The sequence below is a fragment of the Chelmon rostratus genome, chromosome 21, assembly GCF_017976325.1.
Source record: "Chelmon rostratus isolate fCheRos1 chromosome 21, fCheRos1.pri, whole genome shotgun sequence".
NCBI classification, from domain to species: Eukaryota; Metazoa; Chordata; class Actinopteri; order Chaetodontiformes; family Chaetodontidae; genus Chelmon; species Chelmon rostratus.
Genome location: NC_055678.1, coordinates 11,625,930 through 11,686,877, shown reverse-complemented (window position 1 = coordinate 11,686,877; position 60,948 = coordinate 11,625,930). Strand labels below are relative to the sequence as shown.

The following is a 60,948-nucleotide window of genomic DNA, read 5'->3' as shown; positions in this document are numbered from 1 at the left end:
GGATCAAAGTCCTGTCAGACAGATCCTTCTGTGATATGTGCACTGCTGCACAAAGAAAGGTAGAGAGAGAGAGAGATTGTAATAATGTTCAGTATCTGGGGCTTAATCTAAAGGTCCTAAAACCTGACACTTTATGACAGAAATGTTGCAGCCCGATCATCACACTTTTACTCACACACAATGATGACAATAGCAAGTTTAATATTTATCTTTCTGGTAATCAAAATGTATTTAAAGATAAAAAAAAAAAAACTCATCAAAAAAAGAACATTTACACTTTTATATTCACTTTATTCAGTTATTGCAAGGGTCTCATATCAGTTACATTGAATCTGCTCTGCAAAAGGTTATTTTTTGTACACAAACATCTTGAAATTAAAGTTAAGCACACAGATGACGCAAATTTTATTTTTCCTTTACAAACTGCCTCGGTTGATTTGCACTGTGCAGTTTCTTCAGTTCTGCTACATCCTCCGATGACAATGAATAAAGTTTCAGTCCTGAAATGTGGTCCAGTGTAATCTCTGATGTCAACGTCACATCAAATGTCAGAATCTGAAGTGGGTCCAAATGTGTTCTCCTGCCGGCAGATCGCAACAAATAACAAAAATTAGAGAGGTATATTGCTTCCGTGCTGCTTTATGACATGTGCAGTGATTTTGTGATTTTAACACAAAATAAAACCAGAATAAATAGTGTCTGATATTGACTGAAAAAATCATGTTTCATAATTTACATAAAGGACATTGTAAGGTGTTAACTGCCACTATAGCTACAAACGTGTCAAAGTAAAAGTATACTGAAGTTTAAAAACCTCACGAGCATCATGTGCAAAACTTTTACAGCTCTGCGTGTCAAAATGAACTCTCACCAATCCTATTAAATCCAGAACAATGGACAGTGCTCTGAGACTCTTAATGCTGTCTGCAGATCCTGTTTTTTCTTCCCCTGACACATTCAGTCTGAGCTTATTGTCATTTTGGACTCACCGTGTATATGGGGTTTTTGAAAGACACAAATTTGTCATCCCCAATGGATTCAAACTGCTAGAGAAAAACGGAGAAACGAAATGCTTCAATAACTGAGCAGATTAGCATGTGTATGCACACAGACACACACACACACACACACACACACAAAGCTACACACTCAAGATGTGCCTGCTTTCACAGCTACTCTGACAAAACAGTCCACTGTTGTCTGACACTGTTAAATGCATTACGTCAGACCTGCACATTTTCAAACATTCACAGCATGTAATCGCTGTTTTCAGACATGGAGCTGTAAACAGTGTGCAACATCTTGGCATGTGTCTTCATGGCTACCTGCGTGCTCGAAGCAGCTGGTTGTGCAGGAGTGAAGTCAGCATCTTCTACGTCTGACCCGAATGCTGGGTTCTCGAAAGCCCCCTAAAATGGCCACAAGGGAGAAAAATGGAAAACAGCTTAAAAGGATAATAAAGAGTTGATGACCATCACACAAGACAACAAGCAAAACAAAGCTCAGGCGTTCGGACAGCAACACCTGAGGACACCTACTTTCAGAAAAGGATTCTTGACAAAGAGAAGATTTATTCAGCAACAGCTTTTTCCATTATCTGAATTTCCTTCAGAAATCAGATACGAAAAACATCAGATACGAAAAACATCAGGTGTGACATTAAATTGTTGCTGGACCTTGTTGGCAGTAGCAGGTTCCTTAGTAATTCTTGTGGCCTTGTGCTTGAACTTCTTCCACACACAGAGTTCCTAAAGGTCTAGTGCAGGTTTTAGTGGCATCTAGTGGTAGGGTCGCAGATTGCAACCAACTGAATACCCCTCTCCTCACCCTCCTCTGCAGAGGCCTCTAAAACCAAAAGCCGCTTTCTGAAGCCAGTGTTAGTTTTGTCCGTACTACGCTACTGTAGAAACATGGCGGCAACAGACATGGTGGACTCAATAGAAGTGGACCCGCGCTCTCTGTAGAGATACCGAGCTCATTCTAAGGTTACGATAACACAACAATTCTTATTTTCATGTGTTTACACACTAATAAAAACATAATCATCTCTGCCACATCCCGTCTACATTGTACACACAGGGCCTTTAATCTACTCCTGAGAAAGAAAACACAGGAAGGAAGAAGACTGAAGAAACCAAAATATAGCAAAATATAAGTGAATGTAATGTTTTTGCATCATGTTTTTATATTTCTCAGTCCACAGCTAAGGAATTACAGGTACCCAACCAGCAGATACATAAGTTACACCAAGTTAATGTCAAAAACATCAAAATGAAATTGGACACTGCAGCAGGGGACAAGGACAAATCCATGTATGCATATGCAGCAACCAAGTCGGAAGAGGTTATGAGCAAAATGGATGAACTCTACAGATCAGCAGGCATTTATTGACCTTGTTTGTTCCAGCAGGGGCAGATGTGGCTGTCACCATGTGTGCGGCAGCAGGCCGTTGTCCAGTTTCATATGCCGGGTTCTCAAAACTCTTCCCGTCCGTGTCCACCATGGACACAGTCATGCATGGCACCTGGCATCGCACAACAAGCAGACCAAACGAGTAAATGAGTGTAATAGCTCTCGGTTTATGTGAAGGGTTAATCATTGGCTGCCAATGGCATGTCTGACATGAAACATCTGCTTCTGTTGGCCTGTTTTTAATCATTATGAAGAACAGTTGTTCTCTTTACTGGAAATACAACAAACCTTTATGAGTAAAAATTTAAAAATAGTAATTAATGAAAACTCTACCAGCTTCAGTCCACATGCGTGCTAAGAGACAGGATGCCAGAGGCCAGGATGAATGAGTGGCTGATTTCTATGTTCTCTCTGTTCTCTGGTCTTTTCCCTTTAATAAAATGTTTAACTCCTACGACCATCTCTTGTCGTGAATGATTGTTTTGTGTCGCTACTGACCGCTTCAGTATTCGGCCTTGTTTCATTTCCATCTGATGCATTTGGAGTTGAACCGTTTCTGAAAATCATCGGGACACACATATTATTCAGCTGTAACACAATGCTGTACATAACATACTACCATACTCTGACAGTAAAATAGAAACCCTACAATTGAGTCTAATATTCTGTACTGAAAGCATATAATCATATAAGCATAAAATAATCAATTCTTTCTTCTATTAAAGTAAAACAATAGTCTTGTTTTCTGGAAAATCACTGTCTGACAGCAACAACCATCTACTCTGTCTTTTCTCTTCTGGCTTCATCTCACCTGAAGCTTGGCAGGTTGGACATGGATGGCATGCTGGGCATGCTGGGCATGCTGGGCAAGTTATTCCGTAGCCTCTCCACTAGGTTGGACTTCTTCCTGGCAATGAAGACCAGAGCAACTAGCAGAAGCACAATCGCCACCGTCACCCCAATTGCTATTCCAACTGAAAGGGAGGGACATGGACAGAGGAGGGGGGGAAAGGCAGCTTATTAATAATAGGATTAAGCTCAGCCGTTATAAGTGACTTTGAATGTTGTTTATTTCTATTTCTGACAATAAAAAAATCAAATATACTTGAGGATGCAACCACGTTGTTCGTGTTTGTCTGGCAATATTCTCCCTTCCACTGTGGAGGACATCTTTGAAACAAACCACAAACATTAGAGTTGAAGCATTTCACATCTCATTCACAGTACTTGTAAACTGAGTAATGCATTCATCTGTACATCAGTATTCAAAATAACAAGTCTGGAAGGTGGTGCAGTCTTGGTGCATTCTTGTTCATTCTCAGTTCATGGCTGTAAAGACAGAAAACATGTCTTACTTGCAGAGAGCCTTGTTGTCATCAAAGTAGCATGTGCCTCCATTGCGACACTGACATGGAGGGGGCATGGTGGGTGGTGGGTCAAACCCTGAAATTATTCATATGAACAGCAATTCTAACGTTTTACTGGCCTGTGGCAGAACGATTTCTATCACTGGGACATCAATAGGGATCAGGATCATACAAAGAGACATGAGACATTACAAAATGGTGAAAGTTTTTGAAAGTGAATTTATATTGCTGCAGCTTCAATACATCGTTCACCATGTCTTTACGGCATCTACTGAGGAAAATAAATAGTTGTTTTCTTACCAGCATCACATTCAGTGTGGCTGCCTGGGATGAAGTCGGAGCCCTCGGGGCAGGCGCAGGTGTAGCCGCCCGGTCGGAGCAAACACAGGTGGCTGCAGGTTCCCTTGCAGGGATTTGTCACTGCAGACACAAGGATGTGAGTTTTAATTCTTTCATTTCAACAAGCAAAAGTGTGTGACATACATATGACTGTTTGTAAGGCTTCAAGTGTAAATTTTAATATGAAAAGACTGGAAATGCGTTTGGGTTTGACAAGCAGGACTTTGCTCACTTCAGTCCTCATTAGTGTGGCTATTGATGACTATTTTGCTGGAGTTCTGCAGTTACATTTCTCTTTTTCACAGATTATTGCAGATCCCAGACACTTGAAAAGCGTAATTCTTTCTGTGCAGTTCAGTCTTCAATAAAATAAATGCAAAAGAGACTTTTATTCATCTGCAAATAGAAAACATATGCAGGGTGTATATACTGTATACTGTAAACATTCACATTACACTGCATGCTTAATACACCTCATGTGGCCTTAATGTGCTTGAATATGTAGGCGAGTGTGCTTACTGGCTATGGAGTTGTATCTCTGCTGCTGGAACACAGAGACCTGGGTCAGCCAGGGCCCGGCAGTCAACAGCTTGGTCTTGACTCCGAGGCCGAACTTGTTCTGCCGGAACACCTCGCCTTTGTCCTGAGTGCTCCAGTACACGTCGTCCTCGAACACGCTCACGCTGAAGGGGTTTCTCACATCTAGGCGAGGTGGAACAACACATGAGCAACTTAACTGAGCTCTAATGAAGGATGTAGATACTGATGACCGTCCTGCCTGATCCTCACCTATGTAGACAGCAGTTTTACGGTCGTCTCCCGAAGGCAAAACAGACTCTATGCGGCTTTCCTTGGAGTCAGACCAGTAGATTCTGTCACCGTTGGTGAAGTCGATTGACAGGCCAGTGGGCCAACCCAGGCCATCACCCACTAGGACTTTCCTCTCCTGGCCGTCCATCCAAGAGCACTCGATTTTGGCTGTGTCTCCACGATCCGCCCAGTACAACATCCTGCAGAAACATAGTAGAGACTGAATTCCTTGGATGCAAGATGTGGGGGGTTGAGGTTCTCTCCTTTTAGGTTTTCCATGACAGGTAAGTACAAGTGGATAACACCTAGATTCTCTGTCCTTTCTGCTCTAGTGTGAATGTGAATTTCTCTTTGAGAATTCCCACTAGGAGGAGAAAAATCCACAAAGGTGTAAAATGTACAAATTTAGCAACATAAAGTGACACAAAACTTAATTAACTGTCTTCCCTGATTTACAGCAGTCTGTGATATTTCCTTAAAGTCAGGTGTGGCAGCCCTGCCTGTCTCACCCCAGTCGTGGGTTGACAGCCACAGCAGACGGATGGTCCAGCTCAACGTTGACTATGTGCTTCCTGTAGCGTCCGTCCAACTTGGCCACCTCTAACCTCCTCACCCTGGACTCTGCCCAGTAAAGGTTCCTACACGTAGAAGAATTACACACTGTTCACAAAAAATACTTCTAAATCATGCAAACTTTGCATCACGCAGCTGTCGACTCTGCAAATAAGAATCTTTATCAGTTCACACACACCTGCCCACCCAGTCCACAGCGATGCCGTCTGGTGTGGTGATGTACTTGATGTTGAGGTCGACAGCAGCACCGATGTTGTTACTACCATCATCCACTGAAGGTATGTATGCTCTCTTAATGGCACCTGCTACAGAGTCCTGAGAGGCTACAGTAAAGTACACCATACCTGAAGAAACACAAGGACATCGTCAAACAAGTTCCTGATTTCAGATTTGTCTTTATTGTGTTTTGTATGTGTGGGCCCAGTTCTCTTTCTCACAGTATCTAGTGTTAATCTGTGTGTGACCTACTGAATTTGGTGTTGTTGTGGTCCCAGTCGTAGTCCAGAGCCATGATGTGCTCCTCTTCTTCTAGGAAGTCGTGGTAGGCCTCTGTCTGCAGATTGAATTTCCGGATACGGATGTTCTCTGGTAGAAGCAGCAGGGGAGTCGCACCTGAGAGAAACACACATTTACACTTTACCTGTGATAAATAAGAGGTGCTGATAACTGAAAACAGGAGGTTTGTCTACCAATAAGATGACCATGGTAGCCTGCATCTTTTCCTTTTATTTAATACTTGTTCTTTATAGAAGAAGCCACATATCATAACTGTACTTTTTGAAGTTAATATTGCAAAGTAAACTTGAGGCCTGCATTGTGGTTATGAGATTAAATAGCCCAGCATTCAACAGCAGCAAGCACAAGAATTCCTTTTATGTCACAAAACTGCACTCTTGTTGGTTGAAATTTATAGTAGGAGAATGAAAAGAAGCACAACTTAAACTACATTTACAATCATATCATTAATAAATCACGAGTCAGTGATGCATCTTATTCTTTTCCTCTTTATTAAGGAATCAAGTCAACTTGATCTATATCGTTTTACTAGGTCAGATGTTTGTATGTCTAAACCTTGGCCCATAAAAAGACTGTTGTCACCTTCAGCCTCGCACATGTTGCCGTCGCCCACTTTCCGGTAGCCGGGAGCGCACTCGCAGTCGTAGCTGCCCTTGGTGTTCTTACAGAGCTGAGGACAAGTGCCGTACACCTCACACTCATTGATGTCTGGAGGAGCGAGAGGAGGTTGTGAGAAAGAGTTCAGAACCTGTAACTCCAATGACATTTTGTCAATATTTTGAGTGCGTTTTAGTGGGATTTCTGTTCAGCCGTGTGCAGTCGTTTGTGTATGCGAGCTGTGTGTGTGTGTACCCTGGCAAGTGTAGGTGTTGTCGGGGTCCACTCTGTATCCGGGTCTGCAGGAGCAGATGAAGCCGGTACCTTCCAGGTTGGTGCACTCGTGCTGACACAGGTTCTCTTCACAGGTCCGATCGTGGCCAAAATCTGGAGCCAGGCAACACAGAGCTGCTTACTTTTGATAAAATCAAACAATGCTTTTGTTTATATGAGGATAGAATAGGGAATAATGCTGCTATTGACTATAATCTGGGTATTTGGTCACAATGATTCCCTGCACCTTTTTGACTGAACCTTCATGTATCCATAAATAACTCAGCCAACAGGATATTTCTGCCCACCTGTGGGGTTATGGCCATGAACAGAGCAGTTTTCTGTCAACTTATCAGAGTTTGGCTCTGCTCTGAAATGCTGTTTATATGACAAAAAGGCAAAAGCTACCAGGTCAGAGAACAGAGAAAAAGACCCCATAATTATGATATCCTTATCCATCCATCATCATTGTGAGAAAATTATTTTAAGATGTTTATTTTTAGATTTTGCTTCTCATAATTACAAGATCCATGTCACTTTCTAACATGATCTTTTCTCATAATTATGAGAAGTCGTAATCGGGTCACAAACAGACCCTGGATAAGTGGCATAAAATGGATGGCTGGATAAGTCATAATTTCAGGATACAGAAGTTGTAATTATGAGCAAATGTCTCCAATTTCTTTTAATTTGGAAAGTGCAATCTGCTTCTGTAAAAACCAAATCAATTTTTATGTTTTTTGTTTTTGGTGAATGCAAAGTGCTGCTGCTGTCCTGACATTTGATCTCTATTATCTATGCACATTATCTAACTATTATTAGGTTTTTTATTACTGAACCAAAACATCTTAAAGTTTAGGATGCAGGACTCACAGAGTTTTTTTTCCCAGCAACATTTAATAACTGACTTTTAACTGACGTTAAAAGAGGATGTTGACAGCAAGTGAATGAGTGCTTTGTCGTGTTACTCACTGCAGCCCAATTCGTCTGTGCGGTCGCCACAGTTGTCATTGTGGTCACATACGTACGGCAGGGCCACACAGTGTCCGTTGGTGCATTTGAACTCTTCCAGTGTGCAGGGGGCCAGTGTGGGCTCCCGGCCTGAGGAGGACACAGCCAGAATGAGTCATCAACACAAGTGCGCGGGGAAGGTTGAGTGGGTATACAACCCATCTGTGGAAACATGTCCACCTCCACTTGTCTAAGACTGAAGAGCTTTCTCTACAGTGTCACTCTTCACTCACTGACTGTCTAAAAACCAAAAAAGAAGGACTGCCCACACATGTAGATTAAAAAAAAAAACCCAAAGCGTACCACACAGTTCAGTACTCAAATGTAGGCACATACTTATATACTCAGGACAACATGCTATATTATAGCCAACAAATCATTTACTCAATTGAAGGCTTCTCCACAGCTTCCCTTGTTTGCCTCCTCCCCGGCAACAAATGGATTTAGCTGAGCAAGCCAATGTCCACCAACTATTTAATCTCCTCTCAAAATAATTTGCTCTGATTGATGTTTAAGCTGATTGTGTAACAATTCCATAGAACAGACCATTTCCTTATCCCTTAGAACATTCACTGGCCTTAGAGAGGAAGGTTGAGGAGGCATTAGTGCCTAATCCTCGGCGGTCCTAGAAACTGATGATTAGTGGTGCATTTGCTGAACATGAACTTATTAGACCTGTATATACTGTAAATAATACCTCTTGCCTGCATATAATGATTACAGTTTATGTTCAAGTTTGCTTATTGTTTAACTTCTGACATCTTTGTTTCACTATATGGTAGTACACGCTGCCAAATTCCATGCATGTGTCACATACTTGGCCAATAAAGTTGATTCCGATCCATCAGTCAGCAAACAGCACGAATGAGTTTCGAGGTGGAACCAATGAGTAAGGAGCAATGTTTCGATTCAAAAGAGCACTGACAAGCTACGTAGATTGTGGGTCTGTGTGTGAGTCATACAATGTTCCTCCGTCTCGTCACTGCCGTCTCCACAATCGTCGTTCTGGTTGCACAGCAGGGCGGCGTAGATGCAGTAGCCATTTGCACAGCGGAACTTGGACGGCATCTCACAGGTGACAGTCACTTGTTAAACACACACGAAACAGAGTTTAAAGCATAAATGATTATCTGTCTTCTCTCTACACCTCTGCTGACTTCATTATGAGGTAGATTTAACAGGAGGAAGCAGTTGAAGAGCTGCTTTTGTTCAGATTCTTTTGTCTCTTTACAGTGTTTCATGACGACAGGAAATTACTAACACGAAACTCTTCTTGTCAGTCCTTAGATCTGTTCATTAACTAGTGTTAAGGTTAGAATTATAACGTGCTTTAACAGATGAATGCTTTCATTGATCACAGATAAAATACTTTTTACTGGACTTTGCCATATAGAATAAACAAAATGTTTCTCACAGCACAAGCTGAGTTGCTCGTCTGAGCGGTCGAGACAGTCATCAGTGCCATCACACACCCACATCTGGTTCACACACAGATGGTTGTCGCACTGGAACTGGTGCTCAGGGCACCAACGGCCTCCTGGGTAACGAGTTGCTGTCAGAGTGGGAAAAAATAGTTACTCACTGATGTCAACCGTACATGTTCATGGACATAATACATAAGTGCCCAGTACAACCACAATCGACTGTTGAAGACTGAAGAAACTCCAGTGGTGCAGTTAGTAACCAGATTCTGAGATCTTGGGTGTGGCACAGACAGGGTGCATTGGTGGTGGTGGTGCTTTTATGTCTTTATTAAACAGTGGACAGTAAAGACATGACAGGAAACAAAGCGGAGAAAAGAAATGGGAGTGACATGCAGCAAAGGGTCCATCCAGACTGGAATTGAGAGCAATGTAGTTGATGGCGGACAGCTTTCAACGCACAGTTTGTAATTTCTGCTGCCAGGTTTCTCTCAGTCAAAACAATGAGGACAAAAGACAGAGTTTGATAACATCGTGAAGTAGCATGGCATCATGGGAGGCACATTCGCCTTCCTTCCTTCCTCACTCTGAATATCATCTGGAGTTTGCTGTGTTGCCTTTGACAGGCAACCAAATTACCTTGAATAAAATAAGGTATTTGAAACATTGTTGGAAACATTCGGGTAAAAACACAACTCAAAAAAAATATATAACATAGGTCTAGTTATTTTTTGGACATTTTAGTTCAGTTTTTTGTGTTGAAATGTTTGTGTAGTTTGTCCTACTGTCCCGTATGTGAGATATTTTCATATTTTTAAGACTTTACAATTAAGACTAAGGACATGCAGATACCTCACACACACATACACACACACACACACACACACACACACACTCAAACAGAATACAAGCACACTAAAACACTGTAGGGGCCAGGCAGTTTGCCACTAGTTTTCATGTGGTTTACTTACGACAGCTGGTCTCATCTGACAGGTCTTCACAATCAGGCCGGCCATCACACTGCAGAGCAGCGGGGATGCAGTGACCCGAGTCACACTGGAAAAAACCTGGACGACAGGTCAGCAACTCTGGAAGAGAGCCAGGATTGCAACGCGTGCGTGTGTCATTTCATGACAGAGGATATGTCACAAAGGTGAACTTATGTGCAGCGCATGCTCACCACAGTCCCGCTCATCTGAGCTGTCCCCGCAGTCGTCGATAAAGTTACACACCCAGTTTCCAGGGACGCACTGTGCGTTGTCACACTGAAACTCGCTTTCAGAGCAAGGCCTTGGCTCTGCAGACCATAATCAGGATAATGAAGAGACAAACATATCTTCAGTATGAAATGAGACCTCGTATGAGTAAAACAGTATGAGTTTCTTTGCAACTCCCAGATAAATCATAATCCAAAATCAAGGGCTATACTGAAGAAAAAAATGTAACCCTGGTGGACACATGTCTCTTGCTGGTTTGTGATGGATTGTGCTGAAAAAAACTGAGTAGGATGCTCACGGCAGTTCCTTTCGTCCGAGCCATCACCACAGTTGTCAATGCCATCACACTGCCAGCGGATTGGGACACAGCGGTGGTTGTCACATCTGAAATCTCCCATAGGATCACAGGTCACCTCCTCTGTTGGAAGACAAAGTCAGAAATGGACAGATAAAAAGATGATCCAAGGTGTGGTCAATACGAAAAAGCCATGCCTTCACATTATCTGCTGGCACACAAGCACTGACCGCAGCCTTGCTCGTCACTGTTGTCAAGGCAGTCGTTTTCGCCATCACAGACGTCAAACAGAGGGATGCAGCGGTAGTTTGTCTTGCAGGAGAATTCGGTGTGCTCGTCACACTTGTAGTCTGGACCCACTGGACAGAGAGAGAGAGAAAGAGAGAGAGAGAGAGACATGGAACAGGGGAAAAAGGCGAGGCAAGGAAGATAGAAAGAGACAGCGAGTATGGTGAGTAAGAATAGAAGGAAGAGGATAAGACAGGAAAAGATCAATACTTTGTGCCACTTAAGAACAAGCAGATGTGGTAAAAATTCCATCTCATAATGTTCACTTACTGCAGGTATTATATGGCTCATCAGATTGATCCCCACAGTCGTCTTGGGCGTCACAAACGTAGCTCAATGGCACACAGCGTCCGTTGGCACACTGGAACTGTCCTGGATGGCACGTCTTCTGGGAACACATCTCTGCGTCCTCATCGCCACCATCTGAACAGTCAGGTATTCCGTCGCATTGCGCGGACACAGGGATGCACTTCTTGTTTGCACACTGGAACTGGTTTTCCTGGCATCGGTGGTCACCTGCAGGGACAGCCAGCAGCTTCACTCAAGTCCAAACTGAACCCACTACCTGAACTAACCTGAAGTGTGAAGTCTTCTCCTGAGATTAAGCCTGACCAAGGCCTGAATTGTATGAATTTTCCATTACTTTATAAGCAAAATCCAAACAAAAGTGAAATAAAAAAACAACAACAACAATTTAGGCAGACCTAAAATCATCACAGCTAAAATTTCAATTCAGCAACACTAGAACAACTATAATTTCTTCCTGTTGGACTTCCTACACTGTCACACTTATGTTATGTTAGCTGTCATACTGCAGAGAGCTGCATCCTCGTCTGAACTGTCAGGGCAGTCTGGGCTGCCATCGCAGATGAAGCCGGAGTAGCTACAGTTGCCGTCCTGACACTGGAACTGGCCAATGGGGCAAAAACGGGGGGGGCAGGTCTGAGGTTCATCTGAGCCATCACCGCAATCTGACTGGCCGTCACACTTATACCATATAGGAATACACCTGAAGACGAGAGAGCAGAAAAAGATTAGCTACCAACAAGCTAATAACAACAACCTTCGAGGTAGCAATCCACAGCCCCGATTCCAACGTAAATAAAAACAGAATGCAGTCGTCTGCAAACAAACTGTGTTTACTGACTGATTTTACAAAGCTATCCTGAGCTCATGTAGTTATCTCCTTTATACAATCATATGTTCAAAAAGTGGTGAACCTCACGCTATCCTGGCTTGTGAACGACTGAGCCTTTCCAGGATACTCCTTTCATACCCAATCACGATACTGTCACCTGTTACCTGATACTGTTTCATTTATGTTTGTTAGAGCTGCCAAAAAACCCAGTATCAGTGATAATTTCCACAGAGGCATGGGAAAATGCAATAAAACTACACATAACTTACATTACATACATAATACAGCTGGTTTCCTGTTGCACTGACCCAGAAAGCTAGATCTACAATATTAACACTATCTCCTTACAAGATCATTTTCTAACAAAAAAACAGTAAAAGTTGTTGTAGTATTCATTAATTAGTAGTGCTAATTAGTAATTTAGTTATTATTCTCTTTAGTCATTACAGAGTACTGCTGGCCTTGCATACATACAGTAGATCCAAAATGTGTAAAATATTGTGCTGTTTGCAATTAATTCTAATGAATAATCAAAATAAACCTGATAATTGAAAACTATCAGGAAATTCTAAATTATGTCCTTTTTTGGCCTTATTTATTGCACAACAATATACAATAAACAGCAATTAGGTGGTAAGGTGATCTGTCAGATTAGTTTATCCATAGATTCACAGACTTTCATGGATTATTCCCCAATAACTAAAGCTCTGGAAATAATCCCATTCATTGTCATTATTTTCATTCATAGACTTGGATAGGCTTTATTCTGTGAAATAACAGTGTGACTTGATAAATGGAACTGTGAGCGCTGTGAAATGGGAACAGAGGCGATTTTTAAATCTGACTGACTTCTCATTGTCCCCACAGCGGAACTGGGTGCTGGAGCATTCGGCGACACACTGGATAGTGAAGCCCACACTGAGGGCGATGAAGTGATCTGGACATTCGCAGAAAGCCTGCTCCCCACCAGCCGCGATCAGACACAAATGACTGCAGGTCAGGTGATGGGAGGAGCAGGGGTTTTCACCTGGGAAATAAATTGATTAAAAATAACATATTGGTCAATTCTGAGCTGCAGGCCATTGAGACAATAAGAATGTAAGCATCTTCAGTTTAAATGCACATACTTTGAGGCTGCCTGTAGGGGTGGTAGACGTGAATGTCATAGGGCCGGTGTGTGTTGTTGCCCATGATTGTTCGCTGTTCGCCAGTGTACTTGTGAGCTTTCTCCACTGTGTGAGTGTTCCAGTCTGTCCAGTAAACAAAGTCCTCAAACAGGGAAACAGCAAAGACATGGGGAAGTGTACCAACAATGGCCCGGTGGCGGTTCTGGCCGTCCATGTCTGCAAAGCTGAAGGGTGACACAGTGGGGGGTTAAAACACATTGCAGGCAAATTACTGGTACTAATGTCAAGCACCTTTCAAGCTTACTTGACTGCAAGTCAAAATGTTTGAATCTCTAAACTCACTCCAGAAAGTTAAGGTGGGAATCAGCAAAGAAGATCTTGTTGGTGGTGTAGTCTATGGTCAGAGCATGAGGCTGCAGCAGCTTGGTTGTGATGATGGCACTGATATTGCTTCCGTCCATGCCAGCTCTGCCGATATATGCTGTGTCACCCCAGTCGGTCCAGTACAGCCATCTGGAATAAAAAGAGGACAGGAAGGAAGAAAACACAAGGGAGGGGAACAATCCAAACAAAGGATTAACGGTTCAATTGTAGTAGATATTTACCATGATAAATCAGTAAGTAGAAAAAAATGTAGCTCAACATTGTTACCATTTCTGGACACATTTTATTGCCTTTCCTATTCCTGTGCCTACCTGGACCACTGGAGACAGCACAAGATTACATGGGCTTTCTAAATATCTATCATCATGTATTTCTATTACAGCTACAATAAACCGAAAGGGAAAATTTTGCAATATTAACTGCAACTGTAAAAATCTGGTTTTGGTGTCACAGATCGAGGGTTTCTGTGTGTGTGTGTGTGTGTGTGTGTGTGTGTGTCAGTACCCATATTTAGGGTTCACAGCCACAGCCTGAGGTTCGCTGATAATATAAGTGTCATTTCCATTTGTGAATGCTCCTGTCAGCAGCTTCTTCTTGAAGCGCCCATCCAGCTCCATCACATGAAGTGAGCCATGATTAGAGTCTGACCAGTACAACTTCCTGCAGCAGACACAAAAGGTTTTCATTAACATCCCTGCAGCCATGTTATAGTAGTCATAACAACAGTGTTTACAAACAATTAGATTTAGGTTTAAGGAGCAAAATTTTACTTGGTTTTCACACACATTTCTGGACATGTTAGATTGCTTATTGTTGAATGTATAATTAAATGATTGTTTATTAACAGAGACAACAAAGTTCCTTTAACTTCACACACCTGCCCACCCAGTCCAGGGCCAGGCCTTCAGCTCCTAACACATCATCATCCGCCAGCGTCTCCCTTTCAGTCCCGTCTAAACGCATCCTCTCAATCTTGCCTTTCCCTGCATCCAGCCAGTACAGCCTCTGCTCAGAGTGGTCAAAATCTAATGCCACCACTTTGGACAGCCCCTGCAGGACTATACTCAACTGTGATCCATCGGTGGTCAGATTGCGAATGTAGTAGAGATTACTGTACAACAGGTATGAGGCAATGCCACTGTTCTGGCGACAGGTGCGTCCATCGGCTTCACGGATGTACCCAGGGGCACATTTGCAGTGGTATGAGCCGACAGCGTTCTCGCAGATCTGGCTGCAGACGGCGGGTGTGGTCAAACACTCGTTGATGTCCTCGCAGGCTTTGCCATCTGGCATGAGTCTGTACCCAGGGTGGCAGGAGCAGTAGAAACCAGTGAGGGTGTCGGTGCAGAGCTGGGCACACTTGTGGACTGATGGGTCGTTGCATTCATTGGTTCCTAAACAGAATGACAAAGAAAGAGGAAAGCAAAGTGACACAGCGATATGAGTTGAGAGATTGCGATCTAATTTAGCGAAAAAAGATCCTCGCACATTAGGACGAACCTATACAATTAAAAAACAATTAGTCAATGAACTGATAACTCAACTAACAGAAGATTAATTTAAAATTGAGCAAATTTTATTATTATCATTTTATCAACTGTTATTTAATCATCAAACAAAAATCAAAAATATGTGCTTCCTAAAATTGAGTATCTATTGCTTTTGTTTTTTTGTCATTGTATCATCAACCATGGATATATGTGGCTTTTGAATGTTTCCAACATCTTACAAAAAATGTAAGATGTTGGAATTTGTTTTAGATAATGTATATATCATCAAATCAGTAATTTAATGTTTAATCATTAATTCAGAATATTGTATAAATTGCAAAAGCAAAAATTGTCCTTAATTTTTTTCAAAACATCAGAGGTAACATTTTTGTTCAGAGAATTTCCCCAGTTTGACACTGATCAAGTGAGAGAGATGCTGATCTTTCTCTAAATTGACATCAATTCATATGCCTATTTACACATAATGTCATATTTCCATGTTTCTCACCGCAGCCTTTTTCGTCGCTGCTGTCCTGGCAGTCCATCTGCCCGTTGCACACCTTACTGGTGTCGATGCACTGGCCTGACATGCACATATACTGCTGGGGGGCACAGGTGGGCTGGGGGGTAAAGCACAAGCTGTCTACCTCATCTGAGCCATCCAAACAGTCGCTTAACCCATCGCAGACACTGGAAGCGGAGATGCAGGCTCCGTTACCGCAGGTGAACTGGTAGCTGCTGCACGTTCCATAAGAACAGCCCACCTCATCACTGCCGTCCCCGCAGTCATTCACACGGTCACAGCTGGGGGAAGGAGTAATCCATTAGACTCTATTTAGTAACAAGAGTCTTAGTTTCCGGACTGCTAAACAAATATCTGCTTTCATTCACTCAAGCAGACTTCCGACTTACTGGAAGTTGAAGAGGATGCAACGCCCGTTGGAACAGGCAAACTCGTTCATATGGCAGGTGCGATTGGGGCAGTTGTGGAGCTCGTCAGCCGCGTTGGCGCAGTCTTTCTCGCCATCACACACCAAGTGCATCGATATACAGCGCGGGTGGCCGGGGAGCCAGGTTGGACAGGTGAACTGGTCAGAACTGCAGATACGTTCACCTGCAGGAGACAGAAAGGGGATGGGATGGATAAACTATACAATACCATGAATGTGCAAGCTCACACATTCAGCCGTGCAGATTTTGACAGCATACATGATGTACAAAGAGGCAAAACTGAGATGAGAGGTGGGATAAAGCTGAAAAGAAGTCAAAGTGCTATCTCACCACACTGCAGTTCAGTTGCCTCGTCACTGTTGTCCCCGCAGTCATTGTTTCCATCACAAACCATAGACTGGGGGATGCAGTTTCCATTGGTACATGTGAACTGGCTGGAGCTGCATGTTCTGATTTCATCCTCTGCACAGGAACAAAGAAGATGACAGATCTACTCTAACTCGAGAGGGAGTAAATCACTGATTCACTGTAAAGTCTTTCATCAACAATCAAGCCATGTCAAGATATCAAGACACTGAAAATACTCTCTGAATCTGAAGTTCCCTCAGTCTAAAAAGCAAAAATCTGAAATGTAAGTTAATTAAGAGTTAATTAAGTTTTTTTTAAATTACTATCAAATTTTGTTTATATAGTGCCAAATAATGACAAGTTATCCTATGACACTTTCCGTGTACAGCGGGTCTAGACCGTAGTCTCAAAAGTACAGAGACCCAACAATTAACACATTAGCAAGCGCTTGGCAAAGTGGCAAGGAAAGACTTCTTTTAACAGGCGGAAACGTAGAATAGAACCAGGCTCTGGATGGGCGGCCACCTGACTCGACCGATTGGCTTTAAATGCAGAGAACTCACCACAGGAGGGAGGCTCATCTGTCCCATCTTTGCAGTCTGTGATGGAGTCGCATACAAAAGAGATATGGATACACTTCCCTTCATCGCAGCGGAACTGGTCCGGAGAGCATGTACGACCCTCTGTAGCACAAATCAACACAGATTAGGATATATCCATGTAGACTCCTGCTGAATCTACTCAGCAGGTAAAACGTAAATTTAACAGCATGACACTCTTTCTGTTTTCACTCAGCGGCAGGACAAAGTGTCCAACTTACCGCAGAAGAGAGGATTCTCATCGCTGTTGTCCCCACAGTTGTTGTAGCCATCACATTTGTCTTCAGGGAAAATGCAGATATTGGTGTTTTCACACTTGACCTGGCCTTCAGGACAGGTCCTGTCAGCTGAAGAGGGCAAAGATCAAAACCTCATCAGCCACAGGTTCAAAAACACAGAACCAGTGGCAATCCTGTGAGACTGGACATGTCTCTTTATTCAGGAAGGTGTATGATAGTCCTCTCTACTGGTACCTGAGTAATGCTATGCTCAATGGAATTTAAACTAGTAACTGAGGAGGAGCAGATGGTTACTCATGAAGAACAATAATCAGTCCACCAGTAAATGAATCAATCCCTTGATTAGCCCGATCATCACTCACGGCAGCCGATTTCATCCGAGACGGTGTTGTCTCTGCAGTCATTGGCGCCGTTACACTGAAAGTCTTTACTGATGCAGCGTCCGTTGGAACAGGTGAAGTCAGTATCAGGGTTACATGTGGGGAAGAGGCAGCCCTGCTCGTCACTGTTGTCGCCACAGTCATCCTTGTAGTCGCAGGTGAACAGAAGCGGCACGCAGCGCCCACTGTCACAGGTAAAGTAAATGGGCGAGCAGGTGTGGAAGGCTGAGCAGGAGGAACAACAGAGTGCTGTTTTACTCTCTCGCCATGAGAATTATATTTTAGGCTTTCTGCTTATTCTGTTTTTTAAGAATTTAAAGAGCAAGTAAAAGCTACAACACACTGTGTAACAAATAGACATTATCAATATTACAAACTACAGGCAGAGCAACTAAAAAAATGAGTGCCCCTTTCCCATGTTGGCATTGCATAGCTCTTTTTATACCTAATGGAGATATAAAATGCCAAAAGTCATCAGTGTCCATGTACAACATTTTTTAAATAAATTAAATAAATTAAACCTCAAGTCTCACCACATAGTCTCTCCAGCTCATCTGAGTTGTCACGGCAGTCGTCGAAGCCGTCGCATTTAAAGTTTGCCGAGATGCAGTTACCATTGAGACAGGTGAACTGCTGTGGCTGGCAGCGTTTGCCTGTGTCTTGGATGCAGTCTTTGCCGTTGTTGGCCAGGTACCAATTACCCTCATGAGGACACTGGCACTCTGGACCCGATGGACCTGCAGGAGAGATTATGGGAGGTGAGGGGATTTAAGAATGGAGAGGAACTGGAGGAAACACAGAGATAAGCTGTCTTTTTAATTAGTAGAACTGTGTGTCTTTGTGCCATTTAGGATGTTCATAACTTCTCTACGGGTTAGGCATGCAGAGGACATGCATGCCTAACCCGGCAAGAGAAGAGGTTAAAGTCTGAACAAGACACCTCTCCTCTGCTCTGCTTTCCCCGCCCCATCTTCTCGCTCTGCCAATAGGAAGAGAACCAGGAAGAGGAAGTTTAGATAAGGTGGGGGTGTGGCCAGCTAGAGTCTCTCTTTGGGACCATGCGGCCTGTTCAGGTGAGTGTGCGTGGTAAGATACAGAGTTGGCTTGTTTTTTGATCTTTTTGGTTGTTTTCCTGTTTTGTTTGCTTCTTGAAGGAAATGTTAGGGTTTGTTTTCCTGCTTTGTTTGCTTTTTGAAGGAAATGGTAGGGTTTGCTGCTTCTTGAAGGAAATGTTAGAAGAGGCTGTTAAATCTAGTCTGTGGTTTAGGCCTCCACCTTCAGCACCCTCTAAATTTTCCACCCCCTACCCGAACAGGGGTCTGTATCCAATCCCTACTTTCATCTTTTGACTCTACCTCTTTATTTTCTATCCCCTACCCGAACCAGGGTTTGTATTCCCACCCCGCTTTTTCTTGGTGCAGTTGGTGAGAGGCAGGGGTAGATGATGGTAGTGTGGCAATCGGCAGTTACATGTGGCATCTAGGCCTGTGGTAGCATTGTAGCAGCTAACAATAGCTAAAGCGGTGAGAGTATGATAGTATCTTAGCAGTTAGTATTGGTAGCTAGCAATTAACATTAACAGTATAGGTGAATCTAGCTTTATTGTCTTCTTCTGTTCCTCTTAGCAGGTAGCGGTTAGCACGTAACATTAGCTAAATGGTAGCATCGGAACTGTATTGTCTTCTTCTGTTCTTCCTAGCGGTTAGCATCAGCATTAGCAATAGTTAAATGGTAGCATCGGTACTGGCCACTACCTGGAGCATCTCTGGGTCAGTTGAGCGTGGCGGTGCTGTTTGGATTGTGTAGGAGCAGTGTGAACTGGCACTAGGGGGGGTGACTCTGGGACGCCGGAGTTCACTGCCTAACCTCCTGGAGGTGTAGTGGGACTAAGTAGGCGAAACACTGTTGAAGGGAGGTTTCCACCTGATGACCCCCAGAGACGTGTTAGGAATCACTGCTCTTTGGCAGGTATAGAGGCAGGTATTAGCTCCAAGGTTCTTCACTGAGAATGAATCCTCTTTTTGAGCACAAGTATCTTGTGTTTAAATTAACTTGCTTTGAAGTCTTAGAGAGAAAGGTCTAACTTCAAGCTGACTCGAAGTCACTTGAAAAAAAAATCCTTATTTTGTCATCATTACTAAAGCTTTTAGAGGTTTTTATGTGAGATTTTATTTTGACTTACTAAATCAAAAGGCCACAGACACAATTTCAGGCATCAAAACTGATCAGCCATTCTGAAAAAATAACTGTCCCTTCAACAGCTGCAAATTAGGCGGTCCGTCCACAATAACATGGATCACAATGGGCAAGGTCACCTATACAATGACGTTTCTGTTGTTTGGTGTGCAACTTGAATTGGATGGGATTCAGCGCCCTGTTTGCTAGCACCCAGAAGTAAGACACCGTTTACACATGGAATTAAAATGAGGTCCGTATCTGGACACAGAAAAAAAGGGGTTGATGTTAATAGGAGTTGCGTCATGACCACAGATCTTCCTGACCACATCTGGATGCAGCCCAGCAAACATCATGTTTGGATTTTAGGTAGATATAAACACAATCTGTACAACGTGCTGTCATCAGTAGGCTACATAACAACATACAGATACTTGTTTTTAGCTAGTATAAAATATAGAGAGTGAGCAAGTGAGACAGCTAAAAGAGATTCACCTATAATTACTGATTAGCTGTCTGTCCTGTGCCATGAAAGCGCTAAATGATGCGCTAGGCAGCAGAACTGTGTGAAAAATGAAAGGAATACCTGTGGGAAATAAATGATATATAAAAAGAAAAAAACTGTGTGTGCAACAGAATGCATACAAATAATGCAAATAATTCTGAATTTGTCATAGACATCGTTTCATAAAGTTTACAGAGTTTCCCTTATCTCAACAAATCACAAAACTCAGATTTTCTATTTGACGCCAAATCACTCACACACGGGTTTTGCTCTGGAGGACAGAGATTTGATCTCAACAAGGACTCATGAAAAATACTACGTGTCGATGCAAAGGCAACATTGCATTGTTTATTATCCAGATAACAAATCTGGATACAGACCCCATTTTAATATCTGGTGTAAATGGGACATTGAGAGTTTGCGCTTACCTGGGACACAGACATGACTGCAGCCTCCGTTGAACTGCTGACAGGAGCTGGAGCAGCTCTCCTGCTTTGATGCTGCATAAACGTGGATGTCGTTTGGTCGGTACTGCAGGTCCTGGGCCAACACCGCAAAGCCAGAGCCATCATCCTTCCCGGCCCTGAAGACGGCTCTCTCCGTCCAGTCGGTCCAGAAGATGTCCTGTTGGAAGACAGTCAGGGCGAATGGGTGTTCGACCCCCTGCAGGATCACTTGTCGGTTCCCACCGGTCAGAGTGGCCCGCTCGATCTTATTCCTGGAAGGGTGTAGAGGAGTTGTCAAAAGATGTGAGCAGTATAGGATCTGCTGCAATATAGTATTTATTAAAAAACTGCACATACAACGTGGCATCAGCCCAGTAGAGCATCCTTTCATCATAATCCAGAGACAGGCCATTGGGTGTTGTCAGGCTGCTGTTGACGATGGCGGTGCGGAAGTTTCCACCCAGTGTGGCCCTCTCAATCTTAGCTGGAGTGCCCCAGTCAGTCCAGTACAGGTAACTGGGCAGAGAGAGAGCAGAGTGAGAAGGGAGGAGAGGACCTCTTGCATATACTTTGATGATCACACCATAGTGAGTGCATCACATCTATGTCCAGTCTGTTGGCATTTGGTAGTGAAGTAAGAGCGTTTACCCATAGCAGGGGTCAACAATGATGCCTCTGGGACGATCTGCATGGGCGATGACTGAGCGGTTCATCCCGTCCACCCCAATGGCCTGAACGTTGCGGCTGTAGTAGTCAGTGAAGTAAAGACGCTTGTTGACCCAGTCATACGCCAATCCTTCTGGGTCATCCAAATCTGAGTATTGTAACAGAGGAAGAGGATATTAAATAAAGAGAGACAAAAACAACGTTAGATTATGAAGGAAGTCGAAAATGAAACTGGATAAGAGAGGAGAGTGAAACTAAAACAGGAAAATATATTAAAAGACGGAGTTACACAAAGTGAACACAGTAACTCACTTGTAGCTATGATGACAGGTGGGCTGGTGGTGGATGATGTGGTGATGTAGCCAATTTTGCTTTGACCTATACTGATGTACTGGGTGAAGAAAATTCTCTTCTCCTTGAAGTCAAAATCCAAAGCCATCAAGTTGTAGCCCAAATTCACTGTTGGAAAGGGGGTGCTGTGATCTGTGGGGTCTAGCCTCAAGCTATTCAGCGTGTAGTCTGTGGTGAAAACTAGAAACTCATCCAGTCCGTAGCCACAAGATACTCCATTACTAAGGAGTGACCCATGTGCACAAGCACATTTTGGTTTCTCCTGGTCTGGAATGGCAAAGCAGAGCTGCTGGCACCGTCCGTTATCTTCGTGGCACGGGTTAAAGCCCACCTGGTTGGCAGATGTAGGCTGGACATGAGTGTCAAAGACAGTGACGTCCAACAGCCCACCAAGACTGTCTCGAATTACCTGGTACCAGAAAAAGAAAAAACACTTTTGTTATTTAGCGCCATGGGCTAATTTTCTGTCAGCCATCTGTTTTTCCGATTGCCAAAGGGTAGACTTCCTCTTTGTCCAGCCCAAAGAAAGATTCTCTTTACTTTCAAATTTGACTTGCAATCTGCTTTGAAATGAGGCATTCTTCCATTGACCCTGTAATATTTGAGTCCACATACTGTGTCTCCTCAATAAATTGTGTGGACAAACTTACACAAATTATTTCTCAATTTCAATGACAGATCAAAAAACAGCATCATTAAGACAGCTAAAACTGTATGTCAACTTCAGTGGATTTAACTCTCACCTCTGGCTGGTCAGAATTGGCAGGGTCCTTACTGGCCTGGAAGAGCTTCTCAAGCTTTTTATCCACCCACAGCATGTAGTTTCCAAAAATAGCCATTCCTGTTGGAGACGGATACCGGCTCCCATACCGGACAATCTGCCTCTGTGTGCCGTCTGTGGCCATTCGGGAGATCATATCAAGGACATCATCTGTCCAGTAGAGGAAATCATTGGTGTAATCAACAGTAAGGCCGCGAGGTGACCCCAGGCTTTCTGATGCCAACACAGTACGGTTGGTGCCATCCAGCAGGGCCCGCTCAATCTTGGGTGTTTGACCACTAACAGTCCAGAAGAGGTAGCGCAGCTTGGGGCTGACAGCCACGTCACGGGGCTGATCCTGGGAGGACTTGATGAGAATCATTCGGTAGGTGGTGTTGATGGCCTGCACCTCCAGGAAGGACTCGTCCTCAAAGGCATTGGTGAAGTATAAGTTACCTAAGAAAGTGAGTGAAGAGACAGGAAAGATGCACAGCTGTAACATAGGAGTTTAGTTCTGCATGAAATTAATACACTTAAGTGAATTATTAATGGCTTATCTTTATATTTTTTGTAACTAGTAGTTAATATCTTTGCACTTAAAGCCTCCCTGTAAGGATAATGGATGTATGAAGGGAGAGTAGCTTCATACCCGCAATCCAGTCTACAGCGAGGCCCTGAATGCCTCTTCTTCCAATGCCTGAGTTGACGACACTGCTGTAACTCCCTCCATCTGTTCTGGCTCGGAAGATACCCTTGTATGCGATGGAGGTGCTGTTGTCAGTCCAGTATACAAAGCCAGACTCGATATGGAGGTCCAAACTGCCCTTCATGGAGTAGGAAGCTGCAAAAGATAAAAATGCTACTTGCAGAAACTGACAATTTGGTGCTTGTAGTCAATATGCAGAAGTGGGTTAAACATCATAATGCAGAGCAAAATTAAGCCAACATACGTCCACCGACAGGCACCATAGCCTCAGAGTGGTCGGAGCTGTTTATGTGGAAGCCACGCACGTAATTGGGGGTGGAGACAATTGCGAAAGACTCATACTGTTGACACTGGGAGCCATCTTGAGACGGAAAAAAGCCCGCGGTGCAGGCACAGCTCTTTTGATTGTTTGGTTTGGGCAGACAGAGGTGGGGACAGCCCCCATTGTTGGAGCTGCAGGCGTTGCTGGTCCCTGTCGACTCTGAGGGTGGAGAAAGCAAGAGTGGTAGAGGTGAGCATTACTGGATCATATGAGTCCCTATTGCTGTCATGCAACTGGACAGTTGGACAACATTTAGACAGATGAAGGAGACTGCAACTTTTCTCCTCCTGTGAAATATATTTGACAACTTTCTACAAAAGAAATAGAATAATATAGTTATACAAAATATTTTCATGCTGTGTGGAATCTGTGGCTGACAATTCATTTTCGTGATGTTTACTCAAACAATTGTTTCATCTCGCTCCCTGAGGTGCTCAGCTTCTTGTCTTCTTGTTGTTCTGGACTTAAAGACAATCGTCTTGTTTGTGTATTTTTTCAATTATCATGTTGCATGACTTGTTACTATGCGCTATTGTACACAGCTGTAATTCCCACCACCATATCAACTTTTCTTATAACTGATGAATAATAGACACACAGGGAGGTAAAATCAGAGGAGAGGGAAATCTTTTCCCAATCTTCTTCTTCTTCTTTGCTTATTCTGATAAAAAAAGAATTATTGAGAACTACAATAGTGAACCATAATCAACACAAAAGCTATATTCAAAATATGAAATGCAACTCACACCTTTTGCATTTTATAACATTCTGGATGAAACCACCAAAAAAGCACAAGGACAGAAGCCTCTGGATTAAAGTGAAAAACAGTGAAACCACCTACTGTCTCTGGCGTACACTTTGATTCCACGGAGGCCAGACATGCCACTCCTCATCACCACCATATTGGAACCGGTGTCCTTGTCCACCCTCTCAATGACCTCGTAGTCCAGGTCGGAGTAGTAGAGGTGGTTCTCGTAGATTGTCAGCCCCCACGGATGGGACAGGCCACTCACCAGTGTCACCCGGGTTGCTCCGTCCATGGTGCCGCTCTCGATCTGGGCAAACGGGGAAAGGGCTATGATGAAGGTGAAACTACAAGCAAAAGATTGGCACAAGAAGCGACATAGCAACAAGTAGAATATTAAACTAGAATTACCACCTTGCAGTTGTTTGCCGCCAAGTTGCATTTACCTTTATGTCTGTCCAGACGTATGTAGCATATGTAGTGAAGATTTGTGAAGAAATTAATAAAAGGTATTAAGTCTATTTGTTGGTTGTTGTTGTGGTGGACTACAATGATTCAAATATGGATGCTGCTGCAAAGAAGCTACAAATTCTAAAACGTGGAGGCTTCACACACATCTTCAACCTGGCAGCACAGAAGATCTACACAACCAGCACGGTTTCAAGCTGGAAACCTAAGATTAGTATCACCAATTCAGTAACTGGCCAAATGTGAGGTATGGTCATGATCTCCCCTTCTGTTTCTGAGCTATGGTGTTGAATAATGACCAGAAAAGTGTTTTTACAGAACATTATGATGGCACAGAGAAGTTAACTATTGACTTTTTGGATATTAAATGTCACAACTTCATCATTTTATCCTATGAGACATCACATTGAATTTCCTAAAAAAAATACTACAACACATATAAATTATTGAGTTATGGCCAAAAATGTGTTGTGTGTGACCTTTAACTGCCAAAATATCATCGTCAAAGTGAAAATATGAAGAAATTTCCTCAAGGTGTTCCTGAAATATCGTGTTCATGGGAATGGGATGGATGTGCGTACAGGTGTACGAAATGTGTATGAAATGTATGAAAGCATTAGCTTGGTCTGAACGCATCAGATAACTGATTGACATGAACTGAAATGATTTGTTGTATAGTGTGACACTAAGTATTAAATAGATTAAGGATAGAACATGTTTAACTATGAAATGTACATAAAAGTTTGGTAAATTCCCCTCAGAATCCCTCAAATGCAGCTTGTACTGAAACGTATAGTAACTGAGAGTATGTTGAGCATGTACACTGTACATACCAAGCCTGAGCCAGCCACGCCCCAGTACAGTTTACTGGTAGAGGGGTCAGCAGCGATGAACCCTATGTTAGCCAGGTTTCCTGTGAAGAGGCTCTTGAGGTTTCCTCCGTCCATGTCAGCACTGCCAACCTTTGGAGGAACTCCACTGTCTGACCCCTTGTCTGTCCAGAACAATTTCCTGTGAAGGAAGAGCATAACTTAGAAATAATTAAGAATATGTTGTACATATCAAAGATTTACAATTGAATAATGTGTAATAACATTTCTAATATACACAGAGACAGTGATCATTCTTACTTACTGTATGCAAATGCTAACATATCATTTATATCACAAGAAACATGGTTGAGATGGACATGCTGCTGTAGGAGACATAAATCTTCATTTCCAATTTTGTGATGGTCTTTCAATTTGGGCTGTCTAATTAATAAAGTCCTTTTTCATTGGTTCTGTCTTTCCAGTGTCAGTGAGTAATGTATGTATGCATGAATTAATAAGTATTGTTCTCACCATCAGAAACACACAAGTAAGGACGAGCAAGTAATTAACACAAAAAACTGAAACCTGATTTGTCACGTCTATTGTTTTTCCTGTGCCACTGATTAAAAGTAACAGAAAATACTCGATAGCTTTGTTGTCTCAGTGAACAGTTGCTGTACCCTCTGACTGGATCCAGTGCTATTCCAACGGGCTCTCCCACTGCCTCTGGTTTACCAGTGGAGGTGATGAGGGTCTTCCTATAGTGCTGGTTTCCATCCACACGGATAACCTAAGTTGAGCGTAAAAGCTTTGTTTGTTCACTGGTACAATGACGATGCAAAAACAGAAATTAAGTGACAAAACAAGAAAATGTGCAGGTTAAGATAAAAAACTCTAAAAAAAAAACACTCCTAAAATATGAACTGCACATTTAAAGAAACAATATAAATGTATATTAAATAAATAAAATGCATTAATTGTATCTAATAAAGAAGAAATCCAAGATATCTGTAATAAATTAAGATTAAATGTCCTATAACAGAAAACAACACTAGCATGCACTCTATAATTCCTCTCTAATTTACCTTTTACATGTTTAATCCAGTAATTAGGGTTAGGGTTATTACATTTAGCCTTGTCATCTGAGGTAGTTTCACAAAGTTAGACTCTAGTTCCCATTGTATTGACAGTAATCAACACTTGTCATACTTTTGTTTTAAAAGGTGCTTACCTCTATGGCTTTACTAGTGGGATTGGTGTAATACATCATTCGTCCTAGCCAATCAAAAGCCAGACCGGATGGTGAGCCCATGATTGCAGCTGGAGCAAACTCAGACCTGTCGGTACCGCTGGTTTTCACTTGCCATATGGAACCCTGATATTAGAACAAAATCAGAGACCATGCTTCAACACAAGCTTTTAGAAACTGTAGATATTTAAATAATACATAAAACATAACCCTCCCAAAAAACAGAAGATTATATGCTCAAGTGCACATCAGCAATTAAACATACATTTCCATACATTTCTTTCCACAACTCTGTATGTTGTGGAAGTGATCATCACAGTAAATTCATGTTTCAGTTAAAAACATCCACTCACAGTGCTCTGCACCCAAAAGACAATCTGCTCCTGGTCATCGAAGTCAATGTCACGCCCCTGGCTAATGCCTGACACAGGGGCCATTGCATTGAGGGAAGGATCAGTGGGGTCCAGAGGAATGCCAAAAATCACTGAATCTCTTTCCACCATCAAGAAGGGAGTCTCATCTAGAATTGAACAGAAATACACAGAAATATACATATTGAGCTATAGGACAGAATGTACATTTCAGCATTTAAAATGTACATAAATCAAAACTAGAAAAATTGCATTTGTCCACATGGTTTATTTGTACCAAGATTTTACCATGGTTAAATCATAGGAGTATTTGTGCAGGAATCACTGTAAAAGAATTAAAGCTACTGAAAACACTAACCTTTGATACAGGTGCGTTTGTCAGTATCCAGCTTCCAGCCAGACTGACAGTGGCAGGTGTAGTACCTGGGTCTCACGGCTGCTAGCAGGCACAGCTGACTGCACAGGTGCTCTCTGCATGGGTTTATGGCTAAATACAAATCACAGTGTCACCTTCAGTCAGACTTCCTGGAGCCTTTGATATGCTATTTCAAAACACCATCCAATCTGGCAAGCTAAAATGATGATTTGGTGCAGCCTTCATGGTGCAGTTTTTACACGCACTACATTTCACAGAGTAATAGCACAAAGAAGTGTATTTCTGTACTAGCGTTTTTTTCTTTTCAGCCATGGCTACTACTGCTGTTGATGCTAATTAGCAGAGACTGTTGGTTTGTTGTAGCTTAGGATATATTAAATTGTATTTTTTACTGTGTACTTGAGGATTTTTGTAAGAAAAACTGCATTCCTTAAAGAAAAGAACATGTGGTTAGCACAACTTTTGCTTTTGGAGTGGGCATTCAAGAAGATCACAACAACTGTAGAAGACACGTTTTACCTCTCCACTCACAACATTCTAAAGCACTTCCAAGTAAGATTTGCTGTTTTTAACTAGAAGCTACCTTCGGGCTGCTTGATGGGATGGTCCATAACGATGCCCATGGGCTCGATCACATCGTTCATCAGAATAGTGATGTTGCCACCGTGGAACTTGTTCGTCGTCATCACCTTGCTGGTGTAGCGTTCCGTCCAATAGATGTTGTCCTCAAAGATTGTCATACTATGCGGGTGCTGGAGAACCTGGAGTGAGATGGGCATGTGGGTGGCAACATTAAGACTACCATCTTACCTACCACCGTCAGAAAATGACACAACTATATAAGCAGCGTAAATGAAAAAAGGTAACGCCTGCATGCTCACTCATAATCATTAATAATGACATTCCAACTCAATTCAGTTACCTTTTTTCATTTATTCTGTTCTCTGATAGACTTGAACCTTCTTGATGTGTGTATAATGACTCTCCTTCAAGTAGTATAAAAGGAACCAAACTTATTTAAGGGAGAAGATAATATGTTCTTAGTCCATCACAATTTTGATATAGACCCAAAACAGTGATAATAATCTCTGATATGAAAAAGTTTGAACCAAAGTAAACCCACCAAGGCACTTGCCATGACCTGATAGCGGTTATTGCCATCATAGTCACAGTAGTCAATATACTTGAGGTAGGCGTCAGCAAAGTAGACCCTGTGTGTGGTGTAGTCCACGGTCAGGCCGTTGGGCCAGTAGAGCTTAGTGTCGACAATGACTCTTCTCATATCTCCATCCATGGCAGCCCGCTCGATCCTGGGGTTCTGACCCCAGTCTGACCAGAACATGAGGTTGGTGCTGGGAGGAAAGACAGTGTGGTAAGGAGCTTAGATAAAATGTCTTGTGACTTTTTGTTTCGAGGCTGAAAGGACTTGAAAGCCGTTGTGGTGCATTAAATCAGGGACTGATAAAGGTAGGTGCAACTGTTTTTAACTATGCCAAGGTAAAATAATGACTGACAGAATGACTAGTGTAATGTTCAAAATAAAGTGTTGCAAATAATACTCTTTATTCATATTAGAACTGCAATTTCTATATAATGACTGACCTAGACTATTGTTATTATGATTTCGGTCCTGCCTTCTCCGGTTTGCTTTTTCTCCTGTCCGATCCCATTCACGTAATTAACAGTGAAACACAAGATTCACAGAATATGTCAGCTATAATCTAAATGCCCTTGTCAGTTCCTCCCACAGAGATACTCACTGATTACGGGGGTCTAAAACCAGTCCACGGGGGCTGGTAATATTCTTGGTTAGAAGAACTTTCCGGAATCGACCATCCAGTGTGGAGACCTCAATGTTCTCCATGACAGAATCGGTCCAATAAAGGTTCCGACCCACCCAGTCCACAGCTATACTCTCTGGTACCATCAGACCAGAGGAGAACACCTAGAACAACAGGGACGCTGAATCAGGAGAATACTGCACAGTTTGATTTAGTTAATGATGTTTTTTGTGTTTCTATACATTCAGATTCTACCCTTTCAAGACATTTTGTGACCAGAAGTAGAAATCTCTCGCTTTAATACATCGGTGCCATCATTTTTCTTACCTCCTTTGTGTCTGTGCCGTTCTCATAGGCGCTCCATATCTTCTTCTGCGAGGCATCAGCCCAGTAGATTCTGGAAGTTACGTGATCAAAGTCTACAGTCACAATGCTTGAACCGCGGGCCACTGGATGCATCAGGGGTGGTCTCCAGTTGATCCGCTGGGCAATGACCTCGCTACGCTTGGCAACCAGCAGTACAGCTGACAGTTTGTCTAAAGGCAGAAAAACATCTTATTTCCCACCAACATCTACGTAAAGTGTATCTTTGTGTGTATAGTCCATGCTACACAGACATACATATTTCACATATAAATACTACACACAAACTGTAATAATGAACAGTGTTTTGTTTTATTTGAACGCACTGCATAACTTTATTCACAACCTGCTATGTAACATGTTGTTTTAAGTTACTGTAAATACTGGATTTTAGACTTTTTAGGGCTAAAATGTCACTGAAAACCTATTTTCTCTTGGTGTTAAATCAGCTCAGTGTTGTTTAATTTCAGCTTAATTTGCAATGTGTAATGTGTGTGTTGCTTACCTGCGGCTCTGCAGGTGCGTCCATCAGGATCTAGAACGTAACCGTGTGAGCAGTGGCACCGGAAGCCTCCTCTCTCGTTGTAACACTGCTGGCTGCAGAAGCCAGGGATCAGACACTCGTCGATGTCCTCACAGGTCTTGGAGTCGTTGAGGAGCTGAAATCCTGATGGACAGGTGCACTCAGCTCCAAATGGTCCTTGGACACAGCTGTCACTGCAGCCCCCGTTGTTCAGTGCACAGTCATCTTGGTCTTCATGAAATTACATGACAGTGAGTTAGTGCTATTTGTCTTTCTACCATTTATTTTCTTGTGCATTAAATTACGCTATGTTTGTGCTAGTGCTGTATTTCACATTTTTAATGCTCAAGGTATATTTGAGATGTTGTCCTATTACTTTTTGATTATTTGTCGGATTTAAAGGTATGTCCTTTGCTAAGGCTTAAATATAATATATTATGCATGAAATCTTTTGAAACTCACTGCAGAGAGGTGACTCATCTGCTCCACTGGGGCAGTCCGTCTGGCCGTCGCACACCTTGTCCAGGTCAATGCACAGCTGGCTGGTGGGGCAATGCCACTGGCCGGAGGGACAGCTAAATGGAGGGGTGGGGCAGTTCTGTTCATCACTCATGTCCAGACAGTCATTATTACCATCACACAACCAGTCTGTCGGGATGCACAGCTTGTTGGCACACTGGAAATTGTTGGTTGTGCAGGTGACAGGCGGACAGGAGTTGTGTTCATCGGATCCATCCGCACAGTCTGGATGGCCGTCACACTCCCACTTGTCTGGTATGCAGAAAGCGTCGCTCTGGCACTGGAACTCATCATTGTGGCATAGGCCTGGACCTCGAGTGGCTGGAGGGGCCACAGACATTAAAAATTACTGAAACTGCAGTGGCTTACTTCCAGAAATGAAAAAAAAAACAACAACTCACCAGCAGAAAGAGAAACACTGAACACCAAATCAGATCAAATCAATATTAACAATAAAACTGACAGAACTTCAAGTGGTGCAGTCAGTCATATTTACATCATTAGCACAACTGACATGATTCATTTTGTTATATATACTGTATCGTTGGTCAGAGTTGGTAGCTTACGACAGCCTCGTTCATCAGAATGGTCCCTGCAGTCAAACACTCCGTCACACTGATAACTTAAAGAAACACACTGGTCTCCACTGGCACAGGCAAACTCAAAGGAGGTACAGGAAAATTCTTAAGGTGGCAAGGAGAAAAATAAGAGGGAAAAGGTAAGTACATAACAGTAGCATGGAGGTAAGTCACTAAAAGTATTTTAGAACACAAAAAATGGTCTACATAAATAAAACATAAGACAACAAACAGTGACATCATAGTGATTTCCTACCACAGTCTTTCTCATCAGAGCCATCCAGGCAGTCCTGGTCTCCATCACACACATAGGTTTCGAGGAGACAGCGGTGGTCGGGACACAGGAAGAAGGAAGGAGGGCATGTAGTAATGGCTGAATCTGTCAATCACAGATACAACTTATTCATCAGAGTTTGTCACATTACATGTACAAGAACATCTTTGTTTGCACAGTATTTTATGTAGTAAAATCACACTGAGTGAGGTGACTGAGCTGACAATGGACAGTCCCTTCATACTTACCGCAGTCGTGTTCATCAGAGCCATCACCACAGTCATTGACACCATCACACAGGAATTCTTTAGAGACACATTTGTTGTTATCACAGGTAAATGAGCTGGCAGCACAGGTGGTAGGGAGTTGAGTGGGACAGTTTATTTCATCAGAACCATCATAACAGTCGTCCATGCCATCGCAGCGCCAATTGGGATTGATGCAGTGCTTGTTCTCGCAGGTGAATGCGTGTGGAGAGCAGGTTGCTCCTGGCGGAGATATATCAGAGTCAGGCAGTTGAAATAATACAGTTGTTTGCTCAATGATTCCCTTCCACTATTCCTCAAATACACACATTTTGTTATACATTCACCTGCATTGGTGCAGTTGGCCTCGTCAGTCTTATCTATACAATCGATGATTCCATCGCAGAAGTAGGTGTTGGGTGTACAGCGTCCTTCATCACACTCAGTGGCGTAGTCACCACAGATGGTATCCGGCGGGGGAACAGAGTCGTCCTTGATGCAGTCCATTTGATTGTCCTGAAGTTTCATGCCGTATGGACAACCACACACTCGACCGAGGGACGGCGTTGGGAAACAAAAGTGGCTGCAGTGGCCATTGGGAAGCTTATTGCACTGGCTGGTGATCGCTGTCGGGAGGATGATTATGCGACAGTCAGTTGGTTTCTGGACTATTATATCTGGCTGACTCACTGCTCAACTATGGTTCTAGCCCTGCCTCCCCTGCAGTCATTGATTATTCTGGTTTGAGAATTTGATATGGTTATCACTGTCTTCTTTTCTACTGTTACTTTTCTGGCTGTTACTTTTCACTCTGCATGAGTCACTGTAGGTTTGGAGTATTAAACTATTTGCAGACTCCAATGTCTCCCTGTGTATGAACTTACTGCTGTGGAGGTCAGCTGTGTAGGCCTTAACATTCATGATGCCGGTGACTCCTTGTCTGATCATAAAGCTCCCACCTCCATCCCTCTTCCTCATCTCGAATACTGCTCTGGTCCTTGTATCAGACACATACAGGTAGTCTACAAGACAGAAACACATTATTTGGCAGCATTTTTTAAAGGACAAGAAAAAGGTGATAAAAACAAAAACGAAAATATAATAAATGAGTCATAAGTAGCTGTATATATGCTATCATTTTAGAACAGGCAAAATGTGTTTAATGTGCAAAACAATTTATACAATATAAGCTAATTTTTAAAGTGAGAAATGTTGAGTAACTACATAGTATCACTATTTCCCGAAGACAGTTTGGACTTTGGACTAATTTAGTAACTTAAGAGATTTTTAGAGATTTAATATAACGTTTGTTCTTTATTGTGTCAAAACTGAAGATAAAGCTGACTAATATATACATATTATTTGAGTAATATTGTGCATGTGCAATATCGGTGTACTACAATAAGTGGAGGTCGTGACCCACCTGTGTAAACTGTTAGAGAGAAGGGCTGAGTGAGCTGACCAATATTGGTAAACGTTTGTCTGTCATATCCGTGAATGCTAATGTGACCAATCTGGTCCAACTGGGAATCCACCCAGTACAGCCTGTCCTTCCTGTCAAAGACCGATCACAAGGAATTAGCCAGTGAATATCAAGAGAACTGCAGTTCACAAGACACACAAGGCGAGAATCCCATCACAGTCTTGTAGGTGATCTCTGTGCTTACGCATAATCAACAGCGAGTCCGTATGGCCATCCCAGCGTTGTGTTGACCAGAGGAACAGCATTGCTACCGTCACAGAAGCCTCTCATTATGACCGCTGGGCGGTACCAGTCAGACCAAAACAAGAAGCTGTGGATCAACATTTGGTTAAACACACAAGAGGACAGATCTGTTTAGTGTTGGTCAAAAATAAAATACAATGAAATCAGTGAACCTTGATGCTTTGAGAATTTTAACATATGATTGGAGACTGAATGTGTTAAATTCTGGCTGAATTTGCATTAAGTGTAATATTTAAATAAAATAAAACAAACTGTATAAATGTATTTTTTTCAGGGATGTAAGCAGTTGATTACAGACATTCAGAAAATACTGCATACACAATATCAATGAAAGGCTACTAGACAGTGATACTTCCATGCAAAGATGAATGCGCTGTAATGTGAGTGTGTTTAATTCCCTTGCTCGTCTCAGAGCGAACCAACCATTTTCTAGTATTTACTTGATAAATCTGAACACTCACCCAGCACCAGGATGCACTGCAATTCCTTTTAGGTTCCTCACTCCTGTTACAATGTCTCGTCTGGATTTGTCTGTGACTCTGAAGGCTACCACTGACTTGTAGGAGCTTGAAGTCCAAAACAAGACTTTGGCGGTCCAGTCATAAGCCATGGCATCAATTATTCCCACTCTGTTGCCTGTCAAAATCTGTTGGACTGAGAATGCACAAAGAACATAAATACAGTGAGGTGTGACACACAAGAATAAAAACAGAGCCTTTAAAGACAAACTGTAGCATTATTATTAAATCCTGTGGGTGACAAATTAGCTAACAAATTAATGTTGCACAACAGACACATTTTTTTTTTACACACGATCTAACTGAGTGCCTTCATAACAATGCTTTATAGCACAAATATAATAAAAACTCACCAGTGCCATCGAGGTTCGACTTATAGACAAGGCTGTTGGACTTGTCGTTGTAGAAAATGGCTCCTTCGTTGCCATCAAACTCCACAGCAGAGCCAGAGAAAGCCGTCCCGAGCCCTGAGAGGGGCAGGGTGACGTCCTCCTGCAGGGACAGGTTCAGTGGGATTCCCCTCACCCCGAGAGAGGTGGCCATCAACAAGAAGTCCTTCACCTCTGTTCAAAGAGTGAGGGGCAGTGGTTACTTGCAGGGAAACATACTGACTAAACAATTCAGTCCTGAATCTATGCCTGTTTTAGTGATGGTTGTTTGCACACTGAGACAAGGTCATTGAGACAAAAATAAATGACAAGAAAAAACATGTTATGATAATGCATATTATGACTTAAATGTGACACATACACACATTTAATTTGGGTAATATTTTGATTTCTGACAAATCAAAAAGACAAACATCTGGCAGCAGAACATGAAAATTATTGTGAACTGAGTGAGAGACCAGCTCTAAACATCAGGTCATTTTGCCCTCAATTAAGAGAAACTCACTAAAGCAGGAACGACGGTCAGGCTGAAGATCATAGCCATGGCGACACTTGCAGCGGAAGCCCAGACCGTCATTGTCGGTGCGGTGACTCAACACACAAATGTGCTGACAGCCACCGTTGTGTCTGCCGCAAGGGCTTATCACTATAGGGAACAACATGTGGTCATTTTATCACACTGTTGTTTTTCATATTGCTGCTAAACAAAATGGAAGAGTTGGTTGACTTTCTGGACAATTACAGGAAGTCCACAAATGAAAACATATACAAGATATGTAAAGTAAGAATCAGTTCTGTGCCAGCAGCAAAAACACTGGGACATCTCTGGCACCGAACTTAATCTGACTTGTTACAGGTTAGAAATGAGTCTGCTTACCAAATGGTTGCAAGACAGGGTGTGAGACTACAACATGACCAGGTTGATTTACAGCACGATATAGAAGTGTTGGGTCGCTGCCGTTGAAGCGGTTGGCTCTCAACACACCCATCTTGCTCCAGTCAGTGAAGAATACATGGTTTTCAAACACAGCAATTCCGAAAGGATGGGGAGCCTGGGTTGCACCGGAGAGGACCAATTTCCTGGGAAACAACATCACCTCAGAATGACCATCAAGGAAAGCACATCATGGATGTGTCGTTGTTTCAGCTTTTAGCTTAAAGGGACTGTTCAAACCTCATACCTGCAATGCTGTTTATCCATCTAGACTGTTTTAGTTTGAGTTGCCAAACTCTGCTTTGCCTGGAATGTAATGGATCTAGATGGCGCTTGGTGTGTTGGCAAAAAACTACATTTGAAAAAAACAGCAATGTCTCTTTCTAGACATCATGACTCGAGGTAATGCACAAACAATTTTATGAGCAGCTTCATGTAGAAACCATCAACATTTAGGTTACAGGAATATAGGAATGACAGCGACAAAGCCTGTATCCCTGTGACATCGTTCTCAGTACCCAGGCTGAGGTCGTGACTGCTGTCCATCTCTCCCTCATTAGAGAGAGAGAGAGAGAGAGGTAGAGAGAGAGAGGTTTCAGTCACCAATGTCATCTGCCCTGTGTCTCCCCAGCAATTGTCTTGTGGGGCCATCTAGTGGCTGAATGCTATTGTTACACAGGGGTTGGTGTTCTTAGCACACACTGAGTGCCATCTAAATCCATTATATTCGAGACAAGGCTGACATCTCTACAGCCTCTAGAATTCGGCAAATAACAACAAAACAACGTGGATAAATAACACTACAGGTAGGAGGATTTTTTTATTATTATTATTTTGTGGGGAACTGTGGGGAGGTGTTACTTTCTAGGTTAGAAGAAATCTTTCACAACTAACAATATTTTCAGTGCAATATTTACCTGTGCAAACCACTGTAGGTGACAGTCTCCACCGTGTCAAAGTGGCTGTCAGACCAGTAGACCCTCTGAGTGACAATATCTAAGGTAATTCCTGTAGGAATGCCAAGTCTGTCCTTCACCAGCTCAACACGATTGCTGCCATCCATGAAGGCACGTTCTAGCTTCATCTGCTCATTGAGAAAACCCTTGTCTGTGAAGAACATGTAGCTGCAAAAACACAAAAATAAAGGCTTAAAGGGATGCTACGTAAGCTATATGAGGCCGGGTCAAGTGGACATGAAAAAACTCTTGGTATAATAGAATTATATAGTTCTTGAACAGGATTTTAATTAATAATTTGAACTCTTACTTTCTTGACCAAGCTTAAATTCTACTGAAAACAGGTAAATATGTGACAGAGCAGACTTAACCACATGCTTCAAGTTTCATTTAAAAGAGAAAAAAAAAAAATCAGACCACTGCTAGAACAGTAATGACACGTCTAAACACAGAAAGACTGCTGCATTTAATCTCACCCCACTGTAGGGTCCAGGGCGAGGCCATGAGGAGCTTGCAGGTTTTCAGCCACCAGTGTGACCCGATTGTCTCCATTCAAGTCACACATGTCGATGCGCTCCATCATGGCCTCTAAGACATAGAGTTTAGCGTTGACCCAGTCCACGGCGAGGTTCTGGACATCGTTGACTGCAGTAGTCAGAACCTCCGTAATGTCACCCCCATTGTATTTGCGAGAGTATACCTGGCAACAGAATGAAAGGATTTGGGATGAATGGGTTTTCCTTCGAAACTTAACTACTGCCTTAGTGCCCTTGAGAAAAGCATGTAAGCCACAGCTGCTCCAGTGCAGCTCCCCAGTGGCCAACAGAATTATCACTGCCGAGCAGATGCAGATAAGATACAGAAGTACCTTGGGTTTTGCAATCAGATAAAGAAACTATGAAGACAGTAAGGAGAAGTGTTATCAGACAATGATCCAGGCTGACCTTTTTGGTATATGAATCACTCCAGAAGACTGTCTCACTGTTCCAGTGGTTCGCCACCCCTACAGCAAAACCTTTGCCCTGGGACGGCACCAGAGTTCTGACAACGCGCCCGTGTATGTCAGCCATCATCACATCACCCCCGTTGGTAAAAATGAGCTGGGGAAGTCCATCTGGTGAAGAAATACTTGATTTCAGCAGTGGATTCATCTTAAAAAGTTAATCAGTGATCTTATATATCTGATATAATCATAAAAATATATTTCAGAAAACCATCTATGTCACTGTAAAGAAAAATGTTAACTTTTAGTAAAAGTTCTGTTGACATAGAATATTTTATCCAAATATCCCTTCTCATGAGCAGCACATCAGAGATCATATTTCTCCTCAACTATGTCATGTTGATCTTTGAAACATTCCACAGATTATCCAGCAGCAGATATATGTTGTAAAAAGCTAATGCATGGTGTGTAACACCCTGTACCTGACACATTGGCTTTGCAGATATGACCCTGCTCCAAGAAATATCCATCAGCACAGCTACAGTGGTGTGTCCCAGGACGATCTTCACAGAGCTGGTCGCAGATCCCCCAGATCTGACAGTCATCATAGTCTGGACAATGAAACAAGCAGACATTTTTTACCAGTAATTTGCAACCGGAGTGCCATGAAATTAGGTCAGTAATTTTAGATTTTCAAGGATGACTCATATTAAAAGATAAACATAAACAGCAAACAAGCTGCAGTTTACCATTAAAGGTCTGGGATACTTTGTAAACTGAAATAAAAACACATTACAGAGTATGATATCTTACAATGTATATCTATTAGCCTGGAAGTAATCTTCGACATCTTTGAAATTAACCACACCTTATTCTTACTAAGTGCTGTTTTGTTGCTTAACCTACACGTAGGTTCGAAGAAGTTTCCCCAAAGCTCTGTATTCAGTCAATATCTGAGAATACACTACTGTTGACAATAGCACAAATATAGCTTTGCTTCCACAAAGACAAACAAGATATATGGCACTCACCTACACAGGAACGGCTGTCATTGGCTACGGTAAAACCATCAGGGCAATAGCAAGTACCTCCCTGGGGAGACTGGTGGCAGAGGTACTCGCAGCTTAATGTGGAGCACCGAACCAGGCCTGTGAGTAAATATCACATAAATCAACATACTGGTCAAAGCTAGGTTAGTTTAAGGTATTTACTTTGGATCATCATCATCTACACGGCTTTGTCTGCTGGAGAATCATTATCAGTATTATGACAAGCTTTATAGCCATGATGACTGAATGTTGAGGCCATTAGTGATTGCCTGAGAAAAACCACCTGAAAAGGCCTAATCTTAAAACTAAGTATGTGTGAAGGCAGTGATGGAGATGACTTACTGCAGGTGTGCTGCGCTGTGGAGTTGGTCTCATCTGTTCCTCCAGGACAGTCTGGCTTGCCGTCACACACTTTGTCCACTGGTATACATAATGTGGAGCCAGGGCATCCCCACTCACCAGGGTAACAGTCCCGAGAGTTACTATCTAAAAACAACATGAGCACTTGTGTACAATATTTCTCTAACACAGTTTTTTTCACATATTATTTTTTAAGTAATGCAAAATTTATCCACTGCGACAAACAGTTGCCCCATGAAAATTAACCACTACTCACTACTACTTTAACCTAACCCCAAAATATATCCATTTTCAGACAAGTCTTTACATTTGTTAAATGTCCTTGGCTAAAAAGTTTTCCAAAATGAGTCATCTTATCACTCTGGTCCACCCATAAGGTCAAACTTTCTCACCACATCCTTTCTCATCACTGTAGTCCCCACAGTCGTTGTACTGGTCGCACACCCAGCGCTGAGGAATACAACGGCCACTGGAGCATGTGAACTCATTGCCGCTGCAGCTCTGGTACACTAAAGAACAGACAGAATACATATATTATAGTTACCACTAAATATTACATTTACATTCAAAATGGCATTTGTACGCTAGTGGGCATTAGTGATAACAGATGGGCACCATATTTGGCCACTGTAACTAAAAATATGGGCTTCTTAATTCAATTTTCCAATAATTTCAAAAGGAAATAAACAAATCAGCAAAAGAATCCATAAGAAATTAATCCATTTAATACTTATTTCAATTTAAGGTGACTTAGAGAAATTATGAAATTATGATACAGACAGTTTCGTGGTCATTACAGTCACTTTCATCCTCACCACAGCCCTGCTCGTCACTGCCGTCCCCGCAGTCGTCCAAGTGGTCACACACCACGGAAAGTATAACACAGAAGCCATTTGCACACTGGTACTCGTGGAGGGAACAATGCTGTATTGCTGGAAATAATAATAATAATAATAATAATAATAATAAAAGAATTTATTAAGAAGTCAACAACCTCCACCTAAACTAAAGGCAATCTAAAGTGAAGCAACAGTCAATTTTAACATCAGTTTCTGAATCATCAAAATCACGAGGAAGCTTAATTATAAAAGAACCAGAGGTACAAAGGTTGTGCTTTAGCTACAGTTGTTCTGTTATCGTAAAATGATTCATATCGAGGCTGCCCCTCATAGACATTGACGATTATGCCAGCTAGCTAACCATTCACTCAAGCTGCCGTCTAGCTAATGTTAGCTAGATAAGTTAAGTCAAATAAGCCAGAAGCCAAATTTTGTAAAAACCACGAAAATGGTTGGATAACTTTTGGAGACATATCCAGATTCTTGAACCACTCCCTGGATGGAAAAAATGTCAGTCTGCTTCTCAATAATGGTGTTTTTTTGTTTACTTGTTAACCCTTTCCGTTGTTATGATGTAGCTTAGCCGAACAAAGATGGCGCCCGAAGTGACATTCTCCCTCCTACGCTGTACAACACAAGAATACTCTTAATTTTGTAAAAATATAATGAAAAGTAAATGATGATGATGATGATTCTTGTTATTAATATTATTACTACTGCTACTACTACCATTGTTATTATTCCTTGGTCTGTGTTTGGCTGTGGTCCAAATATGTATTAGAACAACTTACCTCTGTTAATACCTATATTTCCATGGCACATGTTTGTTTGGTTGAATGTATGCAGTTTACTTTAAGTTAAAGTCCACCTGCTGTGTGCCAAGAAATTAAAGTTCAAGTACAGAAATCACTGCTCTACATCCTGCCATCTGTCACCATGAGCAACTATTTGCACAGGAAGCCAAACCAGTACATGGGGAAAATGTAATGTTGCCTCGATTACTTACTTTTCTGCATATTCTTAAGTAACTATCTGCAAAACTATCTGTGCGAACTAGGGTTTGCTCTGAGTCTGGTCTACTCACTGCAGTTGAATTCATCAGAGCCATCTCTGCAGTCCCATAGCCCATTGCAGTGCTGAGAATGTTTGTAACAGGCCCCATTCGCGCACGTCTTCTCAGTGCAATGTGGATAGACTGCAAAAAACACAAGCTTATTTTATTAATTCAAAGACTATCAATGTTCTGAGCAATAATGCAAATTGAAGTATCCATCTAAATCATCCAACTGGTAGAGATTATACAGATAAACAACAGTATAAAGCAAACTGACAGCATACACCAGTGCTGTGAATGTTGGATATCAAAGTCTTACCGCAGTCGTTCTCATCAGAGTTGTCCACGCAGTCCTTCACATGGTCACATCTGTATTCACTAGGGATGCACTGGCCCTCCTTGCAGGTGAACTGGTCTGGGCTGCAGGTCTGTCCAGCTAAACCAAGAGCATGTGTGTGGGTTTTGTTTCAAAATGCTATGTCGCATGGGAATTAGACTTTTGAATGTAAAATGACAACATACTTAATGAGCAGATTATGAACTTTAAGGACCTAAGATAAGGATCTCAGGACATTTTGTCATGCGTTCAATGATGCAATCATAGATCATTTTGTGTTTGTCTAGAATGCTGCTGAGCCATGAACATAAAAAAATTATCAAGAAATCACAGTAAAACATTGACATAAAAAGGCTAAACCTGCTCTCTGTTAAACTGCTAGGAGGACGCATCTCCTGAAGTTTGGGACAACTGTTTTCTAATCTCAACTCAAGTATGTTTTGTTGACATTAGAGAAAGTCAGATTGAGGCCTAAAGTATATTTACACATATTACAAGTTTAATTTGCACTTAATGCATTTTCCTAATGAATGAGCAGGCAGCCTTTCATCCTCTGTGATGTTCCTTAAGCTTCTGAGTGACATTTTTAGCCATTTTTCAGGACACATTGTATGACTATAAATCACAGCACCTCTTGTTTACAGACCACACAAGCCACATAGTTGCAGTCCCTCATTCTTAACAACAGCTCAGAAACAGTCCCTCTGCATACCACAGGCTCTTTGTTCATCTGAGCCATCGACGCAGTCTTCCTCCCCATCGCAGACAAGTTCTGAAGGGATGCATTGACCGCTTGTTACACATTTAAATTCCTGCAGGGTGCACGATGGAGATGCTGCCACAAAGAACAAAACAAACGAAGAGATTACATATAAATTATATTGCTTAGGGTCCCAAGATGGGGCTTGGTTTTATGCCTCAGCACATCAGATGTATGCAAGTTTGTGTGGCGAATTAATAAAATCACTGGAAATGCTGGGTTTTTATACTGGTGTTGCTCGATACTGTTTGTGTTTCCAGTGATTGGTCGTAATACTCACGACACTCCAGCTCATCTGAGTCATCCGTGCAGTCGTTTGTCCCATCGCACCTCCAATCGATGTCGATGCATTGTCCACTAGCGCACTGAAATTCTTCACTGCTACAACCTCCTGCAGAAAACACAGAAAGACGGACGGATAGATTCCAAACATCTGTCAACACTCCTTTTTTACAGTCATGATGTGGGCCTGACCTGCTTGGTTTCAGTTACAGAGGCCTTTTAGACATTTGATATTATTTAAAATACACTCAGTGATAAAAAAGGGAGTGTTGCACTGAGTCAAGATCAATAGTGTTGGTAATATTGAAGTGAAACATCAGGTGCTCTTCAAGGACAGGGCCAGTCATCAGGTTCAGCTTACTAATAATGGAAATCCTTGGTATTGGCTGGCGGTGTAAAATGAACCCAAGACACATGGATCATAAGATGCCAAAACATTTTATGGTTGATCAATGATTTAATAAAGGATATTTATATATATTTATAATGAGAGTGCCTCAGATTCCTTCAAGGCTGTCAAACAATACCATTGGCAACAATTAGTTAGTTGGACAGTCAGGTTTTTTATAGTTTTACAACACTATAGTTATAGCTGTACTTTTAAACGTCAGATGTCCATGTTGCTGATATGGACAGTTTTTTTTTTTCTTTTTACTGTTTCTCAACAAATGAGTTACCATGTTTATGACATCCGTAGCCACACCAGGTGCTACATTTGAACCTTAAAACATGTGATTCGGCCATTAAAACCATCTATGAAAAGTCCATCTTGTGACCTTAAAGTATACAGTCCATCCTTTGAAATACATAATTGATGTCTGAATCAGCACAGAGATGTGTACTTTGCATCGCTTGTGCATTCAAAACTTTTCAGCAATTTCATGTTGAATGAAGCACAATAGCCCCACAAAAAGTCTTTTTTTTTTTTTTTTACAAGATATTGTAAATGTCTAATTACTGGAAACATTGCAGGAATAATATCATATTATTTTGATTTTAAATTTTTATCTTTTATTCTTTGCATAATATTTTAACATCACATGCAGGCGCACCTTGATTGATTGAAATTTAATGTTTTCAGTTTTAATGATTTCAAAACACCTAAAATTGTTGATAATCACATTGTCTTTACTGATGTGATAATTTATTTAAAATGTGTGTTGAACTACACAAATCTCATGTAAACATGAATCTCTGAGCATTTTTGTGCATCTCGAAAACTACAGTAATTGGGAAAGATGAAACACCTTGAAAGTCAATATTCCGGTGAAAACAGCACCGTGATGATGATGCAAAAATACCAAAGGTGTTTCATGTATTCAGTCCTCCTTATTCCTCTCTCATGACTTAGTTTTGACGTATTGGTGACTGAATCCAGAGCACACACATACCTTGAGCAAGTTGAACTCCTTGGGTCAGCAGCAGAAGAGACAGAAGATGCAGACCGTTAAGGCCCATAATGAAGTTCTCCTGTTAGTTTGACGAAGCGTGTACACTCATGCTAAATCTCACTCCCAAATGAGCCTGGGGAAGATATGCCTTCAGAATTGAGAATTGAGGTGTATAGCCCAGACCAACTGGCAGACCAATAACATGGACATGGAGTGAGACAGCTTTTTATGGGAAGCTCCTTTGCATAAACTTCATCTAAGATTAACTTTTACCTTTTGGCATGTTGTCTACATCAGCAAGAAAAATTAACAACTCATTTTTGTGTAACACTGAAGCAGGAAGTTAACACTGTCTACTGCTGAAACCAGGGTTAATAAAGACTTTATAGTTCCTGAACATAGATTAGATAGATTTTTTTTTTATTTCCACACACTTTTACAAAACACAAGACAGTACAAATAAAATGCAATAAAACGACTGCAGCTGGGAGTTTATTTTCAGGTCTAATCCAAATGTGATCATGAGTGTTTTTTCACCAGCTTTTCATCAGTTCTTTATATTCTATGAAGGACTGTGCAATTAATTATAAAATAAAATAAAATATTTTATTCTTGAAGGTGTACGTATACAGACAGGAACTGCAAAAATGTGTAATGATGGGTGTGTGGATGTGTCACCTGTTTCAATGAATTGCATTTAATATCAGTGGTATTGGGTTGTTTTGTACAGCCAGAGCTTTTAAACTGTTATGTATCATTTGATTTTGGATTTTATATATATTATATTTTACATATGTGACGTTGACACTCAAGTATCACAATTAGTTTAATGCAGAAACGTGATGTTTGAATAAATCTGTGAATTTCATATCACATCCTCATTTGAGCAGAGCAATAAAAAGTAATCGTTAACCAGCATATGTGTGTGGCGTGCTAATATCAAATCACTGACACATTATGGACACATTATATTCACAGTTATAAAACTTGGCAGCTTCTCCCGGCTTCTTTATTGCATTTTATAGCGTGTGATCTTGTAATTAAATGTGCTTAGATGGCTTATAGCACAAAGGACTATTGCTTTGTAGTGAGAGGTGATTATCTACCAGTGGTGGAAGTAACTAAATACATTTCAAGTAATGTATTTAAGTAAAAGTTTTGAGCTGCTTGTACATTACACAAGCATTTCCATTTTACTTCATACTTCTACTCCACTACATCTTGGAAGCAGATATTGTACTTTTTACTCGACTCCATTTGTTCAACAGCTTTGGTTACAAGTTACTTTGCAGTTTCAGAGATATTTTTGATGATTGAAAAATTAAAATAAACTACGAATTATGATAAATTATTTTGAGGTGTGACTGATCCCATCTAATATCGGCATCAGTGCTGATTATGACAGAATTCGCTCATCTGATATCGAGCTGATGTCACCGATCCACCAATCCTGAAACCATATCTACTGAGAGTTGACCGGGGTTTTTTGATGGTGCAGATATTTTATTCCGTAGTTCTTCCACTTTTATCTAAAATATTCACTTTGAAGGATTTGTCAGTTGTCTGTTTGAAATTCTCCTACTGCTTTTGAACTCACATATAGAATCTACTTCCTGTGTGCTTGTTTCTCAAAACATTAAAGGGGCTGCCATTGCAATTTGAACTCTTACACCTGTTTGTACATGAAGCCTACTGAACCTATATTTACAGTTCCAATAATCTGCTTTGGAATATATTTAAATTTCATGCTTTTTGTATATTTTTTGTTCCTTTAGCCAGAAGCGTTGTGTATTTTAGCCTTTTCAGCCTCATATAACCTCACACATAATACAGATACTAGTACTCTTACTACTAATAATAATGATATGCATGTAATGATGTATTAATATCGATGTCAGTATCATTAGCAGTAGATATCCAAACTCAGGTTCTGTCTTGGAATCAGATTGGAACTGAATAAAAAGCAGATCGCTGCATCTCTAATATTGCTGTAGTTTAAACTACCAAGAAGGATATAATGTAATTAATATTAGCTCCATCTTCAACAGCTACAACGATAAAGTTATGAATACCAGTATCAATGCATCACTAATTACTTTCCACGAATATGATATGCATTTTTCTGAAATGGGTCATTCTGCATAATGAACACTTTCACTTTTGGTATTTCAAGTATATTTTTTGAGGCTGCTTTTACTTAAACAGGAGTTTGAATACAGGACGTTCACTTGTAACAAAGCATTGCTACAGTGTTGCATTCCAATTTTAGCCAAGTAAAAGATCTGAGTACTTTATTCACCACTGACATCGAATATAGTGGCAAATGGTGCAAAAAGGCCTTTCAGTCTACTAACACTAAACACTAACACACTTGAACCATCTGCTCCGGGAAGAGGTGCATCAGCAATTCAGGAAGTCAGAAGTTAACTTCCCAGAACACACACACTCTGCTCCATGTGTTTCCAGTCACTGAAGCTTAAAACCATGTGTTCTTCTGACTGAAACACCTGCTGTGCATCACTGTTTCTCTGTTGTTACATGTACATTGTTACAATGCTTTTAAGACAGATACACACTCGTGGTTTGCTCTCACATCAAAGTTCTTTTGGTACGATGTTGTTTTTGTAACACTGTTGATCTACAATGATATAAAAGGATATACTTGTTCTTGAGATAATGGTAATAATAATGGTCTTCATCACTCACGCAACTGTTGTGAAAGAGCATTAATAAAACTTTAGCTTCTTCTGCTTGCAGTGCCACTGACGATAATACTTCACACGATCTTTACTGTTTCGTAACGGTCAGCTAAACCTTGTAAGAGATTTAAAACACAAAACAGAAGCAGCAAACTGACCTGTTTTCTCTGTTGTTTTCCTCCATGACAGAGTCCAAGAAAAATCAGAAGAAGTGGAGGTTTAAAATCAATTCAATATCATATGATATGAGTGACAAAGCAAAACTAATACAATAAGTGGGAGAATATTTCTAAACATTGTTATTTTATTTTATTCTGGATAAATAACGGCTCGGTGTCAACCTGACATGAAATATACTCTGTTACTGTTCACAAAACAGAACATCAAACAATTTCAGTGCAGTAAACATTTTGTCCAAATCATAGGGAAATATGTGGATGCACGACCGTGCCCTAATTTGGAGGAATTATTCACAGATCAAAAGAAACTCGTCTCATTCACAAAAATAGAGTTAAACATACAACTGCAACTCATCATAAACCTAAAACATTTTACTGACAAAATGATTTAGTCAAAATTCACAGACTAGTGAGACATTTACTGGGTGAGAGAATGATACCGAACAACCTCATCTTTGAGTTTCAGCCCGATCAGAGATTCAATTTCTGCTGCAATGATCTTAAACAATCAGACGTTGTGAAGTAAGTAATATTGTAATTCATTTAAAGTAAAAAGAAAATTTGAAAAGAAATACAGTGCATCTCATATGCCAAACCTTGTTGAGGAAAAGTCAAGGAAAGACAGAAATGTTGTATGACAGCATGTACCTGGTCAGAATAAAGTTCGTACAATGCAGGTCACAGCGATGAAAGGACATTCATGCCCTACAGTACAGTAATATTTATCAATGCTTCTGTTGAGACAAAATAATGAGGTATTAATGGTCTAAAATTACTTTGGGGGAAAAATTATTCTGAGCTGTTTCAAATGAAACCTCAACAAGTTTTTGATCTGGGTGAATGTCACTGTTGGATAAATCTTTGTGGCTCCTCAGTAATTGAAGCGTCTTCCGTTGTCGTGCACGTAGTTAGGGTTGGACTGGCCTTGTCTCAAAGCATATGGGTTGATCTGAGGTCGCCTCTGGGCGTAGGGGTTGTTCTGTGGTCGAGATTGAGCATAAGGGGCCATGTTGTCTTGGTCTTCATACTGCCGCTACAATGAAAAGAGTTTCTTCATGAGAGAATTCCAAACAAGCAAGTACGCATATTCCTGATTTTCTCCCTGCTGAATATTTTCATTGTTTTATGATTCAGCATTGTACTTATACTTCTTTAATTTACATTCACTACCGTCATACATACATCATCATCACCCACGTCATGCACAGACACACACAGAGGCAGACTCACCCAGTTCCTCCCCACAGGGACCAGGTTCTGCCTGCTGTAGCTTGGAGTCATCTCCAGGCTGGTTCTGTCCAAGCTGCTGGTGGTTGTGGCCCGTGGGATTCTAAGCACCCCAGCATTGGCAAAGGTGGCAGCTGACCCATTAACCTGGCTGTTGCTGCTGTTGACCAGTGGTGCCTTAGCAGGAGAGCGGCTGAAGTGAGCCTCCTCGGTGTCTCTATTTTTGTTCTTCTTGGAGCTCTTCTTTGGGAATCTGAGAAGATAAAACAAAAAATATACATTACTGTCTCCTGTATCTGTATTGCTGTATTATAGTTTATTTAGTACATTGTAAACTCATTTTTCTTTGATATTTCTTCTTTGATATTTGCAAAATGTGTTTGGCAGGTTGAAAACAGCAGGCTGTCCTTACTTAAAGATTAGCGTGTAGCATGAATGAGAGAGAGACGTGGCAAAGACGTGGCAGAGGCAATAATGAATGGTTGGAAGTGGGTGAATGAGTAGACGAGAAACTTACTTGAGTGCCACTACAGGCAGAAGAATGGATGTGATGAGCAGCAGTCCCCCGAACACAGAGCCGACGATAACCAGAGCCAGCTGCCAGGCTAACAAAACACAGTGACAAGGACATCAAGAACAAGACGATGAGATTGACAGGACATTAAAAAACAAAACCCATAAAGTGTGTCACAATGAAGTCACAGCAATTATGAACTCTGTCAATTTTATACATCAAATTAAAAAGCCTTTTGTGGCTCCAGATAGAGACTCGCTATAGAGATTTGCCTCAAATGATGTCCCTTGAGTCAGCATTTCAAAATAGAAGACTTTCAAGCCTGGAAATCATGAAACCATTATCTGAGCTCAAAAACATACAGCAGACATAGATATAACATAATTATATGAAGTACTGAAGACCGCTGCAGCCCAGGGGCCTCTAGTTCCACTTCATCATACTGACAAGCCTAAATCAAATTTTAAGTGGTATATTAAAGCATATTTTATGAATGCAAACAAACAAAAAACAACATTGTCTGTCTAATGTGAAACATTTCAGTAGGATTTTTCCCCTAGATCACAGTATATCACATCTGTGTTGTCAACAATTTTACATCACTGTAACAAACACTGATACTTTTTGTTTTTTTTAAAGGATAGACATTTTTTGCTGCTGTATACTCACATTCATTGCAGTTGAAACCAGAATAACCAAAGGGACAACTGAAAGACAAGAAGATTCATTTTACAGTTTTATTTATACCCAAGCTCTCACAACAACACAGGTCATATTTACCGTGGCTCTCAGTTTTCCCCTCCTCACTGTGATTTTCATGAAATTCTGTTGAAATATAATTCAGTGGACAATGTGATAGATACTAACTGTTACTTTTTCAGAGCACGCTTTGACGTTTCAGCACTTACTCAATGCATGAGGTGATGTTTGCAGGTTTCTGGCCACTGGGACAAGCTGCAAAACAAAGAGAGGTTGAAGTAGTCTGCAGTTTAGATGAGGGAAAATATTATATAACACACACACACACACACACAAACACACACTAAATGCTCTTACCGATGCATATTCTGTCAGTTTGGGGAACCTGAATATAGTTTCCGGTGCAGTTACAGAAATAAGATCCATCTTCTGGAAAGCAAGCTGTACTTATTTCATCACAGGGTTTCCTGTCACACAAGTTTTCACCTTTAAATGAAAGAAACAAAAGAAGATGCTCTCAGTACTCAAATAAGTGCAGTGCTACAAAATATGCAACACACAACACGAAAAAATAAGGACATGATATGAGCTGTGGACTGAAATGTACAGTATGCTGATAGCAGTTGAGAAGCACCATTATCAATCAGAGATTATTACTCATTGGCTGAGTGACACTTCACTCTATGAAGATCACTACATGTGCAGTGACAGGGACCAAAGTTTTAGATGCTTGGGCCATTGTCACCTTACATAACAGTCTATCTGATGAGAGGACTGGCACTAAAATATAGAGATAAAGTCTGCAAGCCAGTGATTTTGTAACTTTTATCTGATAGTTGTCTAATAATTACATCTTCAAAGGCCAAGTTCTCATTGGGAAGTTTGTGTCCATTAAGAATCAACAGCATGAAACCTTCACTGACTTCAGCTGTAAACAGAAAAAACAGCTACATTTAGATTTAGATTTATTTCTACATTTCCTAAACAGGCTTTGTGAAAATGCAGCTGTCTGCAATTTATTCAGGTAACAGCAGAAGAATTACAGCACAGAAAAACACTGAACGTCACCACGCTGCTGTTGGTTAATGCATTAGCAGGCACATTGAACCACACTAACAGAAACACCAAGAAGGTTTTGATGCCAATCCTCTCGTCATGTATTCTTAGAAAACCTTTTTTAATCACAGAAAGTGAAATGATCACCGGACCAAAACCCCTCAAAGTGAGTGCAGATCTCCAAAAAACAAAGCAACAGATAGTTCTGCGTTTCACAGCCCGAATAGTGACATCTACAACCAAAAAAATGATCGAAAGGACAAAATAAGGCCAAAACATTTGAACAGGATACTTTTTACAACTTATTCTTCTATATTTGACAGATGATGTTCTACCTGAGAATGAATCTAAATTTTGTTTGAATATTGCTAATGATCAATAAACTTACTTGAGAAAGATCCCCCTGACAGTAGAGGCACATCAGGAGGGGGATTTTTCAACACGTCGCCAACGTCTGCTGTTGTGATGTCAGAACTTCTGCTGAAGATGATCTCTACAGTTGCACTGACTGGATTTTTTGACCTTAACTGACGATTGTTGTTTGTGCCATTCCTATATAAACAAAAATCACACTTTGCATTCTGCAGTTTTTATGTACAACATCCTGTAAGTGTACTGTAGGAAGTGTGGTTGTAGATAGAGATGGTGAGATGGGAAACACCAGTGTCAGTCTGGACTTACTGTAGTTCCAGGACTGTAGATCCAGAGTAGCCAGAAGAATTTCTGAAAATTTCATCCAGCTGTGTTTTGGGGGAAAAAATACCTTAGGACACAATCTGACTTAAAAAGCAAATCCCCTTTAGCTCAAGTTTCTCCTTGAGAACATTTTGCTAATATTGTGCAGCAAAACAGATTATTCATTATGACACATATCAGCTTTAATACCTAAGTGGTGATGTGAGTTAGATGGACAATTGCTGTTGACGTCTTCAAATGACAACAAGGGATGAGTTATTTAACATTTCTTAATTGCTACATGATAGAGCTGGCATATCATCTTTGCTGTTAACAGATATTCCTTAACAGTCCCAGTTAGCTGCTGGTTTGAGGATCGACTGAAAAAGTTTAATGTGTGCAGAGCATGGATAAATATATGGATCAGTCCCAGCCGAGCAGATGAGGGATATCAAACATTACATTACAACATTAAACATACAAGCAATGGGTGCACATTACCTGCTTTTACTCCAAGCCAGCCATTGACAAAAATGCCACATATAAAGAGGAGAGAACTGATTGCTTACCGCATCCACAATTTCTTGTGAGGCAGCTTGAAATTCTTCTGACTTCTTGTCATTCATGCCTGCACTGTATGTTATGCTAGGCAGGAGCAGCTCTCCTGGGAAAACTTTGGCTAAAATAAGAAAATATCATCTTAAGAAAGTTGTATCTGGCTTCCAGTCATAATCATTTATTTCAACCAATAGTTCAACAGTTTGGGAAATATGCTTGTTTGATTTCTTGCCGCGAGTTAGATGAGAAGACTGATCCTACTGTCACAGCCTTTATGTCCAATAAATATAAAGCAACAGCTGCCAGCCGGTCAGCATAAAGACTGGAAACAGCTCATCTGAAATCCTCCAACCCCAACTACACTACTTGCTCTGACACTTTGTCTTTACGTTAAACTAAGCTCACTGTCTCCCAGCTCCAGCTTCATATTTACCAGAAAATATGACAGTCTTAGAGAGTATTTCCCAAAATGTTAAACTCTGGCTGTAATTATTTTAAAGGTGATAATTTGACTGACCTGGTATAGGGAGGATAAGAACTACTGTTCATTCAGTAACTTTCTTATGGAGTAACAACTTAGATGGTGCTGGTTTGCGAACAAGTACAGGTACTTACCACGCTCACAACTTTTGCTGACATCACTGTAGAAATCACCAGGCAAGCACAAGCATACGAAGGTTAATTGAGCACGAGGCTCACAGGTGCTCCCACTGCCACACGGGTTTGATCCACAAGGGTCTTTCAAATTAAAAGAAAAAAAAAACACACAATAATAGAGGTATTTAGGTATTTATATTTTTTAGGAGGTGACATTGAAGAAGATGGATCAACTGAACTGCTACCTGCTGTTGCTGTAGGTGTCACTGGACTGGATGAATTATTCGTGCTGTCATTCGTTGTTGCAGGAGGTGATGTTGGAGTGGATGAATCATTCGTGCTGTCATTCGTTGTTGTAGGAGGTGATGTTGGAGTGGGTGAATGATTCGGGCTGTCATCCGTTGTTGTAGGAGGTGATGTTGGAGTGGGTGAATGATTCGGGCTGTCATCCGTTGTTGTAGGAGGTGATGTTGGAGTGGGTGAATGATTCGGGCTGTCATCCGTTGTTGTAGGAGGTGATGTTGGAGTGGGTGAATGATTCGGGCTGTCATCCGTTGTTGTAGGAGGTGATGTTGGAGTGGGTGAATGATTCGGGCTGTCATCCGTTGTTGTAGGAGGTGATGTTGGAGTGGGTGAATGATTCGGGCTGTCATCCGTTGTTGTAGGAGGTGATGTTGGAGTGGATGAATGATTCGGGCTGTCATCCGTTGTTGTAGGAGGTGATGTTGGAGTGGGTGAATGATTCGGGCTGTCATCCGTTGTTGTAGGAGGTGATGTTGGAGTGGGTGAATGATTCGGGCTGTCATCCGTTGTTGTAGGAGGTGATGTTGGAGTGGGTGAATGATTCGGGCTGTCATCCGTTGTTGTAGGAGGTGATGTTGGAGTGGATGAATGATTCGGGCTGTCATCCGTTGTTGTAGGAGGTGATGTTGGAGTGGGTGAATGATTCGGGCTGTCATCCGTTGTTGTAGGAGGTGATGTTGGAGTGGGTGAATGATTCGGGCTGTCATCCGTTGTTGTAGGAGGTGATGTTGGAGTGGATGAATGATTCGGGCTGTCATCCGTTGTTGTAGGAGGTGATGTTGGAGTGGATGAATGATTCGGGTTGTCATTCGTTGTTGTAGGAGGTGATGTTGGAGTGGATGAATGATTCGGGCTGTCATCTGTTGTTGTAGGAGGTGATGTTGGAGTGGGTGAATGATTCGGGCTGTCATCTGTTGTTGTAGGAGGTGATGTTGGAGTGGGTGAATGATTCGGGTTGTCATTCGTTGTTGTAGGAGGTGATGTTGGAGTGGATGAATGATTCGGGTTGTCATTCGTTGTTGTAGGAGGTGATGTTGGAGTGGGTGAATGATTCGGGTTGTCATTCGTTGTTGTAGGAGGTGATGTTGGAGTGGGTGAATGAGTCGGGCTGTCATCCGTTGTTGTAGGAGGTGATGTTGGAGTGGATGAATGATTCACATCTGTTCCACTTTCTTCAGCAGGTGATATTCGGGCTGCACAGCCTGAGACTGTTGTGGTTGAAGCAGCACAATGCAGCAGTTAGTAAATGATAACCTGACGGTAACCAAAGTGTTGAGCTACATTTACAACTTTGAAATGCAAACAAACTTACAAAATGGTGGAGTTTCAGCAGAATTGGCAAGATTTTCCATAAGATAGCATGGGTTACAGGAGGAAAAGAGAATGATCTATCAGTTGTACAAGAAATAATAATAAATAAATAACAAATGAGAGAGTTATTGTTTTCCAAATTCAACCTGTTTGATTCTAAAACTGCAGCCTTATCACCATCACATTCATGACAACAGGCCAATGCCAGTCAGCATATCATGATGATACGCTGTGACAGAAATATGCAGTTTACTGATACAGTAGCGTGAATTATGGGTTTATAGGCAGTGCCTTTTTTTTACCTGAAGATAAAGAAGGCCTAATCATTGATATGAGAATTGCAGCTGAAACAGTCATTGATGAACTAGGTGTGGCCCTGCCACATTCACATCCACATCCTGAAAGCGTAGTCAACTCTAAATTACACCCAGATTCAGGAGAAAAGATTTTTCCTGAGCAATTTTTCACATTTATGCTGAGGATGTAAAACGCCTTCATTAAAATAAATGAATAAATCAATACACATTGTTCAATGTATTTTCTGTCTGCGAATTGAATATGAAACAAGGGCCAAATAGGGTCTTCCACACTCATCGGTTCGCATGTTCACAAACTAAGGTGGGTTGTGCATCTGGCTGACTCAAAGCTCATTTAGGTTTAGGTTTCAGACGTGTAAAGCATTAACCAGAGTGGGCAATCTAAGGGGAACAAAGGAACTTTCTTTCCTGGAACAGACTTCCAAAGGAGGGTGGGGTACGCCAGGGTCATAAGGTAAAGTCAGATTGTTTGCATCCACACGGTAGCCAAATATTTACATTCATTTGTTTGTGCACCAAACCAATCCTGAGGTAAACATAAATAGAGTTATTCAGCCAAGCAATTGAAGCAATTATGCAGTGTATAACTGCTGATTTCTATCTAGCTGGACACCTGGACTTTAAATGTGACAAAACTGAGTTCCAACACATTCAGTATCAAAACATATGAGAATTGGCACACTGGTAATTAAAGGACAGTTATGCCCAGGTTTCATCTTGAACAGCAGCAGAAAAACGCTTTGGGAACTGACTCCAGTTACTGTGACATAGAGGAAGAGAGATAATGATGGTACCAAACACAGGTTTATGATAGCAGCCCTCAGTCTTACATTACTGGTAGCTTTCCATGACCCACCTCCATGGTGTCATTGGATCAAGGATTAATAAAACATGTAATTCCATAAAGAAAGTACCTTTCTCTAAGACAACTATTTAATAAAAGCCTATTTAAACATCAGCTGAGATGAAAATATGTCTGCTTTGGGTCGCTACATGATCAATATCAATATACTGAATTTAAATCAAAAGGCAGGAATATTTATATTGATTATAAAATTAACCTCATAACTGAACTTGTAAACATCTGGGGTTTCCATTTATCAGAGTTTATAAAATATAGCTTTAAAATCGTTTTTTTATTTATTTATTTATTTTACATTTTTAGGATTTAAAGTTAGCATAAAAATCAGCAGACTTACCAAGACAGGCTGCAACCAGCCAAAGGACAAAGAGGAGTCTGAATTCTCGAGCCATTGGAAAAGAACTTAAGGACAAAACTTCAGCATAAGAAAAAAAGCCAGTAAAGGTAATGAGTAGATGTGGCTTTAGCGCCTTAAAACCTTGGATGATGAGGGCTCAGGTGTCCTCCACTGGCAGTTTTAATTGTTAACCACTCCTCCGAGGGCGGCACTGTGTGCTAAAGTACATCGACCACCCAGAAAAGATAACTCGCGGCCCAACTTTCCATGTGTCCATGCCTTCTATCTGTTCGTCCTCCATAGACCTGTCTGTCCTCTTTTTGTTTCTGTTAATGTCCAGAAAGTGTGCCACAAATCTGAGAGCTTTATAAAAGGCCAGTCCAGACTGAGACAGGGATAACTCCAGTAATCATAAACACATCCTCAGTCAAATCTCAAGACAATCCAAAGAAAAGAAGCAATGGTGTTTGTAAGACAAGTGATCTTTAGGAAGTGATGTCTGAAATTATCTCAGCAACCACTTACTGAATCATCACCAGAGAATGTCACATTGATCAAACTATATCCTCATTGCATTTATTGGGTTTGTTTGTTTTTGGAGGCCAACCTGAAAGTCAAACGTGACATTTTTTGCTGGCTGGGCACTTGATGACTCTTTGTACCAGACAATGTTAATAATCAATATACTTATCACACAGATTAATAAATGATGAAGATTTCTGTTGTCTTTCTTTAGTTGCCTTTTTGCTCATGAGTGCATAAAAGCCAGCAAAATGTCTGGTCTTTGAAATTCTGTACCTGAGCTGGGCTCATATTAGATCTTTTCCTTTAAGGCAGATCACATTTCACATTGTCACTGATGAATCAGAACGGTTCATGAAAGCTCAGTGGGTCTAAAATGAAATTATCTCAGGGACTAAGGAGTTAGTGATAAGAATAATCATGTTCTGGATTCGTAATGTGCCTTTCAGCGCACATGAAAAGCAAATGTCTGCTCAAGTCAAGACGGTCTTGAAATAAAACAGTTCATGATATAAGGTAGAATCTCTAAAATGGGGGAGTTTACTGGCAGAAGTTCTTATCATTGTGCAACATCAGACACATTGCTCTGGCAGTCAGGTCAAGTACGTGTTTCCTGGTTGAACTTATCTCTTATATCTTCTGTGTAAAACAGAACTGGAAGATTTTTACAACACGAACAAAAAACAAAAATACTTCCACAGTATAATGGCAAACAATGTATGTTTAATTGCTTCAGTATGCAACACTGTTGGTCATCAATAATGACAACGTTCAACTACTTTCTAGAATAAACAACACGATTTCTTATGTCCATCCCAGCTTCAGACTTCATAAGTTACTTATTGTGGCTGTAAAGAACAGAAAGGACAAAGATTGCACTCTTTTCAAGTCATTTAATGAATTTATGGCAGTTTCACCAATCTCCATTAAACCACAGGACAACTTGTACAAATATGATTTTTACTTAACTGAATTAAACTAGGGGAACAATAAAGGATAATATATGACCTAATATGACGTCATTAGATGTGTGATAATGTGAATCTTGTTGTAAACAGTTAAACAGCCGAAAAAGTCAGAGGTAGACAATATCTAAGTATGTCTTAACCCTTCACTGTAAGAATTTAAGGTGAAGGTTTAAGGTCCCAACACATGCCCCAAAACAATCATTTTAGATATTGTTTCCAGTGATGCAGGTATTGGGGCAGTTTTTTTCCCAGCAAAGGGGGGGGGGGCAGAAACATGTAATAGCATATGTTAGTAAGGCCTTTACCAAGCAGGAGAGGAAGTGAGCAACAAAGAAATAGCTATTGGGTGTGGTCACATTTACAAAACATTTAAAAAACTACTTGTTGGGTAAGGAATTTGTTTTGCGAACAGATCATAACTCTTTGAAATGGCTAGATAATTTCCAAGTCCTTGAGGGACAATTGGCCAGGTAATTGGAGCAGTTAGCCAGTTTCCAATATAAAATTCCCCCGACGTTAGATGTCTCCCCCAGAGAACGGTCCTCAACATCATGGACAGGTGGGGGCAAGATGTGGGTCCCTTGACGAGCAGACTCATTGGCTGGCTGGTTGGGGTGTTGCTGGTGAAAGTCGGCCACAAGATTGAGGTCCACAATATGGTGAGCAGGAACCCAAGACCTCTCTTCAGGACCGTAACCCTCCCAGTCCACAAGGTATTGGAGACCTCTACCCCGTCGATGAGAGTGGATCAAGCGATGCACTGCATATACCGTGCCGCCATCGACCACTTGTGGAGGGGGAGGTGGTGGTGCTGCAGGGACCAAGGGACTGTTGTGGACTGGCTTAACTTTGGACACATGGAAGGTAGGGTGAACTCTCATGGAGCGTGGGAGCTTCAACCGGACTGCCACTGGGTTGATGACTTTCTGGATGGTGAAAGGACCAATGAACTTGTGGTGCGGTTGATAGCTGTATGCACACTGTAATGGAGAGAGGCCGGTGGTAGAACAGACGAGGGAGTTGTGAGCATATTCAACCCATAAAAGTTGTGATGACCAACAGAAGGGGTTCTGGGAGGCCATGCACCGCAGGGCTGTTTCCAGTTCTTGATTCATGCGTTTGGTTTGTCCATTGGTCTGGGTGGAAACCAGAGGACAGACTGGCGGTGGCACCCAGCAAACTGCAGAACTCCCTCCAGAACACCGAAGAAAAATGGGGACCACAGTCCCACACTACATCAACTGGGAGACCATGTAGGCGGAATACATGGAGCAGCACTAATTGAGCAGTCTCCTTAGCAGTTGGGAGCTTGGACAGAGGCACAAAGTGGACTATCTTACTGAAACGATCCATGATGGTCAGGATGACAGTGTGGCCGTCAGAGGGGGGAAGACCAGTGAGAAGTCCAAGGATATGTGAGACCAGGGGCGGTGAGGAACAGGAAGAGGTCAAAGCAGCCCAGCAGGAGGCAAGTGGGAGGTCTTGTGTTGACTGCACGTAGGTACAAGGTACAAGGTACAAGGTAACTTTATTGATACCTGTAGGTAGATTTGTTTTGCAGTCTGGAGAGGGCATCTCAAACATTATGCACAACATTTAAAAACACAGGACACATACGGAAGACAGATTAACAGCAGCAGGGCTTTGAACCGGTTCAAGGAACGAAAACGAAAACCGGGAACTATTCTACATGGAACAGAAACGAAACCCGAAACGTTATTATTTTTTATGTTCTGGAACAGAAACGCTTTTTAAAAATAATGGTAACCGGTTAATACCGTTTTTATTTCGTTCCTCAAAGTTTCCGTAGCCTACTAAAAAAAGTAAGTCTTCTCTTGCGCACGTTACCATGACCCGCTGGGGTTCACTTCCTGTGTGACGTTCACTGGACGTTCGCTGACTGAATGGAGAGAGAGCGGGAAGATGGACTGCTATCACGTCTCCACATCTTAAATAAGAGGTAAATGCAGTTTAGTATTATCTAAAACGTCCATTTTACGATATCAATATGTTTGTCCACTTTAATGATGGGCTCGCAAACATTAGGCTAAATGACGTTAACCTCTGTTTGCCTAATGCATAGGGCCTGACTAGCTAGTCTTACACGAATTATCTTTCATTTGTGGCACTTTTTCTGTTTGTGTAGATGGGAAGACATACTGAGAATCCAAATCGCCAACATTTTTCCTTTGACCCAGCAACAAACAAATCGAAGTGCAACGTTGAGGGATGTGGAGCCGAAATAGCGGGCAACCATGGGGGGAATTTGCAGAGGCATATCCAAAGACGTCATCCGGACCTGTTCAACAAGTCTTCTACTGACCCGGCACAAAAAAGACCTGGCACAAGGCAAAGTACTCTAGATGCGCTCGCTGTTAAGAAGCCAAAATTGCTCCATGTTCCCATTACATCGGAGGCCCTCGTAGATGCGTGTTTGGAGCTCGTCACAGTGAATGGCAGACCATTTTCCTTAATGGAGGACACTGGCTTTAGAAAAATAATCGACCCACTACAACAAGCAATTGGAAATGGTTTCGCAATTAATTCAGCCAACATTCGTGAGAGGGTAACAACACTCGCCAACAGTGAAAGGAGAAAACTGATGGATGAGCTTAGTGGCAGGCTTACCCTGCTGAAAATCGACAGCACCACTTGCAGGGATTGCTCTGTTTTGGGGATTAACGTGCAATATACAGATGGAGAAAACATTGTGTTACGGACGCTGGCTGTTCGAGAATTGTGTGAAAGACACACGGCCTCCTACATATCTTCTGTGGTACAGGACGTACTGGCAGAATATAAAATCAGCCTGAAGCAGGTATACTCGATCACTGCGGACAACGGTGCCAACATGCAAAAAGCAGTGCAACTATTGTCCGATCTGCAAGCGACAGGGCATGATGATGAGGAGGAGAACGATGCGGACACAGAAGCTGACGACATGGAAAAAGAACCTGATATTGAAATTGATTCTGTTGTTCAGGGGCAGGTATTGCGAAGTGTGCGTTGTTCAGCACACACTTTACAGTTAGCAGTAGATGATGCATTGAAAGAGAAAGGGGTGTCTAACATCATCGGCAAAGCACGCCGTGTTGCTAAAAAGTTGCGCACTCCAAATGTTGTGGCCGTTATCAAAAGAATGGGGCACAAGAGAGCCATAGTTGACTGCCCAACGCGCTGGCATTCCACTCACGACATGCTGGAGCGACTTTGCGAGCTTAGATCATTTTGTGATGACATGTCGCCTACAGTTAATGAGCTGCATTTAAGTGAATCCGAGTGGCAGACCATTTCAAATGTAGTCAATGTGTTAAAACCTACAAAAATTACCACCAAATGCATCCAATCAGAACAGCTTACCGCAGGTGACTTTTACGGCCTGTGGCTGAAGTGTGTGTTAGATACCGACAAAATTGACAGCCCCTTTGCCAAACGATTGGTCCAGTGCATGAAATCACGTCAGCATACACTGTTTGAAAATGATGCATTTGTGGCTGCTTTATTTGTTGATCCTAGATATAAGCTATTTTTGACAGATAATCAGGCTGAGATGGCGAAATTACACCTGTGCCGCACTTGGGACATGATCCAAAACCTGTCCGCCGCCCCCAACACAGACAGTGTAGCTGAGCGTTCATCATCTTCATCTGAAGATGATGATGAAATTGAGCAGCTGCTGGTGGCTAAAGAAAGAGAAACCACCGTCACACAAAAGGGCCGAGTTCCCATTGCATCGGTGTTAGACGCCTATTCCAGAGAAGCGCGTTTAAAGCGCACCGAGAACGTCCTTCGTTACTGGGCATCCATGGCCGCTTCAAATGCAGATATGCACAAACTCGCAACGTCCGTTATAGCGCTCCCCGTGACCCAAGTCAGCGTGGAGCGTGCATTTTCATCTTTGAAGTTTATTCTTTCTCCGCTTAGGTCGTCCCTGAATGACAAAATTCTGGAGGATATTCTTTTCATCCGCTTGAATAAACAGTTTGGAATGTAGGCTAACCCATTTCCACTTCCGTCTTTCTGGGATAATTTTTAATGGAAGGTATGTGAATTGGGCTACTATTTTTGTGACTGTACAGTATTTATTTTATTTTATTTTATTTTTGGCGTCCCGGAAGGCAATGGGTTGTACTATTCTTGATAGTCTAATGTATGTCAGTCACAAATCTTTTTTTGTTAAACAACACCAGGTTAAGGTGTAGCCTATATTTTTAAGTTTTTGTTGCCTACTAAACGTGAGCCACTTTTGTTACCTACTTCTTTGATAAATGTTAGCATGTTTGTTGATTAACGATACCTGATGGATATGGACCAGGTTTGGTGACTTCTTTTAAGTTGCACGTGACTTTATAATGTCAACAATAATATAACAACAGAACAGAAAAATACAAAATACAAAGTAAAAGTTGACTATATATATGTACATTTTATACAAATAACTATAGAAAAATATAAAAGAAATACATATTACCACAAAAGAACTATAAAAAAATATTGCTATAAAAATATACTGCCAAGAGTAGAATTTCAAAGTTTTAACAGAAATTGCAAATGGATGTAAATTGCACATGGTGAG

General features: G+C 41.5%; 1 protein-coding gene across 1 annotated transcript; it reads right to left on the bottom strand.

The window, feature by feature from the left end:
• Positions 1-1,247: 1,247 nt before the first annotated feature.
• lrp2b (low density lipoprotein receptor-related protein 2b) lies at positions 1,248-43,615 on the bottom strand. Its single transcript, XM_041963381.1, has 77 exons — positions 43,549-43,615; positions 42,156-42,266; positions 41,828-41,950; positions 41,098-41,214; positions 40,809-40,919; positions 39,701-39,817; positions 39,278-39,394; positions 38,868-39,011; positions 38,508-38,624; positions 37,959-38,087; positions 37,478-37,647; positions 37,010-37,233; positions 36,495-36,701; positions 35,521-35,723; positions 35,149-35,289; positions 34,608-34,817; positions 34,198-34,390; positions 33,678-33,803; positions 33,434-33,564; positions 32,895-33,032; positions 32,358-32,636; positions 32,014-32,253; positions 31,748-31,870; positions 31,480-31,596; positions 30,857-31,234; positions 30,377-30,625; positions 29,836-30,044; positions 29,488-29,672; positions 28,851-29,079; positions 28,311-28,488; positions 27,710-27,838; positions 27,334-27,500; positions 26,963-27,106; positions 26,412-26,521; positions 25,710-25,930; positions 24,720-24,781; positions 24,548-24,677; positions 23,629-23,865; positions 23,328-23,519; positions 22,662-23,134; positions 21,880-22,327; positions 21,550-21,715; positions 21,259-21,417; positions 20,884-21,173; positions 18,309-18,512; positions 17,758-18,000; positions 17,378-17,503; positions 17,121-17,240; positions 16,540-16,671; positions 16,171-16,372; positions 15,767-16,062; positions 14,646-15,162; positions 14,273-14,428; positions 13,727-13,897; positions 13,385-13,608; positions 13,107-13,284; positions 11,932-12,128; positions 11,390-11,635; positions 11,062-11,190; positions 10,835-10,954; positions 10,500-10,616; positions 10,291-10,407; positions 9,313-9,450; positions 8,861-8,983; positions 7,860-7,988; positions 6,870-7,001; positions 6,600-6,725; positions 5,970-6,113; positions 5,680-5,845; positions 5,438-5,566; positions 4,908-5,128; positions 4,638-4,820; positions 4,080-4,199; positions 3,224-3,386; positions 2,934-2,968; positions 2,393-2,532; positions 1,248-1,409 (listed from the first exon to the last, which is right to left on the bottom strand). The coding sequence occupies exons 1-77, from the start codon at positions 43,613-43,615 to the stop codon at positions 1,248-1,250; spliced, it is 13,617 nt and encodes a 4,538-aa protein (XP_041819315.1).
• Positions 43,616-60,948: the final 17,333 nt, after the last annotated feature.

Coding starts and splice junctions, on each gene's coding strand:
- lrp2b (XM_041963381.1), bottom strand. CDS start 43,615: ATGGGCCTTAACGGTCTGCATCTTCTGTCTCTTCTGCTGCTGACCCAA. Junction 31,597..31,747: donor CTCTGATGAGAAAGACTGTG/GTAGGAAATCAC, acceptor TGCCACCTTAAG/AATTTTCCTGTACCTCCTTT. Junction 12,129..13,106: donor CGCTGTGGGGACAATGAGAA/GTCAGTCAGATT, acceptor TCTCGTCTTCAG/GTGTATTCCTATATGGTATA.